This window comes from Furipterus horrens, unplaced genomic scaffold (genome assembly GCF_987537825.1).
Source record: "Furipterus horrens unplaced genomic scaffold, mFurHor1.1.pri manual_scaffold_10, whole genome shotgun sequence".
NCBI classification, from domain to species: domain Eukaryota; kingdom Metazoa; phylum Chordata; class Mammalia; order Chiroptera; family Furipteridae; genus Furipterus; species Furipterus horrens.
Window position 1 is genome coordinate 57,440,689 of NW_028327180.1, and position 70,919 is coordinate 57,511,607.

Below are 70,919 nucleotides of genomic sequence, written 5' to 3' on the forward strand. Positions count from 1 at the left end.
TTGCATGGGAAGGAACTCCAGGCGCAGCCTAGGATTGGGCTGGCCTGACAGAGGGTAGCAGGTTTATTCTTTGGGTGTTCTAGAGGGAACAGGCTCCGAGGCAGAAGTCTGCCATTCCTCCAAAATTGTGTAGCTTTTGTATCTTATGCTGTTTTAGTTTGTAAACTAACCCTATAGAAATAAGATAATTAAAACAAACAGGGAGAATCCTAGGAGAACTCAGTTGTTAATGAATTTAGCCTTAATTGATGGGCCTAAGCAACTCGTCGGCAGCCGTCCGTCTCGAGAGACGATGGTGTAGCTTCTTAAGAGTCTATCTGCACCGCCGAGAATGGCTGTGCAGTCCGACTCGGGAGTGACACGGTATCTGTCTCCTCCCGTGTTGAATCGACATCTTGCGATGACGCTGGAGTGTCCTCTCCAGTGAAGCTGAAGCTACAGAGCCTGGGCAGGGTGATATGGAGGGTCTGCTGTTGCCCATGCAGCAGACCCCCCCTCTCTTCGCAGCTGAAGGGTCCAAGGGAAAGACGGAGTCGATACAGCTTGGCTTCAGGTGCGCCGCAGGAGTTGCCGGTGTTGACTACAACGTCAAACCGCCTTAGGGACTCCGGCTCCGGATTTTCTGTCGGGGTTTACTCCCTTAGCCTTTCCCCTGAAGAGGTATGCCGCAAGGCAGCGGAGGTTTTTTGGAATCAGAGTTTTCCTAAGCAACTAATGCCTGTGGAAAGCTGTTAGTCCAAAACTGTGAAGCTTTTGAATAAAGACCCCATTCCTTTATCAACCTCTGCCTCTGAAATTTTGCCTAGAGGGTGGTGGCGGGCAGCAGGACCCCACTTGTTCAAGATGCCAGCCCACCCTGGAGACCCACAGTCAGGCACACAGCAGGGAAGGGGAGGGAAGCAGCTCCTGGGCCAGCAAGCAGCTGGCCCTCCCTCCGAAGTGTAGCCAGGCAGGTAGCCCCGGCAAGGGGGCATTTGAGATGGCCTTTATAGCGTAAATAGGAATATAGAAAATAAGAAGGGTGCTATGAGAAGCTGGGGGCTTAAAGGAGGCTGCTGCTTAGGGGCCAGGGTTCTGGGGCCTGTGCCTGAAGTTGGAAACTGAGAGAGATGTGTAGACAGGCTGAGGGTCAGATGGACAAAGGTAGCTCCTGACACTGGTTAGGACTGGATTCACACTTGAAGATTCAGGTAGGAACACTCCAAAGCCATGACCCTTGACCCACCCCTGCCACCCACTTGGGCCAGGTCTGTACATGACTTAGAGGGGACATAGCCTGTCCATTGGGGGCCCAGGTGGTCCCCTTAGGCCTTTGGGGCAGCCTCAGCAGCCCCAGATATTCACAGAGCCTCCACCACATTCGAGGGAGGGCCCCATCAGTGCAGGAGTCTTGGCCCTTTCCTCACAGTCCAAAGATAACTGGTGCCCACTGAGTCTCACATCTGTATCCCAGGCCAGTGAAGGCAGTGAGGACAAAGTCCAGGATGGGCCAGACAGCCTTCCTTCTTCTGTGAGAGTTCTCCCAGACAGATGTGCAGGGCTCCTCCCAACACCTGCCAATATCTCTCTGGCCATGGGGGCTCTACCTGGGGCCTCAAGGACTAAGGAAGGATGGATGGGGCAGTACTCCCTTCAGTGAGTCCCAGGGAAGAACAGGACCAGGACTCGGATCCAGTCCAGAAAAACATCCTTGAGAGGGTGATACCCAAGTGAAGGTGTGGAGTATGTGCTAAGGGGGGATTTTTTTTTTTAATGTGTTTTATTGATTATAATGTTACATTTGTCCTAATTTCCCTTCCCTCTGCTCCCCTCCACCCGGTGGCCCCCCTCCCTCCAGTTGTCCCCCCTTTTAGACCATGTCCATTAGTTGTGTATATAGTTCTTCTCAACCTCTCTCTGTCTATTCCATTCCCTCCTACCATGATCCCCAATTCCTATATCATCTCCCTCCCTCTCCCCGTTCCCCCTCCCTGTTGACCTCCCCCAATATGTTCCCCATACCTATAGTTCTTTTTCCACTCTTGTTGCCTGTTTAGTTTGCCTTTGTTTTGGTTCCCTAGCTTCTGCTGTTGTTTCTTGTGATGCATTTTTCATTTTAGATTTCATAGTTTTGATCCTCCTTTTTCTAAACCAGTCCCTTTAACATCTCATATAACAGTGGTTTGGATCTAATGAACTCTTTCAGTTTCGTTTTGTCCTGGAAACACTTTCTCTGTCCTTCTATTCTGAATGACAATTTCGCTGGATAGAGTATTCGTGGTTGTAGGTTTTGGATTTTCATTACTTTGAATATTTCTTGCCAGTCCCTTCTTGCCTGCAGGGTCTCCCTTGAGAAGTCAGCTGATAGTCTAATTGGGACCCCTTTGTACATAATTCTTTTCTTCTCTCTTGCTGCTTTTAAGATTCTCTCTTTATCTTTAACTTTTGACATTTTGATTATAATGTGTCTTGGTGTGGTTCTCCCTGGGTCCAGTTTTTTTGGAACTCTCTGTGCTTCCTGGACCTGTAAGTCTATTTCCTTTCCCAAGTTTGGGAAGTTCTGCTTTATTATATTTTCACTCAATTTTTCAATTTCTAGTTCATCCTCTTCGCCTTCTGGCAAACCAATGATTCTTATGTTGGGCCTTTTATAGCTGTCCCAGAGGTTTCTGATCCTCTCATCCTTGCTTCCCGTTTCCTCTCTCTGCACTGGTTGACTGTTTGTTCCTTCTCTATGTTCTAGTTTGTTGGTTTGAACTCTGGATTTTATTTCCTCACCATCTGTCTCGTATGTGGTTTTGTTCCTTTCATTATGAGTGTTTTTCAATTCTTTCTCATCTTTTTCCAGATCTTTTGTTAATTCTGTAAGCCACCTGATAACGATGGCCCTGAACTGAGCCTCTGACAGGTTTCTTATTTGTTCATCTATCAGATTCTTCATCTGTCGCCTGGTGAGCTACACCACCGGGATTTCTATAGTTGTCTGCCTCATTTTGACAGATGCGTTTTGTTTTCTTGGGCCGGCTATAGGGGGCGGTGCCTGTGTACTCGTCACAGCCCAGTGACCGGCGGTGGTCCAGCAACCTTTCTCGCCGTGCTGTGGTGCTTTGTCGTCACAACCCAGCGACCGGCGCCTATCCGCAACCTATTTCGCAGCCCTGTGGCACTTTCTGTGGGGGCGGGGGTCCAAGATGGATTTCTGCAGTTATTCCGCTAGGCGACCGGGATCCGTCCTCCCACCCTCTGGGCCTCACTGTTCGGGGTGATGTGGTGGCTGCTTTCCCCAGCGTTGGGGTTGCAAGCTGCCGGGGTTCGACTGCAGCCGGGATTGTTCTCCCTGCCGCTGGGATTTTTCTCCCTGCCGCTGGGATTGTTCTCCCTGCCGCTGTCCCTGGTGCGACCGCAAACAGCACCACCCACTTTCGCTCTTCCTACCTGCCCAAAGGGCGCCGCTGGTTTATAACTTCATACGTTGGGCTTCCGTGTAGTTTTATTTTCTGGAATTTCTAGTTATCTTTTGTTTTGAAGTAGTTGTATTCCTCTCTAGTTGTAGAGGGAGACCTAGCGCGTCCGTCTAAGCCTCCATCTTGGCCGGAAGTCCTAAGGGGGGATTTTACCGTGCTCTGTCCTAGAGGCCACAGACCTGGCAGGGGGAGCTGTGGGAAGGCATGGTACCCTGGATTTGGGTTGTCCAGGGACTTCATGAAGTGGCCAAGAGGGAAGGGGTGGGTAGGTGGGGACCACCTGAGCAAGAGTTTGGCAAAGCCACTCTACTCATTGGGCACCTGCAGCCATGGCAGATACCTCTAGTGGCGCCGTGTGCTTTATCCATCATGGCGCTGCACAGGAACCTGGCACACTGCAGGAGGCAGGGCTCTGCCCTGGCCCTGGGGCACCCGCTGAGGTTCTGAGTGGCTGAAGACAGAGCCTAGATGGAGCAAGGGCAGCAGGCCAGGGTCTGACCATGTAGGGCCCAGGCCCGAGGCCAGAACAGGTGAGCCACTGGGGAATCCCCTGGGGATGCCCCTGGGGTGCTCAGGGCACAGAGGGTCACAGTGCTGGACCCTGCTCTGAGCCAGACGTTGGGAGGAGGACCTGCTGACTGCTGACAAGTTCCAAACTGTCTGCCTTGCAGTGGGAAGTCCCTTACTGCCTGGGCTCAGGAATGAGGGGTTGAGAACAGGGAGGAAGAGGGAACCTTGGGTGGGGGTGCATGGTTGGATTGGAGCATGGAGTCCATGGAGGACTCTGAGTCCAGATGATCCTGCCTGAAGATTCCTGCAGTCTCCTGAGCCATGGGGAGCCACACTGGTTCTGGGGATCAGTCCTCCATGTCAGCTCTGCCAGGAACAGCGACCACCAGCTCCCCACATGGGGTGGATCTCAGGTGGAAACAGGGCGTGTTCTTCCTGTAGGCTGAGGCATCCCCGGCTTGGGACCCAGGCACTCAGAGCCAGCTTCATAGCAACCTAGATGATGAACGAATGACTGGATGGATGGATGGATGAATGAAGAAACGTGTGAATGAAGGAACAAGTAGATGAATAAATGAGCACATTTGGGTGGCCACATGTCCTTAGCTCCCCTCCCCATATGTCTAGTACACGAGGACCAGCCTTCTCTGATCTTGGCATTTTTCTCGAGTTATTATTTCTCCCTTTGCTGCTGAGTTCTCAGTCATTATCTCTCCTTCTAGAATGTTCTCGCCTGATGTTGGTTGGTACTGTGGCTGGGTCTGGCATGTGCATGGTTGTCCAGCCTCTTGTTCTCTCAGCTGCCCTTTGCTGATTACCAGGGCCGCTGGGAACAGAAGCATCTGACCTGAGAGGGTCCTCTGAGCAACTGGGCAACAGGGAACATGTGCATCACACTGTGGCTCTTTTCAGCCCCTCCCAGCGCCAGCACCCACACCCCTCACCAGCTCCCCCTCATCCCTGTGCAGCTATGAAACACCGACAAGGTGCAGGACCATGCCCCAGGCTCACAGTCCCCTGGAATAGGGCCAGATCACACAGGAACCTGGCTGGGTGTCAGCCACCCACCCAAATGAACAGCCCTCCCTCCTCTAGCCCTGGGAGAAGGGCTGGGGGCAGGGAGGAGCAGGCGCAGACGCCCCCTCCGAGTCCCTTCCCTAATGTGCCCACCAAGGTGGCTTCTGAGGGTTTTCTTCCCCCTGTTTTGCTGCTGATACTCCAGGTGCTGTAACACCTCCCTTGCTGGACCCCACTCTGGGTGGGCCTGGGCCTGTCCCAGCCCCTCCCCAACCCTCTGGGCAAGCTCTAGCATGCTCCCTCTGCTCCCTCCCTCCGTGAGAGAAGGATGACTTCACCCCACCAGAATCTGGCAGCACGCAGTATTTACATAAACACTTTGATCCCCCTCACACCCTCACTGGAACTGAAGTGCAGAAAAGTGGGTAAGCTGCTCAGCTCCCCACTCTCTGGGTCCAGGCAGCCGGCCCAGACCACTGTCCCTCTCTGGAGCTACTTCTCAGGCTACAAATAGGGCCAATCAGGCATCCCCTCCAGGTGGCAGAGTGCCAGGAGTCCCATACCCTGGCTCTCCAAAGCCAGACCACCCTGACCCCAGAAAGGCCCCATCTCCCTGAAAAGACCCACCCCACTGAGAATAAAAATGTTCTTACTTAGGGGTGCACCTAGGCCTGGAACAGGCAACCTGGGAAGGCTGCCCGCAAGAGGCAGCAGCATCCTTGAGTCTTGTGTAATGACATTTCATCAGGCAGATGAGAGGGTCAGGACCCAAGCAGACTTCAGAGGCCTTGAAAGGGTTCAGGCCCACAGGAAGGGAGGGGACACTGGACACTAGGACCAAAGTTCAAGGGCGGGCCTGAGGCCACCCAAAGGGCAAACAGCAGCCCTCAGCTTTCTGCATTCAGAGCCTTGGGGAGAAGACTGGGTGGGGAGAGACTGCAGGGAGCAGCCTAACAGAGGTGGATGCCCAAAGAGATGGTGGTACTGGGGAGGTGCCCAGGGCAGAAGCTTGACTGCAACTTCAATGAGGGTACCTGGCTACCACTGGGCCAAGCTGATGACTCCTCACCCCAGCATTCCCCTGCTCTATAGCAACTCCCCTCTGGCCCCTTCTGACCACCACCCAGACCAGGGTTCCTGAGGATTTCAGAGCAGCTTCCACCAGTTCCAGGCCTTTGCTTCCCAGTTGCCATGCCAGAGGGGGCAGCTCTGAGTGTTTCTTGCTGACACTCCTCATCTGGTGGGGCTGAGGGCCAATCTGGACTTAAACCAGACCCCTGGGCTCTTGAGCATCATCAGGGGGTAGGGGTTATGCTGGATCCAGCCCTCAGGCCTCAGTTTCCTCACTGGTGCATTGAAGAAGTTGAGAAGGACCCTCCTGCAGTCCAAGGCCAGGTAGGTGGATAGAGGGCTATATCCATCCTAGCACCCTCTGGGCTGCATGGAAACAGGGTTACAAAAGGGAGGCTGGCATCATAGCTCCTACCCCCCTTCACCCAAGGAGAAGAGGGTCCCCAGGGTCCATGAAGACCTGAGATAAAGTGAGAGCCAGTGCAGAGAGGAGCGAGGGGTGAGGGGGTCTTGGGCACTTGCTGCCATTCTGAGCCCAGGGGATAGAGGCTACAGGCAAGAAGGGCTGTCCTGGACCCCACCGAACCACTTCTGTGGGTACCTGGCCCAAGACAGGGATGTTGTCCCAGGTGTGGAAACCCAAAGGGCCCGGAAGCACAGGAGGGCTCTGCACACCCTACAGCTGCACAATGCTGAGGGGGGTGCCAGACACTAAAGCTATGTGGGGTAAAGGGAGGGCCGGCCGACTGTGCTCACCCTCCATCTCCCCAAGGCCTCTGGGTCTAAGACCCCACTCGAGAGAGATGCAAATTCAGGAACTTAGCCTCAGAAAATCTGAGGCTGTCCCTGAGACTTGGGGAACATAGCTCTGCTCTGGGGTCTCATCTGGGGAACATGGCCTTACTGGGTGAGTCAGATCTGGGGGACACAGATATGTCCTAGGGTCTGGTCTGGCTCTCCCAGCTGTAATCAGAAGAGCTGGCCAGTCTAGATACCCAGTCGAGCAAGGAGCTAAGCCACTTCTAGGCCATGACCTTGGTGTGGCTGCAGGGTGACTCCCACCCTGGGACATGAGGAAGGGCAGGGCTCAGCTAGCCACAGGGGACCCTGCATTCTCATCAGTCACTGGAGCATGTCCCTCCTTCAGGCCAAGCCTTATCTGTTCAAGAGCCTTATTCTGGCTGGGACTGGCCCTCCTGACATCCTGGATCAAAGGCCTGCATGGTGGGGCTCTCCCATGGCCTGCTGCTCTGGGGGTCTTGCCACCTGGACCCACAGCAGGAGGTGGGGACATGTGGGGCCAGTTGCTTCAAGCCCCACACAGACCCAGCCTAAGAGGCATATCACTGCCGACAGATGTGGTCGCAGGTTCCTGCGAAGTTGCGTATGCAGAGCAGGCTGGGCACCTCAAGGTCCCCTGGGTGCTGGCAGCTGCAATCAGCTCTCCTTCAGAACCACTGGGGGCCAGGGTGCTAGCACAGCTGTCCTCCGACATGAGGGTCCAGGGAGCTCCACCTCCAGAGGGCCGGCTTCCATGGGGCTGCCCATCTCCCCGGAGTCTGCTCCACACGTGAACACACACTGAGCACCACTGTGTGCCTGCACCCTCAGCCCCTCTCAGCTGGGTGGGGGAACGTAGGCGAGGCCCAGCCCCCTCCCAGCCTGGCTGGACAAGGGAATCCGGCCCAGCCAGGGCCACTGAGACATTCCCCAGGTTGACGAGTTACATACTTGGCAGAAATTGGACCCGGGCGGCGACCAAGAGGACCACTCAGCCCAGATGCCTGTAATGAAGCCGATATAGCCACTATCACCCTGGTTTTATGTGTTTGTCACATTCGGCCCTGCAGAACTGTCTGGCATAGAATTGCCCACTCCCCAGAGCAACGTAAATGTCACTGGCTGTGGACACCAACACCAATGGCGCGACCAGTGTCCCAGCCAGCGTCAGGCTTGTCCTTCTCACCACCTGCTGGGCAGCCTTTAGGAGCTCTCCCCTCTCTGAGCTCCCCGCCTGAAATAAACTTGGAGACATGCATGAGGCAGGGGCAGTGGGTATGGAGTGGCAAATGCCTCAGAGGGCAGGACTGTTGTTCCAATGCAGAGTCATGCCCACACAGAAATGGTCAGGACCACCACTCTTCCCCTGGGCAAGGAGCCTTTAGCCACCAAGCACTAGGCCTGGGCTGATGGGACTGGACCTCCAGTGCCCTTCCCACAGCGGTCCAGCCTCTAAGTAACCGTACAGGGAAGGTGGGTCCCCAGTTCACATTCTGGAAGCTTCCCAGCTCTGCTCCGGCTGCCCTGCCCTGGACAGACCCTAGGAAGCACTGGCTCCAAGCAGCCGGCCCAGAGCTGGAGTCCCTCCTAGCAATCTCAACTCACACTCACACAGTCACACAGACACACTCACACACTCACACACAACCACAGGCAGACATTCTCACATACACTCACACACACACACATACACCACAGCCAGACATTCTCACTCACACACACACACACACACACAACCACAGCCAGACATTCTCACACTCACACACTTACACAACACAACCACTGACATTCTCACATACACTCACTCACACATTCACACATAAAACCACATTCTCTCACACACACATAACCACAACCAGACATTCACACACAAACTCATACACTCAAACACATATACACTCACACATAACCACCATCATTTACATATACACTCACACACACAACCACAATCAGACATTTGTGTACACATACACACATTCATAAAGATATACACATTCACACATATGCACACTCAAATTCACACACTCACCACACATACATTTACACACTATCATTTGCACACTTGCTGACACACAGAGAGATTCACTCACACACATGCACATATGGATACTTACACACCACTCACACTGACACACACACTCACACACGAGCCCCCCATAGCTTCTCTGAGTCTGCCCAGCTGGCCCTTCTGCCAGCCTCCCCTCAGACAGCTCTGATCCTGTCTACTCTTGCATCAGCTCTTTCACTAGGCAGGCTCATCCCAGGTTCCCCAGTACCTGTTCCCCCCACCTGACTGATAGGAGCCCCAGCTCCCCTCATCCCTAACCTGGAGGTCTCGATGACCACCACCACCTTGCAGAGGGCAACATGTACAGGGTGTAGTCATGAGTCCCTCAGGTATAATATCCAGGGTCAGATGACACCTGCCTGGTCATCCAGGGGCAGTCCTGTGCAGAGCGACAGGGACACCGTGGGTTGTCTGCTCCAAGGAGTCACCCTTGGCCAGCCCACAGCCCCCACTGCCCAGGGTTATCCCCACAGCTTCAGTGTGGGGCCAGAGGCCATAGCTCAGAGCAGCTGTAGCACAGAGTGGGGGCCTGCTCACTGACTCTCACCCCAGCTTGGCTCTGCTCCAGATTTGGGTGCAAGGGATGCCTCTGAGGGTGGGCAGGAAAGAGGCTCCAGCTTTGGGGAAGAAGCCCCTCCCAAAAACCTATCCTCTGTCAGGGCACCTCACTGTCTCCCCTCCACTCTCACCTCCATCTAGTCCCTGAGGACGCTGCGCCCGCTGATGCCCTGGGCCCAGCCCCAGCAGCCCCCATTCTCTCTGCCCCCGTGCCTCCCATGTCCACCATTACAGTCGTCTCCCCATGGAGACCCTCAATGCCCTGCCTCCGCAATCCCCCCAGGGCCATACCTCACCTCATCTGTCTGCACCTGGACAGCTGAACATGGTGGACAGCTGACCATGATGGACAGCCACCATGGCCATCTTTGGGCCTGCAAGTCGGTGTCTCCGGCTCACTCTGGCTGCTGGCCTGGGTCTTTCCTGCAAGAGGAATGCCCTCTGTCCCTCACCATCGGCTGCTCCCTCTTGCTCTCTCATTTCCACCTACCCAGAACAGTGCGTAGGTGGTGGGCACTCTCATTTATGCTCCTGTCTTTAGGGTCTTCTGTTTTGAGACTGCCCCCATGATGGGTTGTCCTGTGCCCATCTATGTACTTTTAATTTACCTAAGTGGTGCTGAAGTTCGATCTAGTCTGCAGTGATATATTTGGCCAGGCCGTGCTTTTGGACCAGGCTTTGTTGCTATTGGGCTCTGTCCAGGCATGTCCATCATCCCTTCCAGCCTTCTGGGGATGGAGCAGGGCCCTGGGAGGACAAGATGCAGCAGCACTGGGCTCTCTGCCCCTATAATCCTGTGCTTGAGTTGTGGCCAGGACAAAGATGTGTATCCTGCCCTCCAGGACAGTGATGGGGACATGGTTCTATGGTGGCTCTGAGCACATCCACAGTCCAGTTCCTTTGGGGTGGCATGTGTCTCTGGGCCCTGGCAGAAGTGCTTCTGTGGGCAGACACTGGAGACACCCTTTCCCTTACTCCGCTGGTATTATCAACATCAGCTCTCTGATTTCTCCTTGTGCTCTTGTGGAGCGTTCACCAGCGTTTTCACAAATATATTTCCCTCCATTAAATTGATAGTTTTTTTAAGTGTATTTTATTGATTATTTTGTTACAGTAGTCCATATTTTTTACCCTTTGCTCCGTTCTGTGCAGTACCCTCCTTCCCCTAGCAATCCCACCCCCTCTTAGTTCATGCCCATGGGTTGTGCATATAAGTACTTTGGCTTCATGCTTACCTATATTATTCTTGACTTCTCCCTGTCTATTTTGCCCCAATCAATTATGCTTCTTAATCCCTGCATCATTTCCCTATTTCTTTCCCTTCCTCTTCCCCCTCCCAGCTGATAACCCTGCAAATGATACCCATACCTATGATTCTGTTCCTATTCGGGTTTGTTTAGTTGGATTTTATTTTTATTTTTTAGATACAGTTGTTGATAGTTGTGAGTTTTTTCTCATTTTAATGTTCATAATTTTGATTTTTTTCTTAAGTAAGTCTCTTTGACATTTCATATAATAATAGCTTGGTGATGATGAACTCCTTTAGCTTTACTTTGTCTGCCCTTCCATTCTAAATGATAGCTTTGCTGGATAGAGTCCTTGCTTTGTAAGTCCTTGCTTTTCCTCACTTTGAATACTTCTTGCCAGTCCCTTCTTGCTTGTAAAGTTTCTTTTGAGAAATCAGCTGATAGTCTTATAGGCACCCCTTTGTAGGTAAGTCTCTGCTTTTCTCTTGCTGCTTTTAAGATTCTCTCTTTATCTTTAAACTTTGGCATTTTAATGATGATGATGTGTCTTGGTGTGGTCCTCTTTGGGTCTAGCCTGTTTGGGACTCTTTGTGCTCCCTGGACTTGTATGTCTATTTCCTTCCTCAAATTTGGAGAGTTTTTCTACATTATTTTCTCACATACGTTTTCAATTTCTTGCTCTTCCTCTTCTCCTTCTGGCACCCCTATGATTCGGATGTTAGCGTGTTTAAAGTTGTCCCAGAGGTTCCTACACCTCTCCTCATTTTTTTCAATTCTTGTTTCCTCATTCTGTACTGGTTGACTGTTTTTTTCTTCCTTATATTACAAATCATTAATATGAACCCTGGTTTCAGTTCCTTCACCATTAGTTTTGTGTGAATTTTCCTTTGTTTCACTTAGCACAGCCTTCACTTCTTCCCTTATGCATCTGCCATACTTAAGCATATCTGTCAGGCCTGTGACCACCTTTATCACCAGTGTTTTGAACTCTGTGTCGGTTAGGTTGGGTATCTCCTTTTTTGTTAGGTTGGCTATCTCCTCGTGGCTTAGTTCTCCCACTGAAACCTTGGTCCATTCCCCCTTTGGAGCCATACTTCTCTGTCTCCTCATCTTGACAGGCTCCTGTGTTTGTTTGTCTCTGTGTCTTAGGTAGAGGTGTCACTCCTGTTATGCTGTAAGGGGCAGAAGCTTAGATATTCGTCAGTACAGGGTGACCCATTTCACCAAATTGTGGTGCTGATTGTGGGGGAGGGGTCCAAGAGGGAACAATGCTGCTTGCTCAGCACTCCTCCCTTTTCCAGGCACTTCTCCCACTTTGTATGGGACTGGTGCCTCTCTAGCTGCTGCTCTGGCTGTCGTTCCCAGAGTGGGTGGGTCTGTGGACATTCTAGGACCATCAGAGCCCTTTAAATAAGCAGATTCTGCTGAGAGACCAGCAGTTTCTGCCTCTGCCACAATCCTCACTGGTTTGCACAGTCAGAAGCAATGAGGTTTTATTTTCCCTGGTGCTGGGACCATGAGCTGCGCAGTCTGGTCTGGTGCTGGGAATGCTCCTTAGGTGTCCCTCTCCAGTTTTTAAAACACGTGACTGCGCTTTCTGCCAGCCTGCTGCTGCTGCTGCCACCACATTGTGTTCTCTCTTCCCTGGCTCTGCCCCTCCTTCCTGTCTGGATAAGTATTTTTTCTTTATATCTTTGTTTGTTGAACTTCCATGCAGCTCTATTTTCTGTACCTTCTGGTTGTCTCTAATTTTGAGGTAGTTGTATTCCTTCTTAGTTTTGGAGGGAGATGCAGCATGTCTGTCTAGGTCTCCATCTTGGCCAGAAGTTCAAGCTGATAGTTTTAATTTTTAAATCCTTAATTTCAGCATTTGATGTGTCAGGTATTCAACAGATATTGGAATGGGTGAATGAATGAAGAACGTTTTTAAAAAGGCCCTTGAACTGCACACCCTCTCCCCTTGCCCCCCAGGGGTCTGCACTTCCACTCCTACCTGACCTGTCCTTGGGGTCCCTGCCCCCGCCTAGCCATTGCCAGTTCCTCCCTACTCTCCAGGTGGAGCCTCATCCTCTGCACCACTTGAATTGCTCTATGCAGTGCTTTTTCAAGTAATTTACCGCATGTGCCATGTTCCACTGGATCATGGTGAAGTTCAGGAAAGGCACAAGTCCTAAGAGAGTGTCCTCTCTGCATATCCTAAATTCCAAGAGTCCAAATAGATTCTGGGTCTTCAAGGCAGACTCCTCGGTGGCTTCGGAGTCAGCTGGAAGAGGCATGATCAAAGCAGCAGCAGGCTTGCTTTCTTACTAGCCCAGGTCGCATGGCCAAATCCTGACTACAAATTGCATAGCTGCTTGCTGCTTCTCCCTTCTCATCATAGACCAACTTCACTGCAAGCTGCACAGATGCTACATCATGTCTCCCTCTTACACACTGGATGTTGTAGCCAACTCCCGTTGACACCATTTCAGACCATGTGGCTTCTCTTCATCCTTTCAAACTGCATTGCCCCCTTCCTCATGGCTCCCCAAATTTTAATGCTGACCCAATCGTTATGAAAAGTATCTTAAGCTCTTTCATCTGCCCTTTAACTCAGGTGGCAGCACTACTTCCCTACAGGAAAAGCCCAGCTATCTTCTTGTCACTGATAAGCAAAGTACCCTAAATTGTATCATCCACCCTTTTACCTGGGCCTGGGCCATAGCACAGCTATTATTTAGCTACAGCCTGCAATAGATATGCGAAGCACCTTAAAGGCTATGCTATCTCCTTTCCCAAAACCATGAGCTGTGGGGACTTTGGGGATCACCACCCCCTTCACCATTACAGGAACACATACACATGCACTCACCACAAACAGAAGAGGCAATGTGGAGTAGCTCTATGGAGTCACTAGAAAACTAAGCCTTTTCTATTTTTGCCTCTTCATCTGTTATGTGTGGCTTCCATGCTCATGATCCCAGGATGGCTGCTGCAGCTCCTCCATCATGGTCTGTATTCCAGGCTAGAAAATGGCAGAAGGGTAGAGGTAATGAGCAAAGAGAACTTCTCCCAGCAAGCGTTGCCTTAAGGGACCCACTTCACAGGAATTTATCCCCACATCTATTTGGCCAAAACTCTCAGATGATCTCTGTAGCCACAAGATAGCCAAGGAGAAGTCATTTATATTTTACTTGCTATACTTCTATTTCCAATACTTCTTTTTATTGGTAATTTTCCATTGATTCTATTCTTGGTCTGTGTAATTCCTTCACAAACCTTTCTAATACTACTAATGATTTTACTTAAAACTCTCTTCTGATGGGGACCTCCGGTCAAGACGAAGGCCTAGATAGACACACTGCAACTCACTCCACAACTAAGAAGGAATACAACTACCTCAAAACAAGAGACAACCAGAAGTTCCAGAAAACTGAGCTGCATGGAAGTCCAACAAGCAAAAATATAAAGAAGAAATACTCATCCAGACAGGTAAGAGGGGCAGACCCACGTGTGGTGGTGGCAGCAGGGTGGTAGCAGTGGCGGCAGCAGCAGGCCAGCAGAAAGCATGGTCAAACATTTTTAAAAGTAGGGAGGGACACCTGGGGAGTGCTCTCAGCATGAGACTAGACTGCACAGCTCACGGTTCCGGCACCTGGGACAATAAAGCCTCATTGCTTCTGACTGTACAAAGCTGTGGGGGTTGGGGTGGAGGAAGAAACTGCCAGTCTCTCAGCAGAGTCCACTTGTTTAAAGGGCCCCCACAGTCCTAGAACATCTGTAGGCTCACCCACTCTGGGAATGACAGTTAAGGCAACAGATAGAGAGGTGTCAGTCCCATACAGAAGTGGGAGAAGTGCCTGGATTGAGGGGGCCGGGGGGAAGGGGACGAGTGCTGAGTAAGTGGCATTGTTCCCTCTCAGACCCCTCCCCCACACACAGTGCCACAACGTGGTGAAACAGGTTGCCCTGTACTGATGAATACCTAAGCCTCCGGCCCTTACAGCATAACAGGAGTGACACCTTTACCTAAGACACGGAGGCAAACAAACACAGGAGCCTGTCAAGATGAGGAGACAGAGAAGTATGGCCCCAAAGGGGGAACGGACCAAGGTTTCAGTGGGAGAACTAAGTGATGAGGAGATAGCCAACCTAACAAACAAGGAGGTAGACAACCTAACAGATGCAGAGTTCAAAATGCTGGTGATAAAAATGCTCACAGACTTGACAGATATGCTTAAGTATGGCAGATGCATAAGGGAAGAAGTGAAGACTGTGCTAAGTGAAACAAAGGAAAATCCACACAAAACCAATGGTGAAGAGAAGAAAACCGGGGTTCAAATCAATGATTTGTAATATAAGGAAGAAAAAAACAGTCAACCAGTACAGAATGAGGAAACAAGAATTAAAAATAAAATGAAGGGAGGCTTAGTAAACTCTGGGACAACTTTAAACATGCCAACATCTGAATCATAGGGGTTCCAGAAGGAGAAGAGGAAGAGCAAGAAATTGAAAGCGCATGTGAAACAATAATAAAGGAAAACTCTCCAAATTTGAGGAAGGAAATAGACATACAAGTCCAGGAAGCACGGAGAGTCCCAAACAGGCTAGACCCAAAGAGGACCACACCAAGACACATCATCATTAAAATGCCAAAGGTTAAAGATAAAGAGAGACTCTTAAAAGCAGCATGAGAAAAGCAGAAACTTACCTACAAAGGGGTGCCTATAAGACTATCAGCTGATTTCTCAAAGGAAACTTTACAAGCAAGAAGGGACTGGCAAGAAGTATTCAAAGGGATGAAAAGCAAGGACTTACAACCAAGATTACTCTATCCAGCAAAGCTATTATTTAGAATGGAAGGGCAGATAAAGTGCTTCCCAGAGAAGGTAAAGCTAAAGGAGTTCGTCATTATTATATGAAATGTTAAATGGACTTATTTAAGAAAAAGAAGATCAAAACTATGAACACTGAAGTGATGACCAACTCACTACTATAACAACTGAATCTAAAAAATAAAACAAACTAAGCAAACAACCAGAACAGGAACAGAATCATAGGTGTGGGGATCATTTGCAGGTTTATCAGCTGGGAGGGGGAATGGGGAGAGAAATGGAGAAATAGTGCAGGGACTAAGAAGCATAATTGGTTGGTACAAAATAGATAGGGAAAAGTTAAGAATAATATAAGAAAGGGTGAAGCCAAAGAACTTATATGCACAACCCATGGACATGAACTAAGGGGTGTGGGATTGCTGGAGGGAAAGGGAGTACTGAGAAGAGGGGAGCAAAGGGAAAAGAAATTGGGACTACTGTAACAACATAATCAATAAAATATAGTTAAAAACAAAAAACAAAAAGAAAACCCTCCCTTCTTTGTCCTGAATTATCTCTATTTCTTCCAGTGTCATCTTTTTTTGTATATATCCCAGGAGAAGGCAAAGTGATTCTGTGACCATGTTTTTACTCCCATCTGAGACCCCAGAAAGGCAGGATGTCTTAACAGATTGAGAGAAGGATGGAGGAGCCACTTGGAGGGGCCTCCCAGCTGTATTTGGAAAAACATCAGCCCTCAGACTTAACAAGAGCATTGCAGTATACAGCAAAAAAAGTTGATGGAAGGAAGTTTCCTAAAGGAACCACATGTAGTAACTACAGCTGGAATGACAGAATTAGGATGTTTCCCATGGCAGAGCAGAGGAGGGCAGTCACTGCTCTGCCCAGGATCCACCTCGGCAGCCCTGAAGGGCAGACAGCCTATACTCTGTGGGCCCGAATAAGGAAATACAAACACAATGAGGTTTTCCCACTGTGTTCAATTGTTGGGAGTCATGTAAGTGAGTGCCCATGCTATGGGAAGATGCACTGATAGTGGCAGGGGACATTTGTTTCTAGAGTTCAAAGCTAAGAATTGGTGAATTGGGTACAGGGTCTAGGCTTGCAGGAGGCAGACACACAGGTGCCTCCTGCTCCCTGGCGATGGGAGTACTCGCTATAGGTCACTAGAAATTCTCCTTCACAGTTGGGGACAGAATCACAGGAAGACTGAACCCAGGCTGTCCCAAGCCTCTCCCACTCCAGCTCCTGCCCTCCAGGTCCCCACATTCCAGTCCTGCCCCTGTAGGCCCTGCAGCCTGTCCACCTGCCTGGTGTTTAGGCCCTTCTCATCCCCACAGCCATGCAGACAGAGGTCTCCCCAAGTCTGCTCCAGTGTCTTGTCGTCAGACTGAAGCAGCACTCTGCCCTCCTCCCTGCTCCTCTCCCCTCCCTCCTCTGGCCTCCCCTCCCTCTTATTGCCCTGCCCTCTCCTCCTACCTCCTCTTCCTCTCCCTTCTTCCTCCTTGTCTCTCCTCTCCCCCTTCTCCCTTGCTCTGGAAGGGCCTCTGGCTACCCAGCTAATAACCACAGCAGGAGCCTCTGGACTCCTGCTCCAGCCGTTTCCATGGATGAGGGCCCAACACAAACATGGATGCTGCAGCTCCCCTGCCAGCCCAGGACCCCCCACAGCACAGAGTTGGTGGGCAGATGAGGTCATTGCCACAGGAGTGGCAGGGGGAGGGGTGTGAATATTTGTTTGGTCTTGTTACTGTGGAAACCTGCTAGACCCCTCCTCCCCTCCACTCACAGTTTGCTAGTTCAGGGGACTAAGCTGCCCTAGGCCCCTAGCTCCACCTCCCACTATGGCCTGGCTTCACCCAGAATCCAGGGCCATTAGGGAGCAGTCAGAAAGGTCCAAAGAGTGGGGTGAGGCCCAGGAACCAGGCAGACCAGAACACTTGTCTCCAGACTAAGTCTTCCTCCACCTGGGGGCTCAGGTGGGCAGGGCAGCCCTAAGCCTGCAGCCCCATCCCCCAGAGCTGGGATCCAGACTGTGCCCCACAGCCAACTGGTGCATTGGAGGAGGATGCACCCAGGAGAGGAGCTCCCAGGCAGTGAACAGGGAGGGGCTCAGAGGAGCACAGTGGGCACTGTAGGCAGCCCAGTTGTGGAGGGAGAAGGCAGCTGGCTGGAGTGGAGCTGAGCAGTTGGGTGAGGCAGGGCCGCCTCCCTGGGAATGGACCTCCAGGGCACTTCCTGTGTGCTGTCACCGCAGTCCCATGTGTGTAGCTTTCATAGCAGCTGAGAGAGCCCAGGAGGAGTGGGACCCACTCAGACCATGGAACCTCAGAGCAAGGCAGTGTGCCCACCAGGGTGGGGACATGGTTACCCTCATCTACCCACAGCTTCCCAGCTTTCAGCCCCTCAGGGCAGCCTCCTTCTCCCATGATTCAGGGGATTCTCCCTGAGCACCTGCTGTGTCACATGGCCAGGTCCCAGGTGGCAGCAAGCACCCCCTTTTCAGGGTTCCAATGGTCCCAGTTTCCCCAGAGTCTCATAGTGAGGAGATGCAGCCCTCGCCATTGCCTGGCCCATTGCTGGCCTCACTTTTTCCACCCTCTCTTCTCCCCCTCCTCGCCCTCCTCCTCCTTCCCCATTTGTCTCTCCACCTCACCCTCCATCTCTGAAGTCAGCCTGGAAAGGCAGGCAGGATCCAACTGAATACCTTCCTGTCTGAGACATTACCTAACGGTGCCTCTTCCCTAGTCCCAGGCCATCTCCCACCTCCCCTGCTGCTCGGCTGGGCTCTAGCCAGGTTTGCCTCTGGCCACCTGTTGGTGCATCCTGGTCTGCCTCTGCACCTGAGAATGGTAGCCAAGGCCAATCACCTGAAATGGCTCTGAGCAGCCTTCCAACCTGAGCCCTGAGCCCTGCAGGCTCCTCTCCTTTTTCTCTTCACCCCATGGGGCCTTGCCAGGAAGCTGGAGGGAAGCCCTGTGCTCTGGAACTTCTTGAGGCCTGTTGCCTGCTCCTCTGCAGACAGGAAGCATCTTGCAGTCTCTGAGGTGTCTGTGTCCACATGGTAGTTGTAGTTGGACAAGGCAGGTCTTCCCCTGCTTCTGGTGCTGGGCTAGACCAGCGGGACCTTTTCAGCTAGAAGGGACCTGAGATGGGCAGGACACCGTGGTCACAGGGCAAGGTGAGTAGCAAGAAAGGAGAGCAACAGCGCAGCACTTGGTCCTCACAGTACACATACACATATGACATGGCAGGCACAAACATATATGCAGACACAAATACACACGCACAGAGACAGACAGGTGCAGAACCATGCACATGTGCACACATGTATAGACAGATGCACAAACCCAACCCCCTGACATGCTCACACACATGCACATGTAGACACAAGACCAGCCAGATGCACAGGGCAGAGCCACCCCACTCAGGACTCCAGAATTCAGGGAAGGCCCACGTGTCTGGAGAGGGCTCCTTGCAGGGGGCCATGTGCCTGGACAGGAGAGGGTCGGCCCTGGTGGAGGCTCTGTACCAGCCTGTCCTGCTCAATGGCCCCTGTCTTCTCACACTGGGTTGGTTTCAGCTACAGTTTCAGTCATCATTGCCTATAAAGAATGGCCCTATACAAGCTGCCTGTTCCCAGTTTCCCCCAGCAGCTCTCAGCTCCCTCCCCTGAGGGAGAGAGGCCTGAGACCCCCACCCACCCCTCAGTAGCAGTGCCCAAGAGGCCTCAGTACAACAACGAGGAGGAGCTGGCCCCTGCAGATCCCCCAAGTGGTGGGATGCCCCACAGCCCCTGTCCCTCACCCACAGAGCCCAATGCCCGGCTGAGGGACCTCACAGGGTTGTCAGTGGCCTTTAGCCTGGCACAGGGTCTGGTGGCAGGATGTGTCCCTCAGCTTCTTCATAACAGTGTCCATGGGCCAAAGAAGGGGTGCTGCCACCCCTGCCTGGGCGCAGAGATTAGGTGGGTAAACCCACATTTCTCTCTTGGGTACTTAGGGACCTTGCATGGGACTAGAGGTGGCAGAGAGGCAACCTCCCAGGAGATGGCCTGCAACAGAGGGTCCAGAAGGGCACATCACAGCTCTGCGGGGGAACACACAGGTAGTTCAAGTGAAGACAGAAACCAGCAGGGAGTGGAGAGGCCTAGGGACTAAGGATCAAAGGGGACTGTGTTGTGCTGGGGCACCCCAGACTCAGAGCAGGTGGACGGATGGACCAACAGGCCCTGTTGGGGACCCAGTTCTCTGAGCAGATGTGAAGAACCTGCTTCTGGAAGAGGCTGCAGGCTCAGAGCAGGAAGGAGAGCGGGCCCCAGTGGGCATCCTGAGAGTAGGCCGAAGGACCCCCCAACATTCCTGGGGAAAGGAGAGGGAGGCAGACACAGGGGCTGATGTGCTGGGAGGTGGGCACCCCTCGGCATTCCAGAGGCCTCTAGCCACTGACCGGTGAAGGACATGTGCAGGGAAGGATTGCCCAAGAACCTGAGGCATGGTTTCCCAAGGATTGGGAGAAGGAGGGGTGCATTCTAACCAGCCCACCCACCCAGTAGCAGACAATCCTCCAGGCTCGGGCCCGCCCCTCACCCATGTCTCCATGACTGCCATGGGTAGAGCTGTGTCCCACCAAATTCAAGTCCACTGGACTCTCAGGGTGGGACTTCAGTTGGAAATGAGGTTTCTGCAGATGTACCTAGTTAATGATCTCAAGATGAGAGCATCCCAGATTGTTGGTGGGTTCTGCTTTCCAGGAGAGCTGTCCAGATATGAACACAGTGGAGAAGATCGTGGAGAGGGAGAAGACCCATGGCAAGGTAGGCAGAAACCAGGAGGCCAGGAGCAACAGCGGGGGCAGAGGTAGGAAGGACCCTCCCCTGGAGCCTGCAGAGGGAGTGCAGCCCTCAGACACCTTCATCTCAGATGATTTAGCCCAGGTCTGGAGGGACAGGGGAGTCCAGACTCATTACCCACCCCCTCCTCAGTTTGAGGCTCTGATGGGATGGAGGCCAAGCTGAATGGTGCTGGGCAACCAGGGCCAGTCACAGCACCATGAAAGAGGTCATGCAGACATTCAATGACCAGGGATTTCAGGTATAGCCCCACTACATGAGCTGTGTCCTCTCCATGTATGACCAGGGATCCATTGCCCATCCAAATCAGGGTCCAGCTGTGCTGTGCTTGAGCTGCAAAAGACAGAGCTCCCTAAACACTCTCACAGCATCAGGGTCCCCACCAGGTCACCATGCCCACCATCCTGCCTCAACTCTCTTCTCTGGGTCTTCCTGCCCCAGCATTATCACTAGATACCTCCTCCCTTATCTCTCATGTCCTCTTCCCTCAGGTTCTCCTCCCTCAAGTCCTCTTCCTTCATGTCCTCCTCCTTTATCCCTATGTCCTCCAGCCTCATTTCCTCTTCCCTCATTTTTGCCCCCCTCATGTCCTCCTCCCTCAGGTCCTCCTCCCTCAGGTCCTCCTCCCTCAGGTCCTCCTCTCTCAAGTCTTCCTCCTTCATGTCCTCCTCCATTAACCCTCATGTCCTCTTCCCTCAGGTTCTCCGCCCTCAGGCACTCCTGTCTGAGGCCCTCCACTTACAAGTTCACCATAACTACTCTAAAGTCATTGGAACGAGTCGGGTTATAATTTAAAATACGTTTATTTAGTGTTTCCATTTATTTCTGGTTGTGTTACACAAAGCTGTTAAATAAATACATTCTCCAAGTCACTCGAGTACACACCTATTCACTATACAGATGAGGTAGAGAAGTGGGCAGGCCAGCAGAAGAGGCTCAACACCGAGAAAAGTTGTTGCGTGTGATGCCCCTCACCGCCGGACCTCCAGACCTGGCCAAACCAAGCCTGGAGCCCACATCTGAGTGGCTGGTGGGGAGCACATGGCCGGGACCCGCCTGGCCCTCAGCATGGTTGCGCGCCCCTGCGGCCCCTGGAAAGGCTGAACCTGGGGCTCTGGCGCCACTATTGACATGTTTCTTCAGAGATCCTCTGCCACATGAAAGAGAAGCACATTAAGGAGAGGCTCCATCAGTGGGAGTTGTTTCTTTGCTTAGCAAGACATTCTGATATATATTTATATATAAACAAAACAGCCAGCAAACATTTTCAGTCTGCCTTGTTTAAAAAAATACTTTTCTTAATATTTATGACATATAGCTAATGTGGTATTTAATTTTTAAAAATCCTTCCTCTCACTTGCCACCTTTCCAGACCCAGTAGTGACTGGCTAGTCTTATCATGCGAGCATGATGCTCCACCTGCTCTGGGCCCCAGCAGGCGAGGATGTGTGGGGACACCGGGGATGCACCCTAGCTCACCATCCCCTGGCCCTGTCCAGCCAGGCCTGCAGGGACCAAAGGGCAGGCCCACATCTCCTGCTACCGCAGAGTCTACCTGGCTCCTTCCAGGATGGGCCTCTCTAGCACAGTTATTCATGGGGTGTTCTCAGAACCACAGGAGAATAAACTTTACTATTTACACTATAAAACAGGGACAAAGAGACCCACATCAACATAAATAGGTTTTCTTTTAAAAACACAGTTCCCCGGGGTTTCTTGGAGCCCTGTGGGACTCCGAGGAACGCCCTAGCTCAGTAGTTCCTGCTTCCACACTGCTTGCACCCCTGGAGCACAGCCACCCAGCCGAGCAGGACAGGACCAGGGAAGGGGCTCCGGAGCCAAGGTTGCCCAGTTCACGTCAATGTGGGAAGGAGAGGCCCATGCTAAGGAAGGGCATAGGGTGGAAGCCACATTCCAGTCACAGACCACACCAACACACACACAGACACATGCTTACACACATCACCTGTGCTCCCACACATATGCACACATAACACATGCACACATGTACTCAGATGCAGGCATCCGCCTACACACATGCACGCCCACGAACACATGCACATGTTCACTCATGCACACACAGATGTGATATGTGCAGTGCTCACACAAACATGCATGCGCATTCGTGCACGCATACACAACACATGCTCACACGTGCAACTCATGTGTGCATGCACTGCACATTCATGTACATACGCCACACACTAAAACCAAACCAGGTCAGTGTAGGCCATCCTTTTCCCCTTCCCACAAAGACAACAGGATGGCCAAAGAACATAGCCTTCCATTTGCCAAGTCCTAACCCTACACACACTCCATCACATCTATCCCCATCCTGCATCTCCCACAGTGACACAGAGCAAGCTGTGCCTTCTTTGGGAAACGAATGCTCCACGGAGCTGGCTCTGCCCCTCAGCCCATGCATACCCCTTAGGGAGGGTAGGCCAGCCTCTGCCACTCCCAGCCCCAGAATCTGCATTTGGGAGCTGGAGTGCAGGGCTATGTGCCCATAGGCACCCTTCCCAGGACGGCCTCCCTGGGGGCAGCAGCCTGGACCTGACTTTCGGAAGCCCTGAGGGAGGCCAGACACAGCTCACTTTAATTTAGAACAACGACAGCAACATCTCTCTTGACTTAGTGGTTTCAAACACAAAGCAGATCAGGCAAAGAAGTCTGGGAATGGGGGTTGAGAGAAGGGGCCCCTCCAGACTGGAAAAGCACAGCCTGGGACATAGTGGGGACAGAGAAAATAATTATTATATATTAGTTAAATAAAAATAACTTAAAAGTCACTGTTATCACTCCAAAGAGAAGTACTTGATTTGGGGGGGGGGGGCAACAGTGCCCCCACACACCCGGGTGGCTGGCTGTTCCTCTCCTAGTGGTTTGACTCTAGCCAGAGCTGGTGGAGGACAGCCCACAGGCTGCTGCAGAGGCCCTGTGTGGTCATAAAGGTGCACTGTGCTCCTCAGAGGGAACCCAAGTGTTGAGGGGCACTGGGACATAGGAACTGGAGTCTCAGGGACGGACACAGCCTGGAAAGCATCAGTGCAATGCTGTCGGGTCCCTGGGAGGGACAAGCAGAGGGTACGTGGAGGTCAGACCAGGCCTTCGAGGGGTGACAGAGAGGCAGAGATGGCTAGCCAGCCTGCCCTGGGTTCCTGCCCCGCCTCATGCCCAAATGTGCTGGGGGCACCCAGCCTGGGGCTCAGTCTGCGAGTGTAGATGTCTCTGCTGCACACGCGCCTGCATCCCTGGGACAGCCTGCTGACTGGCACTAGCCCTTGCAGGTGTAGACCTCCTCCCGCTGAGTACACTGCCTGCACTCCACGTAGCAGCACCAGCGCACCTGACACTGGCAGGGCCGTGTCACCACCCGGCTCTGTGTGTTATGGCCACGCCCACAGCAGATGCTCTCACAATTCTTCTCGCGGTGGCACCTGCGGCCAGCAGTGCCTGGGGAGAAGCGGCCAGCCAGGCAGAAACTGGGTGAGTCGTCCAAGTGCACTAGCTCTGGTGTGCGAGGCAGCGGGTCACCACCTGAGCCCAAGGCCCGGCCCCTTGGCGGAGAGATGGCACCCGCCTCACCAGCAGCCTCGTTGGTGGTGCTGCCCACCTTGAGCGCTGTCTCGTACTTGTACTTCAGGCGCTTGCCCACCTCATGGAAGGGTGCCAGCTGTCGCCAGCACGTCCGCACAGTACAGGAGCCTGACACACCGTGGCACTTGCACGTGGTCTCCACCCCAGCTTTGATAACCTGGAGGGAAGGAGGGAAGGAGGGAAGGAGGGAGATGAGCATGGGGCCATGCCTGGCAGAACAGAGACCAGACTCCATGGATGACCCCAAAGGGGCTGAAAACCAGCACCCACCTCAGGACCAAACCCCACAGCCCCCAGACCCAGGCACAGCCCAGAGGGCCACCACCACCCATCACTCAGGCTCCCTGGCTTACACGCCCATCCCTCCACCTTCAAATCCCAGGCCACCTAGGACAGAGCCCTACAGCCATTAGCGTGGTCTCCAGAGTGGCCACCACAGCACCTGTGGCACTGTGGAGATGTTCTCTTTCTGCCCAGATGTTCCTCCCTGTGTCTGGGGTTGCTCCTGCAAGGGCGGGACAGGCCACCCTCCAGCCCTGCCATCAGCACCCCATCAGCCAGGACCTAGCAGTCTGCTCTCTGGAGAGCTGCACGCCCAATGAGCAGGAGTGGTCACTGGGGCCTACAACTGAGCTGACCACGTCCCTGCCTGAGCACTGGGACCTGGTTCACTGCCTGGATGGGTGCCACCTGATCAACCCAGAGGTGTGAGGCAGCTGTCCGGGGCAGGAGCAGATGTGGCCCAGCACCAAGCCCTGCTCAGGCTCTGGGAAGCTGCCGGAGACCCAGATAGGACCCTTTTCCTTCCAGAACTTGGGTGTCAACTGCAAAGCCAGGCAGTCAGGCCAGGTGCCCTACTGATCCTCCTGCCAGACTGCCCACACAGGGTCCTGGAGGGATGTGGGGAGGAAGGGCAGGGAAGCCAAGTCTGAGCTTCCTAGAGGGCCACATAAGGGGATTAAGAAACATAGCTGCTCCATGGCCATGGAATAGAAGAGTCACGTTTAATGATATTTTACTGAGAAACATGACAAATTTAATTAAAAACTGCTTGTCCAGGCCTGGAACTAATGGAGCACTTTTCATATTCTGACTATTCATTTCTAGCTTACAAAAGGCAAGGACAAAGGAGAAGAAAGGGCCTCGCCTGGGGGATTTAATCTCCCCACACCTCTCCCCAAAGGGCAGAAAGGCGGGAAGGAGCTCTGATCCAAGACTCAGAACTGCAGCTAGTCAATAAAAAGGCTCCGAGCAGGCTGGCTCTTATTCCATCCCCCAGGCTAGGGCTCCAGCTCCTGGCCTCCTGTGCAGGTCCTAGGCAACAGCTGAGCCTGGGGGGCTTTTGGTGGCCCAAGTGGCTGGGGTACTAAGGACTTGGTGTCCCGTGCAACGGTAAGGACTACAGGTCTAGGCCTGACACCTTCTTCCCTGTTGTGGGCTTGGGAGCCGAGGGCCTGCAGGGAGGGTGAAGGGTGGCAGGAGCCAGGTCCCCTAGGCCTGGTCATGCTTGCTGCCAGCAATCCCCAGAAGGGCCCCAGCCCCAAATGCCAAGACATCCCTTTTCCTGAGTCTTCTGAGCTGGGTTCCCCAGCAGAGATCCCTGAGGCAGGAACACACACACACACGCACACTTGGACCAGCATCGCCCCAGCCATTTCTGAACACTCCCCAGACTGCCTCCACCTAGGTCCCTGGTAACAGGACTGCTAACCCCTCTGCCCTGGCAGGCACGGCTCTCAGTCTGCCATCCTCCTGGATAGATGGCCCCCATCACAGAGACCTTCCTGGTGGTCTTGACCACCAAGGGCCAGATGTAGATGAGCCCAGACCCACTGGCTCCACTTCAGCAGCAGAAAGTAGGCCTTCCAGTTCCACCTCTCCATGGGAGAGCAGAGGACACTCTCCATGGGCGGCCACAGTCACCCTCTGTGACAACTAGTACCTCCATCTATTTGGCAGGTAATAAGCCTTCTATAATCAGGAAGACTGGAGGAGCCTGGTTGGTACCATGTGGCTAGAACTACAGCACAGAGGCAGCAGACCCATCCACTCCCACCCCCCAGCGCTCTCTGAGCCTGCCTGCACCCTTTACCACCACCACCACCCAAGCAGCCCTCCCCCACCCCGTGCCCCGCCCCTTCCCCGCTTGCCTTCACACCCACGAGGTTGTTGTGGAAGTCCACACGGGCCCGCAAGTCCTTGCTCGACCGCCGGCCCAGGAACTCTTTGACGAACTTGCTGCTGTACTTGAGGTTGTCCCCGCAGCCACCCCACTGCCAGGCCTCGCGGTTCTCCAGGTCCGGCGCCTCATCACAGGTGCAGCGCTCCATGCGGCCTGCACTGCAGGCCTTGGCCAGCGCATGCGTGAGACCGGCTGAGGAGATGGCATAGAGGAAGGCTGTCTCCTTGAAGCCTGGGGAGGTGGCAGAGCTGGTCAGGACTGGCATGGGCGGCAGCCCCCTGTTGCTTTTTGCAGCTGAACCCCAGTGTTCCAGATGAAGCCCTGAACCCCTGACTGCTGGCAGTGATCAGCTTGGGGTGCAGCGAGGGGATAAAACTGCCTGGGCTGGCTGTGTGCCCAGGGGGAAGGGGCTCTCCTTTGTGCATGGGTAAGGTGGGCCGTGGAGAACGGGGCCTTGCTTCTGCCTGGCTATCAGAGTTCCCGTTCACCAGGGTCTCCCACCCAGCAGAATGGCCCAGGGCCCTAGAGAAGCCCTGCCTGGGCCTCAGGTGCCCAGTTTTTAAAGAAGGACATTGAGACACTCTGATGAGAGTCCCCAACAGCTCCCACATGTGGAGAGAGACACGAGAAATGAAACTCTGTGCTGGGGGCACCAGCTGGACCCCTTGCCAGCACTGGGCCTTAGCCACAGGCATATGGCAAAAGCTATCAGAGCGGCCTGGGCCCCTGTCAAAGCTGTCAGCAACAGTTGAGGCCTGTGTGGGGACAAGGCAGGAGGGAGGGGTGGGGGCAGGAGCGCGGGGACAGGGCAGTTGGGAGGGACAGTGGCCAGAGGGTAGGGGTGATGCAGTTGGGAAGGGCAGGGCAGGGCAGGAGCTAGCTACAGTCTTCTAAGCCCCAGCTCCCCTCCCTTGACCTAGGACCCCTCCCAAGGTTGGTGCACTTGGGCCCTGCCACCCACTGCCCGCGTCCAGTGCAGCGCACCTCGCTTAAGCAGGCTGGCCCGGTAGCGGCCTTCCAGGGTGCAGTTCCAGCGCTCAAAGCGGAACTGGTACTGACACTCCAGGGCGCTCATGCTAACTGCCTCCACCAGTGTCTCAGCCACGCCCGGGTCCCGGCGGCACATGCGCCTCTGCTTCCGCTCCAGCTTCAGCCGATCGCAGGCCTTGTAGTGTGCCTGCGCAGCTGCCTCAGGCTCCAGGGTCAGCGGAAGGATGGTCAGGGGCTCGCTGCCAGTCAGCCTGCACACAGAGTCAAGGGTGAGCGCCGCCCTAGAGGAAGAGCCTTTGCACACACACGCCCTGGCCTTGAGAGCTCAGGAGGCACACGTTCCACACCCAGCCTGCTTACCCAGCTGGAGGAGCCCTGCTCCGGGATCCCCACCTCTGTCGTCCCCAGCTGGGGGCGGGCCCTTGGGAGGGTCCTAGTACACTCCTTGCCCTCCAGCAGCCTGTACACCTGGCCTCCAGGTCCCACAGATCTCCCAAAATGCCCACACCAGAGCACACCTCCCAGCCCAGGATGCAGGTGCCACTGGGAACGCAGCCCCTTTCTCCTGCAGCTCCACCCAAGGCCCTGGCCCACAGGGTCTGTAGTCTGCCCTCTGGCCTGGCGCACTGCACCCCCCAACCTGCTCCAGCCAGGACCTGACAGACCTGGCCTCTGTCTGCGATGGTGTCAGTGTCCCCAGATAAAATGCTCATCTGGGCCCCAGTCATGTCCATGAGTAGCCACACCGAGACCATCAGCCCTCAGGAGGGAGAGATGCCCACCTGGACAGGGGCAAGGCTCAGAGCCCCCATTTGAGCAACTTGGAAACAAGCCTCCCACGCCAGCCTACCCATGGGAACCATGGTCTCTCACCATGCCCCATCCTCCCTCCTGCTGCCTCTGGAAAGGCCATTGAGGGGCACAGTGGCCACAAGGCTGACTCCCAGAGCCACAGCATTCTGTAGGAAAAGGGATGTGGTGGGCCCTCCTAGAACCCCACCCTATAGTAGACCACTAGTAGTGATGCTCCTCTGGGAACAACCTGGGTACTGGCTTTCAAAGCTCCCCTGCCCCTGCTCTCTTTCAGGGCCACCCCAGACATACTTCAGCATGGCCTCTCCCAGACCTTGCCTGAGGTGGGGGCATCTACCTTGCTGAGGGCCCAGCTGGGCTCCCAGGCCCTGAAGGGGCAGGACCTGCCTCATTCATTCCGATCAGTTCTCCAAGGGCAGGAGGCCCAGCAGCAAGCCAGGTGACACTGAGGGACACCAGGGAAGAAGGCCCCAGGGTGCAGAGGGGAGTGGCAGGCAGACAGGATTGAGGTATCCCTAGAGGGGGAGGCCACAGAGGCAGTCCCCAGATGAAGGATGTGCCCCACACCCCATCCCTTGCACACCCTGGCTTGATGAGAAGACCCACCCCAGGCCTGGGCCGCGCTCCCCACATGCTCAGAGCCAGCATGGCTCCAGAGCAGAGCCCTGGCCATGGCACCAGCTCCCAGGCCAGCTCTCCTCTGAGTGATGCTCTGAGCCAGGGGCCACCCTTGGCCCCCACCCCATGCACAGTGGGAAGCCAGCACGGGCGCAGGCTAGGGGAGAACCCCAAAGCTCCCTGAAGCACAGGATGGGTCTGGAGTGGGTGGCCCAGTGGTACATATAGAGGCATTGAGGTCTCCAAGGAGAAGGTGCCTGTGAGCTCCAAGCTCGGATGCTGCGTAAGAGAAAAAGTGGGTGAGGCAGGAGGCAAGCAAGCCTGCCAGTGACCTGCACCCCTGATGCCACCGCAGGGTTTAGGGCTTCATGCCTAAGGGCTCAGGGACACAGCAGAGACTGCCATGGGCAGCTTCATGGGCTTCCAGGCCTCCTGCCCAGAGACAGCTGCTGAGGCAGACAGGGAGCAGGCAGGGGCCCAAAGACCCTACACTCAAGGCTAGAGAAGCTGTGCTCTCCACACAAAGGCAGCTCACACAGTGGAGACTTGTCCCCAGACAGGAATGTCAACAGCTGTGCCCAGAACGAGTGCCAGGCAGCAGAAACCCTGTAGCCTCCAACTTGCACGAGATTAACCAAGCTCCAGGCAGTGCCAAAACATTCCAGCATCCAAGAGGACCCCCTAAGGTGGGGCCAACGTGGGGGAACCTGGGGCCAGACTAGGAAGGGCAGCTGTGAGAAGGAAAAAGGAGAGAGGAAGGAGGGTGGACCACGGTGCCTCCCATCCACAATGCACATGGGAGAGGAGAGCAGGAGTCCCCCACACTGTACATGGGGGCTGGGGCAGTTGTCCCCACACCTAGGGCCATGCTGCCTCGCAGTCCACAGTGCACATGGGGACTAAGGGCAGGAACCCCCCATACCTGGGGCCACACTGCCTCCCAGTCCAGGGAGGCTGAGGACAGGGTTCCCCCCATGCTCAGGGGTCCCTCATCCACACTGCATATGTGGCCAAGAACAGGGATCTCCTGACACCCAGGGCTGCCTGAGTCCACACTACACATTCAGGCTGAGAGCAGGTAGCATGAGGCTGGAACCCCAATGCAGCTACACTGTTCTGCTCCCATGGTGGCCCTTCCCCAACTCTCCAACACCAGCACCCAGACGGCCCCTGCCCCAGACCTCTAAACTGCCAGGGAGTGTTCAGTGTGTGGCCTGCCTTAGGTCTCATGGCCTAAGGTGCAGAAGACAGATCCTTAAGGAGGTGTCAGGTAACAAGAGAAGTGGGCAGATGATGGATGTCTGGGGTGCAGGGAGCAGGGCTGGCCTGGGCTCAGTGGAAGAGGCCCCAGTGATAGGAGCCAGGGATCCAGGACAGAAACCCAAACACAGAGAGTAACCACAGCAGTGCTGCAGGAAAGATGAGAGGTTTATAAAACACAGTTAGAATCAGGAAGGTTTGTTTCAGAGTGACTCAGAATCCAGAAGACCTTAAAAAACTAACTAATTTGACTTTAAAAATACAAGAATCTCTGCACAGTGAAAAAGTAGCATAGAGTTTTAAAAAAGAGACAAGAGTCAGGGGAAATGTTGCAACTTGGATCCCAGACACCCAGGGCCAACTTCCTTTGCTTGTGTGCTGTGCACTGTACATGCATGTGCACATGCATGTACATTTTTCCTTAATATCAGTAACAAATGGGGGCAGCTGCAGAGGACACAAGTATGAACTTACAGTTCAAAGGAAGGAAATATGGCTGCTGTTAAAACTTATAAGAGGTTACACCCCAATCAAAGAAACACAAAATAAAAATATATTGATATGTTATTTTTCATTCATCCAATGAACACAAATCAGTGTCTGATAATATTATTGTCAAGGACAAGGAGAGAGAGATGTCCCTCTGTGGCCGGAATTCTGGACTGATGTATCTTTAAAAATTCGCCCACCAATTCTCTTTCTAGAAATACAGGCTAAAGATATGTTATCTTAAAACATACACACATATGTCACTCACATGTTATACAACTCAATGCTGTCACTGGAACATGCTGGAAGTACTGCTTGTTATACAGTCGTCCCCCTTAACTGCAGGAATATGTTCCAAGACACTCAGTGGGTGCCTAAACCTGTGTATCACACCAAACCCTCTACATACTGTGATTTTTCCTATACATACACACCTATGATGAAGTTTAGTTCATAAATTAGGCACAGTAAGAGATTAACAATGAATAATGAAGTAGAACAATTATAACAATATACTGTAATACATGTTATGTGAATATGGTCTCTCACTGATAACCAAGCTGATCACTAGGACAGGTACTCAGTGACTAATAGGCAAGGAGCATCTACAACATGGAAACACTGGACAAAGGAACAAGTTACATCCCACATGGAATGGAGCAGACAGTGTGAGATTTCATCATACTACTCAGAACATCACACAATTTAAAACTCATTGTTTTTTTTTCTGGAATTTCCTACTTAATATTTCTGATCACAGGTAACTGGAACTACATAAAGCAAAACTGACTGCGAATCAGGGGGCTACTGTACCAAAGACTGGAGATGGACTGAACACCTGGATGCATCCCTTCGTGGCATACTTGGCCTGCCTGCCTCAATGTTGCACGTTGTGTCTGCAGGAGCAGGGGAAACCCAGGACACAGGTGGCCTGGTGCACAGGAAACACTCCTCTCTCTCCCTGTGGTCTCAGAGCTTCTCACACATGGTCCTGTGCACGTGTGACCTGCCCAAAACAACATTCAGCATACAGCAGGTGGCACAGGCGAGCCCCTCACCCCACCCAGTGCAGACTATCAGCCCTGCATGCTAACCTGGGCCAGGAACCTCTGCTCACTCTACCTGCCTCGGGGGCTGTGCCTTCTAGCTCCAAACATGGCCAGGCTACCTGGCACAGCCCAAGCCCCAGATCAGCCTGCCCAGCTGCTCAACACAGCTGCTGCCCCTCACCCCTACTCCAAGCAGAAGTCTGGCCTGGGACAGACAAGCCCACAAGCCTGCACAGGCAGCCTGTGGAGGCAGTGAGCTTGGGCAAGCTGCTCACAGGCAGCAGTCCCTTGACAGGTGGCAGAACCACTCCAACCCCTGCTTCAGCTGGTTGGCTGCCTCTCCCCATGCTGAGCCCACTTCCCAGGAAGAAACAACAATAAGATCTAAATATACTCTACTACATCCAAGTACTTCCCTTTAATCTTTAATGTTCTCATTAGATACAGTATGTCCAGGGGAAGTGTGGAAGCAGCTGTCACTCAAGAAACAAACATTTAAAGGAAAATTAATATGTATCCTTCTTAAAGTATTTTTAAAAAATTGAAGAGGGAGGAAATGCTTCCAAACTCATTTTATGAAGCCAGTATTATCCTGATACCAAAACCAGATAAACATACTACCAAAAAGAAAGAAAGAGAATGAGAATTACAGACCAATATCCTTGATGAACACAGATGAAAACATTCTCAACAAAATATTAGCAAACTGGATTCAACAGCACATTAAAAGGATTATACATCATGACTAAGTGGGATTCATACCAGTGATGCACAGGTGTTCCAACATCCATAAATTAATTCATACAATACATCACATTAACAAAATTAAAGATAAAACCATCATCTCAATAGATACAAAGCACTGACAAAATTCAACATCTATATGATCAAAACTCTCAATAAAGTGGGCATAAAAGGAACATACGTCATAATAAAGGCCATATATGACAAACCCACAGCTAACATCATACTCAACAGTGAAGAACTAAAAGCATTTTCCTTAAGGTTAGGAACAAGACAGGGATAACCACTTTCACCACTTTTATTCAGCATAATACTGGAAGCCCTAGCCACAGCAATAAGATGAGAAAAAGAAATAAAAGATATCCAAATAAGAAAGGAAGAAGATACTTGCAAATGATACATCCGTTAAAGGGTTAATATCCAAAACGTATAAAGAACTCATACAACTCAACACATATGCACATATATATATACACAAAATCAATCTGATTTAAAAAGTGAGCAGAAGACCTGAATGGACATTTCTCCAAAGAGAACATACAGATGGCCGACAGACATGAAGAGATGTTCAACATCACTAATCATCAGGGAAATGCAAATTGAAACCACAGTGAAATATCACCTCACACCTGTCAGAATGGTGACCATCAGTAAATCAACAAACACGTACCAGCAAGACTGTGGAGAAAGGGAAACCTTTTTGCACTGTTGGTATGATTGTAAATTGGTGTGGCCACTGTGAAAAGCAGTACAGAGTTACCTCAAAAATTAAAAATGGAACTGCCTTATGATCCAGTGATTTCACTTCTGGATATTAATCCAAAGAAACCAAAAAACACTAATTTGAAAAGGTATATGCACCCCTATTTCACTGCAGCACTACTAGTAATAGTCAAGATTTAAAAGCAACTTAGGTGTCCATCAACAGATAAATGGATGAAGAAGATGTGGTGCATGTATGCAATGGAATGTTATTCAGCAATAAAAAAGAATGAAATCTTGCCATTTGCAACAACATAGATAGACTTAGAGGGCATTATACTAAGTGAAATAAGTCAAACAAAGAAAGACAAATACTATATGACTTCTCTTACATGTGGAATCTAAAAAACGAAACAAATGAATAAACAAAAGAAGCTGATGGCTGCCAAAAGGAAGGCAGTTGGGGGGGGTGGGGGTGGAAAAAATAAAATAGCCAACTTAAAAAAAAAAAAGAACAACAAAGTTGGAGGGCTAACACTACCTGACTTCAAGATTTATTACAAAGCTCAGTAACTGAGTAAGTACGCTGTTTTGTCAAACAGACAAAGAAATCAAAGGAACAAAACACAAAGGCCCAGAAATAGGCCCCCACATATATGGGAAACAGATTTTGCTAATAAAGGTGCAAAGGCAATTTGATACAGAAAGAATAATCTTTTCAACAAATTGTAATGGAGCAATTCAATAGCTATATGCAAATAAATAAATAACTTTGACCCATACTTTCTACTGTATACAAATATTAATGTACTGGTTCAATATGGATCACAGAACTAAATGTAAAGCCTAAAACTTTAATGCTTCCTAAAAAGAAAGAAAGACACAGCCTTGAGCTCAGGAGTTCCTGAGTCCCTCCCTGCAGAGGTCAGAGGGAACCACTGTCCACCCTCCACAGCACCCACACCAGGTGCAAATGTCCCCGTTCCTATGTGATGGCTACCTTTCCATTCTCTTCATGATGACTTTCCATAAACAAAGGTTCTTAACTTTATTGCACCTCAATTTTTAGTTGTCTCCTGTCTGCATTATTTCTGTCTCATTTTAGAAACCCACTCCTATTCTAATATCATGAATATAGTCCCCTAAATATCTTCCAAAAGCTCCCCATCTTGCTGTGCACCAACACTAGGAAGTGGGGACCCTGTGCCTTGTCATGTCCTGGGAGACAAGGACTCTCTGAAGGCTGGCAGAGTGCTACAAGGCCAAGACTGGACCAATGTGCTCACAGAGCCAGAACACACTCCCTGTGTAAGAGAAAGACTCCCACCTTGTTTGAGGGGCTGTTAAGACAGCTGGCCTCAGCCCCATTCAGACAGGGTGGCAGCAGGCGTCCCTGTCTACTGGTCTTAAAGAGAAGCTTTTGCCACTTCACTGTGAAGTATGGAGTTTGTGGAGTGCCTCCCCTGTATCAAGCTAAAAAAGTTCCCTCTGCTTTTAGTTTGTTAAGAGCCTTTTAAAAATCATACATGGATGCTGAACTTCATCCAGTGTCATCCCTGTACCTTTTGATATGTGACTTTTCAAGGTCCATATGTGGTCGGCTACAGTGGGCATTGCCACACTGGACACCAGTGATCCCAGTAGGATGCCTCTCAGCAATGCTTTGTCGGGGCCTTGCACATCTCCGTCTGTTGTTTTCTTCTCTGTGCTCCTCCTGCTGATGCAGGTGCCTTAGTGAGTGTTCTTTTTCAAATGCCCTGAAAGCTCTGTCATATTAGAACCATATCTCCTTAACTATTTGGTAAAACCCACCATGAAGCCACGCAGGCTGACCTTTTCCTGGTGGGAAGATTTCCTTTCTGGTCCAATTTCTCTCTTCTCTTCTGTTTTTTTTTTTTTTTTTAAACAACTTTATTGATATATAATTCACATGCCATAGAATTGAATGTGCATATTTCAGCGTTTTGTAGGATGTTTACACATATGGGCAAACAAGTCAATATTAGGATATTTTCATTGCCTCAAAAAGAAACTCCATACCCATTAGTGATCGACCCTTCCCGCCCCAGCTCTCCCTGCCTGGCAACCTCTAACCCACTTCCTGTCTCTGTGGATCTGCCTGTCCTGCCTCCATATAATGAAATCACACACCATGTGTCTGTCATTGAGCACAATGTAGTCAAGATTCATCTATGTTATAGCGAGTGTCAGTGTTTCACCCCTTTTTATTTTCAAATAATGTCCCACTGTAGGATGGAGCCCGTCCTGCTTCCTCCACAGCTTGCAGACCCCTGAGGAGGGCTCAGCTTCAAGCTCTGGTGGACAGCGTCACCATGGCCACTCAAGTATGTGTCTACTGGTGCTTGGACAGATGTCTTCATTCTCGCCAGCACGTCCCCAGTGGAGCTGCTGGGTCACAGGAGAAATCCGTGAATTGTAGAACTGCCAGATAGTTTCCATAGTAGCCTCACCATTTACATTCCAGTGACCCAATGTCTTTACTTATTATGGTACTAGTTGACATTTCTCTATCTTGAGTTTGTTTCTGTTAGTTTTCTGGTTTTCTCTATTTCCTCTGAATTTTCAGATTTACTGGCATGAAATCCTTCATGACATGCCCTTGCTTTATTCTGTAGAATCTGTGAGATGTCCCCATAGTAGGACACAAGTCCTGAGCCTCCTCCTCAGTCAGTCTCCTCAGACATTCCTGAGACCTTCACAGATGCAGACCTAGTTCTTTCCTTCTGTTCACTTCTCACTACCGCATTCCCTCCACATTCTTTGGATTTAATTAACTGTTCTTCTCCCACTTCTATGACAGATGAATTCTGAGGACTTTCGAGCTTCTCTCCACTTCCAAAATATGTGTTTAAGTTGCCACAGCCACCTCCTCGGTAACTCCAAAACTGCAGCCTCAGGTCACTGTGCAGAACCTGGATCACAGCTCAGGTCACTGTGCAGAGCCTGGGTCACAGCTCAGGTCACTGTGCAGAGCCCGTGATACAGCCAGTCACTGTGCAGAGCCCAAGTGACAGGACAAGTCACTGTACTGAGCCCGGGTCACAGCTCAGGTCATTGTGCAGAGCCTGGGTCACAGCTCAGGTCACTGTGCAGAGCCTGGGCCACTGCCGATCACTGTGCAGAGCCCAAGTGACAGGACAAGTCACTGTACTGAGCCCGGGTCACAGCTCAGGTCACTGTGCAGAGCCCGGGTCACAGCTCAGGTCACTGTGCAGAGCCCAGGTCACAGCTCAGGTCACTGTGCAGAGCCTGGGTCACAGCTCAGGTCACTATGCAGAGCCCAGGGCACAGCCGGTCACTGTGCAGAGCCCAAGTGACAGGACAAGTCACTGTACTGAGCCTGGGTCACAGCTCAGGTCACTGTACTGAGCCTGGGTCACAGCTCAGGTCACTGTGCAGAGCCCGGGTCACAGCTCAGGTCACTGTGCAGAGCCCGGGTCACAGCTCAGGTCACTGTGCAGAGCCCAGGTCACAGCTCAGAGCCCAAGTGACAGGACAAGTCACTGTACTGAGCCTGGGTCACAGCTCAGGTCACTGTACTGAGCCTGGGTCACAGCTCAGGTCACTGTACTGAGCTTGGGTCACAGCTCAGGTCACTGTGCAGAGCCCGGGTCACAGCTCAGGTCACTGTGCAGAGCCCAGGTCACAGCTCAGGTCACTGTGCAGAGCCCGGGTCACAGCTCAGGTCACTATGCAGAGCCCGGGGCACAGCCGGTCACTGTGCAGAGCCTGGGTCACAGCTCAGGTCACTGTGCAGAGCCCAGGTCACAGCTCAGGTCACTGTGCAGAGCCCAGGTCACAGCTCAAGGCACTGTGCAGAGCCTTGGTCACAGCTGGTCACTGTGCAGAGCCCGGATCACAACTTAGGTTACTGTGCAGAGCCCAGGCCACACTGCATCTTTCAATCTCTTCCCTTGTCTCCCTCTGTCTTACAGCCTTTGTCTTGAGTCGCTGTGTCATCTCCTATGTCCTCTCCGCATCTTCCACATGTAGCCTAGTTAGCTAGGACCTGACCACAACCCTGTCGCCCCAGTCTGGCACTGGGGCTTTAGTCCATCCCTTCTACTGGCCATGCCTGTTTTCCCTTTTGCTCTTCCTTGCCACCTTTTGGGTTATTTTGACTATTCCATTTTCCCTTTATAATCTGAAGTTTTACATTTCCATTTTCATGAATACCCTCAAAATTACAAGAGTCTGTAACTTACCCATGTCCAACATGGTCAACACTGTCCCCTCTGTGCACCAGGCAGCTGAATCACAGCCGCCAATGCCGGGCCATATGCTGCAGTGTATTTAGTTCCGCTTTTAGGACCCAACAAGTGGGTGCTCAGTGCTCCCTGTCCCTTCACGTGACTATCCCCTCGCTTCACTCCTTCCCCTGCCCAAGCGCAGGCCTGAGCTGTGTGACCCCATCTCCTTCAGAGCGCCTTGGAAATGTCCTTATCTCAACTTGCTCTCACAGTTACTTTCTTTCACATGCTGCATCTCCGGGGAGCTGTCAGCTCGGGACCCTCAGAAGGGCAACTTGCATTCTGCTTTCTCAGACTGCTTTACAATTCTGTGTTCAGCATCTTGCTCTTCCAAGTCATTATATTCCAGCCCGAATTTTTACATTTCTGCCTGGAAAGACACTGGGCCTCTTGAGTCCCCTTGACTGTTCCCAGCAGTTGCAGGAAATCCTTGGGCATTCCCTCCAGACACCACCCTGTCCCCAGCCGTGTCTGCCATGGGTCTCCTGCCCAGGCGACGCCACAGGATTACCTCCTCGCCAATCTTCCAGTTTGCTAATTCTCTTCAGCAGTTTCTAATCTGCTTTTCAATCAGTCCATTACCCAAACTCTTTTTCCCAGTTCTACTTAGGGTTTCCAGACTTGCTGGGTCAATCTGTGCACCTCATTCCTTGCAGACAGGGAGGCTGGCTTTGTGCCGCACACTGACTCTCCTGCTGCCGCAGCTTTGGCATGGCTTCGGCTGCACTTCCCACAGCCTGGGGGTCCCTGCTGCTGCTGCTGCTACTTCTGGTCACGGTACTGGACAATCTGTTTGCAAGGGTAATCTGAAGCAAAGGATAAAGGGACCCACACTCAAACCCATGCAGAATCTCAGAATGTTACCTTCTTTGGAATAAGAGTGTTTGCAGATGTGATCAAGGTAAGGATCTTGAGACAAGACTGTCCTGCATTAGGTCCCATGCTATTGAGAGCCTTACCCTGCCACCTGCAGCTGCTCTACAGAGACTCCACCTCAGCCACAGAGTGAGGAAGAACCTAGAATAGACATAGCCAAGTCTGGGGACACCCGCCCTCCCTGAGGGCCAGGCCTGAGGCGGTCGTGTCCACATGCCTGGGGACAGAAGCCACCCCTCTCAGCACTTAGCTAGTTGCACACCACTGTCACACCTGCCCCCAAGGGCGGTCAGGTGGCAGATAGACACTGCTAGATGAGTGTTGGAGGATGTAGGTGTGGCCCAGGCTGGGGCCACAGATGTCATTGCCCTCAGAGTCCCACCCCAGAACAGCCCAGCCAGGCTCAGCCCACCCTGTCCAGCAGCCCCCCTCCAAGTGTCTCACTACTTCCTGCTAGGAGGGGTGGTGGTGACAGATTCAGGCCCTTCCTCCTGCCAACAGGCCTGGCCACCCCAAGGGCCACCCTGCCCGCAAACTCGGCTCCCCGGGCGTGGGGGAAACCGAGACCCTGAGCTGGGTGGAGGGGCAGAGGCTGGAGTTCCAGAAGCCGCAGCGCCCTGCCAAGGAAACCTCAGCCCCACCAGACGGCATTTAATTTCTGTGTGAATCAAATTCAAAACAAATTCCAGCACTGAGACACTGGTTCTGAGGTTAACCCTCCATTCTCCTGCAGCTGCAGCCTCCTGCCCAGCACACAGAGGCAGAGACAAGGATGGGTGGGCAGAGACAAGGGAGGGGTAGGCACAGACACTGATAGGGTCTCGGGGCTTCTGAGGGCTCCACCATCACCCAGTACCAAACATGCTAAAGAGGCCAGGACAGGAAGCTGTGAACAGGAGGACAGTCCCACATGGACAGGCTGTTCACACTGGGACAGGGACCTCATATCCATACTGGCTGTCACCTCTATAGGCTGAGAGAGCCACAGAACCCCTGTTTCCCTACTTCATGGGCCCCAATACTCCAGCACACAAAGAGGTCTCTGTCAGCCCCCAGTTCTATCAGTGACCAGAGAGCGGCCACCCAAGGGAAGCTTCTCACCCAGGTCTGGCCACCCTGGGGGTCAGCTGGCAGATATATGACTCAGCAAACCCCAGGACACCAGTACCCATGGCACTGCCTGAGAGAAATGGTGGCCCCCAGAAAGAACAGAACCTACAGGACCTGCAGACCCTGAGGGCCGCAGGTGACTGGCCCCTTCCAGGAGCAGCATGCTGGAGCCCAGAGTGGAAGAGGGGCCTGTGGGACCCTTGCTTCACTGAGGGCCGAGAGGAGAAGACAGGCTGCAGTGGCCTCATGGAGGGACCAGAACAGCTAGGCCGCCTCTGTCCCAGTCACTGCGCCCCAGGCCTCACAGATGGCCGCAGACCCACAGGGATGTCACATCGAGGGCCAGGCAAGAGGCCAGACAGGTGCTCGGAGGGACTCAGGGTGACCCCATCTCGGCCACCCCCAGAGTCACCCCATGACTCGCCTCCTTGCTGGAGTCGGCCTACTAGGTGCAGGGCAGACAGGGTGGCCGAGCAGGAGGGAGCAGCCCTGACATGCGCGGGTCTGGGAGCCCCTGGCAGCCTTGCTGCAGGGCCAGACCACTTCCCTGGCCACATCTACCTCAGGTATCGCTAAGAAAAACAAGCACCGCTTGAGGCTTGCCTTTTTCCACTCCCTCGTCCGGCTGCCGGTCTCGGGGTACAGGGTCTGCCAGCTGGGCAGCCAGGCTTCATCCTGTGGCCAGAGGCACCAGGCCAGCAGAGAACCACTGGGTGGGGTAGTGGAGGATGCAGGCCGGTCCTCGGGTCACAGAGCCTGGCTGCCTCTTGCCACCCAGGTCGGGGGCTGCCCTCCTGTGGTGGCCCCGGCACAGCCACCTGCCAACCAGACCAGCCCAGCCAACAAATGTCCCTCGATGGTGAGTCCTCTTGGGAAAGTCATTGCCCAGCCCAGGTCACCAGCCTGCAGTGCAACCAGCCACCCTGCCCCACCCTCGTCTGGCAGGGCCCTGAGCCCTCACCTCCACCTTCGCCCTGGGGACTCCAGGGTGCCCTCCGCCCCTCAGCACAGCACCCATGCCACCTACAAAGCCGACGATATCCAGATATCCAGGCCGATGGCCTGTTGTGCCTGACCCACCATCCAGACACCTGAGGCCAGCAGCTGTGGGGGTAGGGGGCAGAGGTCAGAGCCCACCCAGTGAATGCCTTGGACCCCACACTGGGCTCCTGGGCCCAGAGCCGGAGGGAAGGCCTCTGGTCCAGCACAGTTTGGAGGAGACCCCATGGCCTCCTCAGAGGGGAGCTAAGGCTACACCAAAGAACCATGCTACTGGGCTGTCCTCTGGCTTCCTAGAAGAGTTTAAGGCTGAGGCTGACCTGGAGCATGATGGCTCTACCACCACCTGCCAGAGGCTCACCTCCAAGTGGGGCCTGGCCTTGCCCATTTTCCAGACAACTGCACCTCCTCCTCACCTCCACAGCCCCGAGAGCAGGGTGGCTGCCACGGGCACTCACCACCTGTGGCGACAATACACAAAGAAAGCTGGTGCCCCCAGGTCAGGATTACAGGGGCTGAGCGCTGGCCCCTTCTGAGTGTCATTTTCCTTTGGCCAGGAGAGCAGAGCCAGGCTGATATCAGCTCATCGCTCCTCCCGAGTCCAGGGCCCACAGCCCACGGGGAGGAATCGTGTGTGCAGATTCTTTCCCATGAGAAATGCTACCCACACACTTCTCCTATTGTCCTCAAGGTGAAGAGGCCGCTGAGCTGGGGTGCCCTTGGCGGGGGCCACCCGAGCCAGGGCAGGATCCTGTCAATGCCCAAGGCACTGGAGTCAGGTCCAGGGCCACAGTGGCAAGGCCAGGAGCAAGATTAGACCAGCTGTACAACCCCTCACCCAGGCCAGACGGCTGCCGGCTGTGGTAGGACATCTGCGCACACAGCTGAGGGGCCAGGTGGCTATGGCTTCCTCCTCACCTCAGGCCCCAGAGCAAGGCTTGCACAAAACACTTCCCGTCACGAGACCCCAGCCCAGAGCCCCATCCTGGCCCCACGCTCCCACCTGCCTCTTTCTGGTCTCTGTATTGGGGGGCCAGAGCCCCCCTACAGTGCAGGTTAGGGTCAGCAGCGTGAGGGGGTTTGTGGTCCCCCAGAGCAGGCTGGCTGGGAGAGGGGAGGAGGAGGGACAGACACTGGAGACCAGAGATGTAGGAAGTGGCCAGTAACCCCAACCTCGGTCCATCTGCCTGTTCCTTCCACCTACCTCCCCACTCTTGCCCCAAAGCCACCTGGGAGACTGGGACACCTCAGTCCTTCTCATGGCTTCAGGGGCCCCGGGCTATGAGCACTGGCAGAGCCTCCTACTTGGAAGGCTGGAGGCCCAGCCTCTCCACACACCACCCTCCACCCTCCACCCCGACCTAAGTGTCCCTTGGCTGGATTCTGTAGGCCTCCCCAGCAGGGCACAGGGCCACACCCAAGGGCCTTGACATTCTCCCTGTGGCCCCTCAGCTGCCCTAGATGTGGTAGTAAGGTCCTTCACCTGGGTCACCCTCCCCCTCAGCTCCTGGGAAAAGCCACCCCCTCCTGACACCCTCCCCCAGAGTGCTCTGCTCTCCATGGCCTGTCCCCCAAATTCTGGGTCCAGGCATAGCTGTCCTGAGGTAGGTCTCCATAGACAGTAGCCTCCTGACTATCATCCAAACTCCTGCCTGCTCCCCTCTGGGCACCACCACCCATGGCCACCAGCCAGGGCTCGCTGGGGCCTCTCCCTTACCTGCAGTCCCTCTCTGGTCACCCAACCCCACATACAGCCATTCCACTCTCTTGGCAGCACCCTCTCTTACTCCTTGCCCCTCATCATTCCACAGAGAGGCTGCTCCAATAGCCCCATGAAGCTGCCCTCCCTCCTCCCTCCAGTGTTCAGTTGGGGCCCCTTCACTGAGCAGCCAGCAGGCACATGGCCACACGGGCCCCCAGCCGGGCCCCAAGCTGGGTGCACAGAGAAACAGAGAGAACTGTCACCTCCCTGACCCTGCATACACAGCCAGCCACCTCAGGGCAGAGCTGGGGCAGCCTCCTCAGCCAGGCCCCACCAGGCCCCCATCAGACACTAGCAGACCGACAAGCAGCTGCACCCTGGCTCCTCACCCAGGCAAGCTGTGGGCCAAGCTATGAAGGCCAGTGGGGGCAGCCTCCATGTGCAGGGGCCAGACAGTGAGACAGCAGGCTGTCACAGGTCAAGAAACCAGGTTCTCCTTGGTCCAAGAAAGACCTAGAATATATAAAAAACTCTTACAACTCAACAACAAAAAGAGAAACTCAACTAAAAATTGGGCAAAGGAATGGAAAGATATTTCTCCAAAGAAGATACACAGATGTCCAACAAGAGATGTGCACTCACACCTACCAGGAAGGCTAGGATCAGAATAACTAAAAACTACAAAACCAGAGAATAACAATCATTGGCGAGGACGTGGGAGACCTAAGAGTTTTTGGGCACTGCACGTTGGAATGTGAAATGGTGCCCCCACTGTAGAAAACATTTTGGTGGTTCCTCCAAATATTAAACATAGAATTATCATGTGACTCAGCAATTCCACTTTAGTGTATATGCAAAAGAATTAAAAACATACGCCCACAAAAAAACCTGTACACCAATGTTTGCAGCAGCATTACCCATAATAGCCAAAAGGTGGGAACAACCCCAATATCAACTGAACAGATGAGAAAAATTGCATGTGTCCATGCAAAGAAATATTTTCAGTCACAAAAAAGAACAAAGACTGACACGCGCTATAACGTGGATGAATATTGAAAATGATATGCTCAGTGAAATAAGCCAGACACAAAAGGCCACATATCATATGATTCCATTTCTATGAAATATCCAGAACAGGCAAATCCAGAGAGAGAAAGTGGATTAGTGGTTGCCAGGGATTGGGGGTGGGGCAGTGAGATAGTGGTTGCCAGGGGCTGGGGGTGGTGCAGTGGGATATGATGTTTCTGGGATGATGAAAATGTTCTGGAATTAGATAAGAGTGCTGGCTGCACAGTCTTGTGAATGAACTAAAAATCACTGAACTGTCTACTATAACAAGGTGAATTTACAGGATGTGACTTACATTTCAATAAAAAGAGCCTCACACCCACTCCCCCACCAACCCCCAGCCTGTTCACAGTGATCTGGGGTGCCTCAGCAGCCTTTCAGACCTGCTCCAAGGGCCCCTCCTGGGCCAATGACAATATCTGGCCAGGCTGGGAGAGCCCTCAGTGCCATGCCTGGTGCTGCCTCTTCCATTCAGGCCTCCAGCCAGCCTGGACCAAAGAGGTAGGAGCAGGCTGCAGACCTCACAGCAGGGCCCACGATCCCAGGTCAGCCTGTAAATGCTTCCTGCAGATTGTGAGGTGCAGGGCCAACACTGATATAGCAGGACTCATGACACCCCTTCCTACTTCTTTTACAGAATAACCAGGCTGGATGCCACAGGACTCAGTTCACCTGGGGCAGCCCCATGATGGGGACCTCTCTGGGGCCTCTGCTAGGGCTGCCTAAGCAAGCACCTGGATCTCTAAGCAAATGGCAGTGAGGTGCACCAGAGCCAGGAACAGTTCCCAACAAGCCCCAGACCTGGCCCTGCTTAGGAAGTAGCAAGGCCCTTGCCCTGGAGTCTGAGGAGTCCCTTTGTGACCAACCAAGACTGGAGGATACGGCCAGGAGAGGGGCTAGGCACTGGTGAGTGCCACTCCGCCAACACCCAAGGCAGGCGAAAGCTTTCAGCCCACCCAGGTCCATGAGACTCTATTCCAAACTCGCCAAGAAACCTAGGGAACCCCTCCTTCTAGGAGCCAGGCTCCCCACTCCTTTTGAGGGGTTTAGGCCCCCCAGCACAGGCATCTCCAAAGCCCGAGGAGAACCAGATGGAAATGCCACCTGCTAATCATGCCAGAGAAGGGCCAGGCCAGAGGGAAGAGAGGAGAGCCAGTGGGCAGCCTGGAGGGTCCAGCCCAGTGGCCAGAGGCCAGAGGAGGGCAGCAGGAGCAGGGTTGGGTTGCAGCTTCAGGGAGGGGGCAGGGAGGACTCCCGCTGCCCACGTGACCCTCCCCCAGGCCAGCCTCTCCGGGTTTCTGGGCTGTAACTGGAGCTGCCCTGCCTGCGAGCTTGGAGCCTCAGTGCCAGGCAGAGATTTCAGAGAGGGGGAAGGGATAATAGGGCCTGGATCAGGTCCTTCCTCCTGCTCCCTCTGCCCTGTCACTGCATGCAGAGGCCCCCTGGGTCCAGCGATAACCTGACTCCCTTGAGCCACCTCTTCCTCCCTCTCCCTCTCGCTTCTGCCCCTTTGCTGGACCAGGAGAAAGGACCCTAGACTTTGGCCCAGCAGGTCCCTGTGAGCCAGAGGCAGGGCCTCCAAACACAGTCGCACAGAGCACATGGTGTGTTGTCCCCCACTCCTCCCAGGCCTGGCCTCACCTGGGACTCGACTCTACCCTGACACTGTCCTGAGATGCCTGCTGCATGTGGCCCCTCCAGCACCTGGTCCCTTTCCTCTTCTGCCTATCCAGCTGGTGCTGGGCCTGCTGCCCTCATCCTCCAGGCCCACCAAGCAGAGTACAGACTCTCTTGCCTGGTGCCAGGGGTGGCAGTGTCTCCAGTAGAGTCAGCTGGTCACTAGGGCAGTGCATCTGCCCCCATGCTCCCCAGGAGCCTCACTTGACGGGGCCTTGGGGCCAAAAAGAAGAACCAAGTGGGCTGGCTGGAGGAGTCATAGTTCACCAAGCTTGGCCCACATGCCGCATGCCCACCAGGACTTTTCTCTGAGAGGAAGCCAAAATGCACCAACTAACAGCTCAAAGACTTCCCCAGAGGCACACAGTGCAGGGAAAGTGGGGAAAGAGAGATGCTATAGGGGTGCATGGGGAGGACTGGGAGCCAAGACCTCAGTCTCCCCCTGAACTGATGTTCCCTAGCAGGAGTGGGGCAGCAGCAGACCGCAGGCAGAGTGCTGCTGAAGCAGACGAGCCCGGGTGTGTCTGGAGCCTGGGGAACAGACCTGTGGCTGGGCCAGGACAGCAAGAAGGCACAGCTGGCTGACAGGACAGTGTGACTCACCCATGGACGGCCGTCCTCTGACCCTCCCTCTGCCCATGAGGGCGAGGTGAAGGCTGCACAGATGGTGTGCAGGGGCGCGCCAGCCTCCAAAGAGCCTGGGCCCCAGTCAGGGCCAGGCCCACAGGCAGCCAGGAGAGGGCCTTGGGGTGGGGGCTCCAGGTAAGGAGACACAGAGCTGACCCCAGAAGACAACCCAGGAGAAAGGGACAGAAGGAGAAGGGAGGGGTGGATAAACACAAAGGAAAAACTTTCCCATGAAAATATTTTATTTTCTTTGAGAACAGGATACACCTGCAGGGCTCCTCGCCCAGTTGGCCTCTCCCCGCCCTGGCGGTGCCACATTTCTGGACCTACAGGGCCCTCTGCCGGCCAGCCTGCTGCCCGCCGGTGCGGGGGCCTGGGGCTAGGGAACAGGTGAAGGGCGGAGGGTGCAGGGCAGCAGCCCAGCGGGGCCGAACGGCGACTCGTACAGGAGTCAGGGGGAGAGAGTGGGCACGGCTTCAGGGTCGGGGTGGGGCGGGAACCGGGGAGGCTGAGGAGAGCCGGGAGGCTGCCAGAATGGTGCCACCCCAAACTTAAATGTGCCCATATGCGTAGCGCATCGAGGTCTCCAAAGGTCGCTGGGTTGGATATCCCAGACTTGGGAGTGAGGGGCGAGGAAGGAGAGGAAGGAACGGCAGAGACGGACACGCCAAAACCACGCACACCACTACTGCTGCGGAGAAGCGCACTGGGCAGCGACCCCCGAGACGGCGGGCGGCGGCGTTCGCGGCCCCGCGGGGCCCTGCGCTCCAGCCGAGTCCCAGACGCGCTCCCGAGAGTCGGGGCCCGAGTGAGCGTCAGAAGCAAAGCGCCAGAAAAATAAATTCCTCCGGCTTCGAGTTTTTTTTTTTTTTTTTTCCTTTGGGGCTCAGTGCAAGGAACATCTGGATTTTGTACGTATTTTTTTGTTGTTGTTAAATTAACTTCTCGAGGAGAGAAAGGAGGGGAAAGCTGAAAGGGGGGTGGGTGGGCGGGCAGGGGCTGGGAAGCTCCAGCCGTTTGGCAAGAACTCGGCGGCCTAAGGGAGCAGGGACCACACCTTGGTCCCCGAGCTCCAAGGAGCCCACCGCTCGGCTGCCGCTGAGGCTGCGGCAACTACGACTCCAGAGTCACAGAGGACAGCGGCCCCACGCCAGCCCGTCGGGTACGCGGGCCCCTCTCCCCGCAACCCGCAGCGGGACACGGACTCGCGGACTCGGCGACGCGCACGCCGCAAACAAACAGCTCCAAGCAACCCAATGGTCCCCGTCAATCCGGCCCCGCGTACCTGATGGCCCCCGGCCCCCGCGCCGTCCCCGCCCTGGGCCTGCCTGTCCGTCCCTCTACCCGCCGGGCCGCCAGGCACCTACCCGAAGTAGGCGGCCGAGGGGCGCAGCGCAGCAAGTAGCAGCGTCAGCGCGAAGGCCAAGGCCAGCCAGCGCGCCAGCAGGGGCCCATCCAGCATCTTGCCGCGCCTCGGCGGCTGACCATCGCGCTCCTGGCCCCGCGCAGGGCGCCCCGCGGCCGCCGCCCTCTTATAGCGCCCGGAGCGCCAGGCTGGGGGCGGGGCCGCCAGCTGGGCCCGGCCCGCCCCGCCCGGGGAGGGGTCACGCCGGCGCCGGGGGCGGGCCGAAACCCGAGCCAGCCACCCCTCCGCGCTGCCTCCCTGACCCGCGAGCCTCGGGGCGCGTCCCGCGCTTGGGGAGTGGAGGCGGGCGAGGGCGGTGGAACCTCGGAGACCGGCGGGAGGGGCGAGAGCGCGCCGCGGGTCGAGGAAGAGAACGCGCTCCCGGTCGGCCGTGGAGGCGGAGCTTGGGAGGAGCGTGGACGGCTCCGGGACTAGACAGAGGTGGGGGGCGGGGCGGGCAGTGGGTGGAAGCCAGGCTGTGGGCGGGGTAGGAGCAGGGTGTGGGAGCTTCGGGGGGAGAGCGGAGAGAACTAGGGGCAGCGACGGTGACACCGTGGGCCGGAGCGGGCCCGGGGTGGAATTCAAGGCCGGGACACCAGTGACTGGTACTGCTGGGGACCCAGTGTCTGCCCGAGCTGAATTACGCCGGTCCGCTCCCTGGGGACTTTGGAGGAAAGAGAGCCGGGACAGCAGGTGATGTCCGCGCCCTTGGCGAAACCTGACGGCTCAGGAAGGGAAGGGCGGAGTCTCGGGGCGCTTCTCTCTGGTCTCTTGGCCTGGGAATGAGGCGACCTGGCTGGCTCAGGGCCGGTCCGAGGAGCTCAAGCCTTTGGGACCTCTGTCTCCCCATCTTTATAGTAGAAGATGAAGTAGAGGCTAAGGTCACAACCACTGCTGATCTTTTGGCGACCCCCTTCTCAGAGCCTGTATAGAGGATACCGGAGAAAGGGAGCTCCATAGGGGACAGGGAGGCTCGGAGTGAATAGAGGCAGAAAGGAGAGGAAGCGGAGCCACTTCTGAAGCAAATCGCGTGAGAGACCCCCAAACCTAAATTAAAACAGTTACAATTGAGCAGACACAGGAGGGGGGTGTGGCCTCAAAGAAAACCTTGACAAGCCCCTAGGCCAGGGCTTCTGTCCGCAGCCACGGGAGGGAGGTGGGGCCTGGGGGGCGTGGCTGAGTCCCGCTGGGCTACGCTGAGCGCCCATGCAATGTTGGCTGCCTTCAGATGACACTGAGGGCCCCGTGGGCTGACCGGGCTGCCTGGGAGGACCTGCCTTCTCGTCCATGCCCTGGTCCTGGGTCCTGAGAACCTTCCCGTGGTGACCTCTCTGGACAGTGCTGAGAGGCACGGCAAGGGGTGGAAAATGTCCTCCCACGGCGCCCGGAGCAGGGCACCATTGGGCTCCTGCCTCTGGGAAGGCCACCGGCTGAGCATGCCTTGTCCTCCTGTGGAGCTCCTGGTGCGCAGCAGGGTGAGGGGTTCGCAGGGAGGAGATGGCCTGGGCAGATCACTTCCTCTCTGGGCCTCTCGCCGTCGGAGACCCAGCAACCTCCAGGAGCTGTGACTCTTCCTAAGTTGCGATGTCACTTTGTGGAAGCCCTACCATGGCTCTGCCTCTTCGTGGATGTGACAGCCTCATGTCATTCCCCACACCAGGGACCCTTGCCCACTTGGTCACCTCGCCAGCAAGTAGGCTAGCACAGCAGAGAGCTCCAGCCCACCCAGGCTGCAGGACTGGGGGCACCCTACCCTCCCTGGCACCTGCATCTATCTGAAGGCTTGGCCCCCACACCCGGGAAATGTGAGGTGTGGCGGGGGGGGGGGGCACAGAGTGATGACATGTTAAAAGGCATTCTAATTTCACCCAAGAAAAATGAAGTGTGAGATTGTAAATTTGTGTCTGGAAGACACCGCCAGTATTAGAGTTCCCTTCCTCGGGAGTGCAGGGCTCTTGTTAGCCACCCAGCGCAGGTGAGGAAGGAGGCAACCGCCTGAGGCCCAGTCTGGGACCCATGGGTGGCAGCTGGCACAAGGGGGCTGGAAAGACGAGCACCTCCTATGGACTCTGGAAGGGGAAGGCCACCATGGTCCTGTCAGCCCAGCCAGCCTGAGCAGTCCCACCATACTCCGTTTGAAACCCCAGGTATCAGCAGGGGAGAGGTTCCAAGAGACCCCTTCAGGGTGAGGTGGGGGGAGGGGACAAGGCCTACAGAAGAGCCAGTCTTTACCAGGCTACATGCTGAGGGTCAGTGCCCAGTGCAGGTGATGCTGGTATGTTGGGGATACACCTGAGTTCTGGGAGGGGCCATCCCTGCCCCCTGTGCCTGGGGAGATGGCAACAAATGGAGGTGGTACCACCGGCTACCCTCACCCCAGCTGGACTTTGGACACAGGCTACCCCATCCCAGGCAGGGTGGAGGCATCCAGGTCTTGAAACACACACCACCACCACCACCACCACCATCCCCATTAGAGCCTGGCTGCCTTGCCCTGCCCCTGCCTGCATTTCCACCTCCCCCACAATCACTGGGGGCCTTCCTAAATTGCAGGAGGAGCCAAGATGGCCTTTAAGGCACCTGTGGAGCCCTGCCCTCTCCAGAGAGGACCTAGGTGCTTCTGCCTCTGTGCCTGCAGCTCCTTCCTCCCCTGCACTCGGCCCAGTCCATCTGTGCTAACTGGGCACTGGTTATACCTCCCCTGGCAACTCCACTTCTGAAGGTGAATTCACAGGGGACAGCTGTTGACAGATCAGCACCTGCTCAGTTGACCCTGGATAGTAAACTGAGGCCCAGAGAACTCCTGCTGAAGAGCACAGGGCAAGCTAGGGAGCAAACATGAGCCCACCCTCCTGCCTTCCCAGCTTAGTCACCTGGCAGATAATCTCACTGGCCTCGGGCACAGTGTGAGGAGCAGTGTTTTCCCAGAGGGCAAACCCAGCGTAGTGTGCTTTGGTCAATGACAAAGCGGCCCTGTGTTAGAGAAGCCAGGCTTTGGGCTTCCTTCATCCCCAAGGCCCCCAGACCTGCGTGGCACAGACTAGCTGGCCAGGAGAGGACATCCAGAGTTGTGGGCAGGACAAGCTGTCACTGGTCCAGGGACTGCAGCTTTCCTGTGCAGAACAAGGCAGACCAAGAGTGGTCCCGGCTGGGCTGGGTCTGTCTCTGCCCCGCACACTTTCCTAACGAGGGTTAGGATATGCACAGCCCTGAGAGGGATGCATGGACACCAGGGAGGGGTGCGTGCTCTGAAGCAAGGAGGGAAAGCATCAAGGCAGCAGGGCAGGGAATGCTCACCGGACCGAGTGCTTTTGCAGATGTCCAGCTTTATGAGACTTCGGCCCTGTGAGCTGCTGGGGTCAGCACAGCAAGAGGTCCTGAGTGTGCCGACAAAGGGAAGGGGCCCAGCCATGCAGATGGCCACCAAGGCCTCACCGAACAGCAAACTCTTGCAAAGTCAGGGGTGACCACCATGACATCAGACTAGGTAAGGGCAGCCACCCAATATATTCAAGTCCCCCTCTGGTGCAGTGGTGAGGCCTCAGCTACCCATTCAGAGACATCCTCAGTCCCTTTTTCCCTGGGCCAGAGAGAGAGACAGAGGGAGAGAGGAGGAGACAGGACAGGAGGCCTGCCTTCACAGTTGGCTGAGGAGGCACTGCTGCCAGGCTGCTGCCTGGGAGAGGGAGCAGTTCTCTTGGGTGGTCTGGGAGAGTGGGCGAACAGGCGCTTATCAGGAAGCATTGCCTAATTGGGAAGGTTTATGGGGCCAGGCAGGGGGTCTCCCTGGGGGAGACAGCAAAAGCCACTCATGAGTCATTTGAAACTGAGCAGGACAAAGAGCTCAAGGAGAAATGATCCCACCCAGCCTGCCAGTCGTGGGCAGAATGAGCTCATGGGCTGTGGAGCATGCATGCATGTGTGCATGTGTGTGTGGTGTGTGTCAGGGCAGGGTTAGCACTGTGCTAACACAGCTGGGATTGGGAAGCAGCGCCCAGCAGCGCATTCACCATAGCCTTCTCCCTACATGGCCAGGCTGCCCCCTGCAGGTTGGCAAAGGAAGGGCTCAGCATCAAGTCTAGCATCCTGGTCCAGCACCCAGTCCAGCATCGTCAGCCAGCACCCGGTCCAGCATCCCCATCCAGCACCCAGTCCAGCATCCTGGTCCAGCATCCCCACCCAACACCCAGTCGAGCATCCTGGTCCAGCACCCAGTCCAGCACCCAGTCCAGCGTCCCCATCCACCACCCAGTCCAGCATTCTCATCCAACACCCAGTCCAGCATCCCCATCTGTGGGCAACCACTCCTCGTGGTTTAGGGAATTGTAGACCTGGCCTGAGCATGACGAGCCGCCAGCGTCCTGGCCGCGCTTGTCTCTAAGTCTCAACATAAGGCTGTGTGCGGAACATAACTGTCAACCACTCAGAGGGTTGCCATGGGAATTAAATCACAGAGTGCTTGTTAAGCTCATTGTGCCTTAGAACTTGCTCTGCTTTCCTTATCAGCAATGTAGTGTAAGCTATCTTTAGCAGGGGGTATATGAAACCCTGCACCTGGTCCAAATGTTTTATAGACCTTGACTCTAATCAGTCAGTGTGACTCCCGAATTAGTGTATGTTATCTGTTACTGTCAAACGCCTGAATACAACAGACAATTTATGAATTTTAACCTTGTATCTCTCATATGTATCCTCCTCAATAAAAGACATGAGGGATGAAGGTTTGGCTGCTGGTCTCCACTAGAGAGGCAGTCACCTTCCTTCCCCCAGACAACAAAGTGTCCTGGGTAAAAGTTTGTTCCGCCGTGGTCACGAAGCCTCTGCTGGACAGAGCAACTTCCAACCCAGCCTAGGGTGTGTGTGGCACCTCTGCCATACCGAACACCCAATCCAGTGCATCCCCATCCAGCACCCAGTCCAGCATTCTTATCCAACACCCAGTTCAGCATCCTCATCCAACACCCAGTCCAGCATCCCCATCCAGCATTCATTCAAGCATCCAGATCATCATCCTGGTCCAGCATGCTCATACCCTCTAGGCAGCACCCAACACGGGACCTTTCTTGGGACAATTGCCAAATAGATGTGGGGCTTATTCTTCATGGTGGGACACCATCTATTCATACCACCTTGTCCTCTGTGAGATATATATTGGAGACCTGACGTATAATATGCATTTTTAATGGCTTCAAAAAACTTAAAACATTGTTTTGATTGAACTGTAGATTGACATGCAGTTGTATAAAGTAACAGAGAGCCCTTGTACCCTTTATTCACTTCCTCCAATTTCACAAAACCATAGGACAATATGCTAGGAAACTGACATTGTCATAGTCCATTGGCCTCACTGCATACACTCACCTGTGTGCACATGTGTTTAGCTCTGTGCACTCTCATCACACGTGGAGGTTCATGTGTCTACCACTACAGTCACACTGACCATCACCATTAGCAGGGGATCCCTCGAACTGCTCTCCTTACCTCCTGGCACACTCTAATCTGCTCTCTAACACTTATGTGTTCAAAAGTGCTATATACGTGGAATTATACAGCATTAACATTTTGGGATTGACTTCTGCACTGAGCATAGTGCCCTGGAGAGTCATCCAGATTGTCCAGCATAGCCACGGTTCCTGTTCATTGCCACATAGGAATTACTGCATGGGCCCCCCAGTCTGATTAACCAGTTGCCCACTGAAAAAGATCTGGGCTGTGTCCAGCTTTTGGTTGCTACAAACAAAACTATATGTACAGGATTTGTGTGAATGTAGGTTTTGTTTCTCTGTGATTGATGCCCAGGAGGGCAACAGCTGGGTAATGAGGTGTTTGCATATTTAATTTTATAAGAAACTGCTAAACTGCTTCCTGAGGGGTTGACTATTTATTTCCATCAGCAGTGTGTCAGTGGTCCAGCTTCTCATATCCTCGTTGGCACTTGGGGTTGTCTCGTGTTAATTTTAGCCATTCTGATAGGGTGCAGTGGTATCTCATGTGGTTTTCATTTTCATTTATCTAAAGGCTAATGATGTTGGATATTAATAATTTTTATTTGCTACCTGTGTCTCCTCTGGTGAAATGTCTGTTCATCTTTTGCCCATTTTCTATTTTATATATTGAGGGTATGATTCTTTTTTTCAGATGCCTGGTTTGCAAACATTTTCTCCTGGTCTGTAGTTTGCCTTCTAATCCCTTTCATATGGACTTTTAACAGAACAAAACTTTTTAATATTGATGAGGTTTATCAATATTTCCTTTTATAGTCATGCTTTTGGTATTGTCTAAACTCTGTGCATAGCCTACGATTCTGAAGATTTCTCCTTGTTTAAATGGAAGTTTAATAGTTCTACAGTTTACATGATCCATTTTGAGGAAATTTTTGTATAAGGTGTGAAGTTTAGGTTGAGGTTCATTTTCCCCTGTGGATGTCCAGTTGCCCCAGCACCATTTGTTGAAAAGGCTCTTTCTTCTACTGAGTGCTTTTGCACGTCTGTCAAAGATCAGGTGAGCATGTCTGTGTGGGCCTTTGTGTGGCTTCTGTCACCTTCTGTTTATCTGTGTGTCCCTCTGCAATGCCACTCTGTCTTGATTTCTGTAGGTGTAGAGCAGCCTTAACATCAGGTAGGGTGATATTTCCACTTTCTTCTTTTTCAAGACTGTCTAGCTGCTCCAGAGCCCTCACATTGCCATGTAAATTTTAGAATAAGCTTGTCTGTGCCCACAAGAAGCTGTGCTGGGATTGTGAGAGGAACTGTGCGAGACCTGGAGGCCAATGTGGGAGGACGGGGTCCTCCAGTTCTCAGACACATCATGTTTCTCTTTATTTCAACCACCTTTGACTTCTTCTGTCAGCACTTGGTAACCTCAGCATGAAGATTTTATACACATCATGTTCTGTTTGTAACTGTTTTATTTTCTTTGGAGTGCTCTGTGTTGCATCCCAGTCCCCACGTGCTCACTGTGAGTGTGTAGAAATGTGGTTGAGTTATAGAAGGTTTGGGGGGGGGGGTTCTTAAGATTCACTGGGATTTCCTATATAGATAATCATGCCACCTGTCAACAAGAACAGTTTATTTCTTCCTGTCCTATGTGTATACCTTTTATTCTTTTTTCTCTCTTACTCCACTGACTAGAACGTGCAGCACAGTGTGGAACAGGAGTGGTGAAAGCAGACATCACTCCTTGCTCTCACTCCAAGGGTGAAGCACTCATCTTTCTCACCATGTATGAGACGAACTGTTGGTCAGTAGAGATGTTTTCCCTCTATTCTTATTTGCTGAACGTTTTGTCATGAATGGGTATTGGCTTTTTTCCAAATGCTTTTTCTGCATCCATACAATCATACAGTTTTTTTTCCCTTTAACTATTAATATGATGAATTAAATTGATTGACTTAAAATGTTGAGTCAGATTTGCATAACTGGAATAAATCCCACTTGGTCATGGTGTGTAGTTCTTTTAAGACATTGCTTAGATACAATTTGCTAATATTTTGTTGCAGATTTTTACTTCTATATTCATAAGGGACATTAGTCTGTAGATTTCTCTCTTTTGTACTGTCTGCCTGGTTTGGGGGTCAGGCAGGGCAATACTAGCTTTCTAAAATGTGCTGTGGTCTATTCTCATCTCCTCTATTTCCTTGAAGGAATTGTATAAAATCAGTGTTATTTCTTCTTTAAATGTCTAAACATATTGATATTTTTTTAAAGAGCCACCTTTTTGTTTCACTGATTTCTCTATTGTTTTCCTGTTTACTCCCTTCCTTCTTGCTTTGCTTTTATTTTGCTCCTTTTTTTCTAGTTTCTTGAGACAGGAACTTAGAATATTGACTTGAGAACTGTCCTCTTGATTCATGTAAGTATTCAGGGCTATAAACTTCCCTCTCGGCACTGCTTTAGCTACATCCCCCATATTTGATATGTTGTATTTTCATTGTAATTTCCAAATGTGTGCAAATGAAACAAAGCCTCAACATCATGAAGTGAAAACTGATAGAGCTGATATAGACAAATCCAAAACTGTTGGTGACATTGATGCCCCTCAGTTGGCATTGGGCAAAATTACTAGACAGAAAATCAGCCAGGACATCAAGGAATTCAACAGCCCAAGAGGTCTGACTGACACCACCTAGCCAACAGCAGCAGAACATGCCTTCTTTTCAAATGGCTGTGGAACATAGACCAAATCCCAGGGCATGAGATAAACCTAAGAAAATGTACAAGGACTGAAGCCACTGGGATGTTTTCTCTGATCACAGTGAAATCAAACTAGAACTCCTGGATGTTTTCTGCACACTTGGAAACTAAGCAACACATTTCTAATAACCCATGGGTCAAAGACTCTCAAAGGAAATTTAAAAATACATTTTCCAAATTTGTATTTTTTAATTAAAGCAGAAATAGTCCTTCTCCTAATTGGACATTGACAACTGGTTTGGGAAAGGATTTCATATGAATAATCTACTCGAAACTGGATTTCTGAATAACCTTTCTTCCTTGGTTTATCCACCACTGGTAGGGACAGTGTCCCCGGGACATGATTCCAGTCAGTGGCACTGATCCATGCTCACACAGGGCCAGCAGAGAAAATGGGCAGGTGCTCAGACTGAGGGACCATGCCCACCTGGAGCACAAGTGGAAGCGCACTATTCCCACTTAGAGACTGGGCTTCTGCCCCTAAAGGCCCCTCCCCGTGGCTGGAGTCTGATGGCTACAGACTCCCTGGTGGGCCTAAGGGCATATATCCTGCATTCAGGATCCTCATTCTCCATTCCAGCCTCTGTGGCTCTGACCCCAAGACCCCTGTGTTCAGTCCAATGCCCCTGTTCCAGGGGTCTGGCAGGCTCACAAGAGGGGATGTGGATGCACAGCCATGCTGGGCCTCCCAGGTGGTTAGCATGTTCCCTGGGATTGGCCCTGACCCAGGAGCAGCCCCAATATTAGCAGGCTCCTCTGAGGGAGGGGTTTGTTGGCTCAGTAAGTTTTCAGATGACAGCAGTCAAGGGACAGGGACAGGGATGCAGAGCAGCCTTCACCTGTGGGAACCCAAACATGAATCACCACCCACCAGGTTGGACCTGCCTTTCCCATGGCTTCATCTTACAGACTCAGCGGCCTGGATACCTGAGGAGTGGGTGCCAGGCCATGTGGTCCCCAACGCCTTCTGGGCCCTCCAGCCAGCTAGGGTGTGCCGACTGCAGGGCAGAGAGCAGCAACACCCCTTCAAAGACACCTCATTCACCCCCAGTCCCTCCTACCTGTGTGGACTTCCAAATGAGCAGTGTCAGGGAGGCTGTGGAGCAGCCTCCAGAACTCCTGCGGTCAGGCTTGCAACACACATGCGTGCACCCAGCCTGACCCATGGTGGGAGGAGCTTCCTGAGATGAGTTAGCTGGGCAACAGGTCTTGTGACACAGCAGGACCGGCAGAACCCACAGTCATCCTCCTGAGCCAGGCCACACACTGGCCCTGCGTCCCTTCCCAGTGCCAGTCCCACCCTGGAGCCACTGGGGGCTTAAATGTGCAGCAGGGATATGCTGACTAAAAACAGATTTAAAGAGAACAGGTGAATTATTTGAAAAAAAAAAAGTCACACACCCCTGGCTTTGCCATAAACAATTTTCAGAGGGATTAAAGGGACATTAAAATAATGAAAATGAAGTACAGAACTTTGTGTAGCTTTCAGGGCAAGAAAGCCCTTCAGCAGCATAGGAAGAAAAGGCTGGTAGGGGCAGGGTAAAATGCACATTTTTTGTAGGCCATCTGACAATAGAGCTCACTAACCTTGTCAAAATGTTGAGTCAGTCTCTGGGCATTTATGCTAGAAAAGTTATAGAGAGGCACAAACATTGTACGCAGGGATAGTGATCAAAGCATTATTTGAAATAGTACAAAATTACAAGCATTATAAATGTCCCCAGAGGAGATCTATTTTCAAATAATGTTTCCAGGAAAAGTTAACTGTCTAAAGACATGAGAAAATTCCTAGTTAAAGATGACTGCTGGGCTCACATATCAATTTCTTCTTCCCAAGACCTCGCCAAAATGATAATCAATGAATAAAAAGATATAAGGCTCATGGGGCAAAATGACCTGGAGAAGATGGCGAGAGGTTACAATAACTTTTTGAAAGAAGGAAAACAGATGGGCAGGAGGTCACTGATTTGGCCAGGAGGAGAACTGCAGCAAAAGGAGAGTGGCTTCTCTGGGCACAGCATGGGGAGAGGCACAGCTGGCCAGCGGACAAGGTGGAAAAGCGGGCACCGGGCAACCTAGCTGTCTGCACAGGGAGACACCTGCTCCAGTCATGATTAAGTGACAGGGACCAGACTTACCCTGCCTCCCACAGCTGCTGAGAAACGAGACAAAGTTTATGGAAAGGTGTTTGGACGTTGGGCAGGGGGCAGCACAGGGCAGGCACCCCAGATGGTGAAGAGCACAGTGAACCTGGGCCCACAGAGAGTGTAGCACAGACAGGGGGTTCAGGTGGAGGCCCAGAATGAGCAGACAGCCAGGGTCAGAGAGATGTGGGCTACATTGTGCCCCCTCTGAATCACATGTTGGAGCCCAGCCACCAGGACCTCAGAGTGTGGCTGTATTTGGAGATGGGCCTTTACAGAGGTGATAAAGGTGACAGGAGGCCATCAGTTTGCCCCTAGCCCAGGGAGAAAGAGTGGAGACAAAGTTGGGGCTCACGTAGGATGAGGGTGGGACAGAAGGTTCGGTCCAGGCCTGCCAACCTGCTGTGCCTCAGTTTGCCATGTGGTGCAAGTCTGAGGGTTGAGCTGACATTCTGTAACTCTCTGTAAGCCATTGCCTTGAGGGGCAAGACCTGAAGCAGGACGTGTATAACCAACAACTATTTTCCCAATGTTAGTTTTTCCCCGGGATCGGGGATGGGTAGAGATGGCTGCTTCCTGAGTCAATCCTGGCAGAACCCAGCTAACTGCTCCACTGTGGAGGAGGACTCTGCAGTTAGCAGAACACACTTCTGAGGCTTGCCATGGAGAAGTAGGCTCCCCACTGTGGTTTCCTGGCTGAGCAAAGCAGGCTGAGTGCATGTGCCCAGTCCTCAATGCCTCTAGGTCACTGGAGAGGCAACAGCACACTAGGGCCAGCAGAGAGGGTGGATCAGGTGGTCACCAGGGGAGCACATCCCACAGGTCCTTGCGCTGAGCAAGCAAGCATGCAGGTCTGCAGGTCTGCGGGCCAGGGCATGGTCTCTTGGGCTTCTGGGCAAGGATAGGAGCAGGAGTTGGTGACACTAGCTTGTGCTTGGACCAGAGAGCTGAGGGGTGGGGGTGGGGGGCGGCAGGCTCTGGCCATCTCTGTAGGGAGAGTTCACAGGCCTCCCAACAGTTGAGAAGGCTGGGACCTTGGCCCTGAAACCACAAGCACCAGGGTTCTGAAAGCAACCCAAGGTGGCTTGGGCTGCATTGTCCCCAATTCAACTTCCTGATGAAGATGCAGCTACCCACCCTTGGTTTCAGCCCAGTGAGCCCTGAGTGGAGGGCCCAGCCACACTGCACCAGCTTTGTCTACTGACAACATGTTACATTGGTTTTGTTCAGCTCTGGCCTTTTGCTGATCTGTTTCACAGCAACCAACAACTAATACTCCTAGTGCTGAGCTTCAAGGGGTCTCTTCAGACAAGAATTTCCACATCGACCTTCATGTACAGTTTCCAGCAAATGACGGTCACGGAAGCCGCACTTCTCCCCAGGCTCTCCCCTGCACACCAGTCTTCTCTCCATCCTTCCACTCCCATCTTGCCCCACCCCCAAGAAAGAAATGTTGGGAGCCCTGATTGCTGACAGCTTGCGGTCCAGAGCTGACCCTGTCTCCCAGACCCTCTCAGAATCACTCATCACAAGCCCAGACCATTTCAAAAGCCTCCTCTCTCGGGGGCTCTCCACAGCTCCCCCTGGCAGGAGGCCGCCGGGCAGCAGGCAGCATATGTCAGAGCACTTACTGAGATCTCATTATGAAGGGACCCCTGGGGGTCTTTCTCTGACAGGACTCCACAGCAGAGAGCTTTGAGTATCTCAGTCTTGCCTTCTCCCATTGTCTAAGTTTGTCACTTGGGCACAGAACTCAGTTATAGACCCTTACCCCTGGTTCTCATGTCCACAGATGGTCTAGTCTCGGGGATGGACAAAGGCCCCGGAATGAGGGGTAAACTCAATTATACCCTTAGGCAGGTGGAGGTGGCTTCTGGGGTCCTGCACTTATTTGGGTGTCAGGTGCCTGCCACATCACTGGGGCGCAGAGTGACAGCCATCACCAGTGGCTCCCGGCAGCTCTGAGCAGTCTGAGCCCTTTGCTCAGGCTTAGGCTACACTCTCTGTACTCATGGGTTGACCCAGACCAGGGCTGCCTCTGGCCCTTCCTAACTCACTCTGCTCAGCAGAGCTGGGAGCCCCAGAGGACAAAGAGCAGGAAGTGCCACCATCTCAGAATAAAGGACACTCAGTGGACACCAGCCACCATCTGGAGAAGCAGCACGTTAGCATGAAACATGAACAGGAAATTGGTTCCAAGAGGATCAAGTGAAACAGACATGCGAAGTGGAGAAAAGACAGGCTGCCAGGGCCTTGGGAGCCGAGGGAAGATACAACAGTGAACCCTGGGCACCTCTGGCCATAGATCCTAACCTGAGGGCTGGAGAAGCCCAGAGATGACAGGATGCGGACCAAGGAAGCCCAGAGAGATTCTGCCTCAGGAAAGCCTCACCTGCATGGCAGAGACAGACACCTACACTAAGAACAATACTGATGTGGAACTTATCTGACAAGAATTTGAAGAAACCATCATTAAATGTTTCAACAAGAAGTTACAAATGCACTTGAAATAAAAAAGAAATAAATTCTCAGCCAAAAGAAAAAAAAAGGAAATATAGAAAAGAACCAAACAAAAACTTCAGAACTAAAAAATATAACTAAAACATTAATGGCGAGGTCCTGACCAGTGTGGCTCAGTTGGTTGGAGCGTCATCCCACAAAGTGAAAGTTCGCATATTTGATTCCTGGTCAGGGCACATGCCTGAGGTGCAGGTTTGATCCCAGTCAGAGCATGTACAAGAGGCAACCGATCGATATTTCCTTCCCTCTTCTTCTCCCTCCCTTCCCCTCTCTCTAAAATCAATAAACATGTCCTTGGATGAGGATTAAAAACAACAACACATTAATACACCAAAATAAAATTCTAAAAAAATGTTTGGGTAATTCACAGGAATATATGAAAAAGAAAACAAACAGAGGGAACGGAAGACAGAAAATAAAATGGCAGACATAAGCCATAACATATCAATTGTTACATTTAATGTAAACGGCCTATCTTACTTGTCATAGCCAAAAACTGTAAACCACCAAAATAACCCTCAGCAGGTAAATGCTCAGACAAAATTTAGTACACCCGTTCAATGTAATACTTACCAATAAAAATAACTGATATGCACAGCAAACTAAATGGACCTCAAGGGCATTAAGGTGAGTGAAAAAGCCAGTCTCAACAGGTCCATGTGCATGATTTCATGTGTAAAACCTTCCTGAAATGACAAAATTAAAGAGAGAGAGACAGGGGTTTGGGACTATGAATAGGTGCACGAGGAGAGCTGTGTGTCTCAATTGTGCTGGTGGTTCCAAGAGTCCGAACATGATGAGGCACAGGTGAAACAAAGAACACCACACACATACACACTGTACCAATGCTGACTCCCTACACAATTTTCTTTGTGGATCCATGGTTATTACTAAATAAAAAGTTTTTTTAATGGGTAAGAGAGCTGAGCAGACATATCACCAAAGAGCACACATGGATGACAAATTGGTCCATGAAAAGGTGCTCACCGGCATGAACCACTGAAAGACCTGAACTTCCAGCCAAGACGGAGGTCTAGACTGACACGCTCTGTCTCCTTCCACAACTAAGAAGGAATACAACTACCGCAAAACCAGAAATAACCAGAAGTTCCAGAAAATAAAGCTGCATGGAAGTCCAACATATAAAGTTATAAAGAAGTGGTGCTCGTCCAGACAGGGAGGAGGGGCAAAGGCGGGGTGAAGAGGTCAAGCTGTGCTGGCGGTGGCAGCTGCAGCTACAGTGATGGGACAGCGGTAAGCACAGGCATCTGTATTTAAGGGGAGGCGAGAAGCACCTGGGGAGCACCCCTGGCTGCAGACCAGACCCGTCAGCTCGCAATTCCAACGCCAGGGAAGGCAGACCCCCATTGCCTTGGACCGTGAGGGCCAGAGGGCGTGGGGACGGAGGAGGAGGCTCCCAGTCTCTCAGCAGAGTGTGAACGACAGGAATCCATCTTGGACCCCCACCCCCACACAAAGCGCCACAGTGTGGTGAGAAGGGTTGCCCAGTAGTGACGAGTGCACGGGGCTCCGCCCCCTATAACGTAGGAGGTGTGACAGCCCCGCCCAGGAAGCAAAGGTAAACACAAAACTGCCAGGATGGCACAGATCATGATAGAGATCCCGGTGATGCAGCTGACCAGACAGTAAATATCTGATCTAATAGCTCAGCAGATAGGAAATCTTTCTGAGGCACAGTTCAGAGTTTTGGTTATACAAATGCTTACAGACCTGACAGCAGATCTTAAACAACATGAGGAAGGACTAAAGGCTAGTCCTGCTGAAATGAATGAAAACACATACAAAACTAGTGGTGAGGGAAAGAAAACCAGGGATCAAATCAATAAATTGGAACACAGGGAAGGAACAAACAGTCAACCAGTGCAGAAAGAGGAAACAAAAAGTGAAGAAAATGAGGAGAGGCTCAGAAACCTATGGGACAGCTATAACGGGGCCAACAGCTGAATCATAGGGTTGCCAAAAGGTGAAGAAGAACAACTAGAAATTGAAAATTTATGTGAAAAAATAATGAAGCAGAACTTCCCTAAGTTGAGGAAGGAAATAGACTTACAGGTCCAGGAAGCACAGAGTCACAGAAAAACTGGACCCAGGGAGAACCACACCAAGACACATTATAATCAAAATGTCAAAAATTAAGGATAAAGAGAGAATCTTAAAAGCAGTAAGAGAGAAGAAGAGAATTATGTACAAAGGGGTCCCAATAAGACCATCAGCTTATTTCTCAAAAGAAACCCTGCAGGCAAGAAGAAACTGGCAAGAAATATTCAAAGTAATGAAAAGCAAAAACCTACAACCACGATTACTCTATCCAGTGAAGCTGCCATTCAGAATAGAAGGGCAGAGAAAGTGCTTCCAGGACAAAGTAAAACTGAAGGAGTTCATCAGATCCAAACCACTGTTATATGAAATGTTAAAGGGACTCGTTTAGGAGAAAGAGGATCAAAACTATGAACATTAAAATGAAAACAGTATCACAACAACCAACAACAAAAGCTAGGGAATCAAAACAAAGGCAAACTAGGTAGGCAACAAGAGTAGGAAAAGAATTATAGGTGTGGGGAACATATTGGGGGAAGGTCAGCTGGGAGGGGGAAAGGGGGAAAGGGAGGAAGATTGTGCAGAAATTAAGAAGCATAGTAGGAGGGAGTAGAGTAGATAGGAAGATGTTGAGAAGAACTATATGCACAACCAATGGGCATGGACTAAGGGGGGGGACAACTGGAGGGAGGGGGGGTCAGTGGGTGGAGGGGAACAAAGGAAAAAGAAATTGGGACAACTGTAACAGCATAATCAATAAATCATATTTTTAAAATAAATAAATAAATATAAAAAATAAAAAGACAAAGAATTAAAAAAAAAAGGAAAAGGAAGATGTACCTGAACACTGCAGGGAGCTATCAGTACACCTGCTAAAACAGCTAACACAAAAACTCTGAAAATGTAATTCAAAGCACTAACAAAAATGTAGAGCAACTGGAACTTCTACATTGCTGGTGGGGGTAGAGACTAGTGCGGCCACTCTGAAAACAGTTTGGTAATTCCTTATAAAGTCAAATATCCACCTACATGTGACTCAGTAATCCCACTCCCAGGAGAAAGGAGACTTTTGTTTACACAAAAACATGCACTTTCATGTTTACAGCAGCTCTATCCATGATCACCAAACACTGGGAGAACCCAAGAGTCCTTCAACAACGGAATGGGCAGACCAACTATGGTGTCCCCATCTGGGGGAACACTCTTCAGTGAAAAAAAAAGGTTGAATGATTGATAAATTTTGCAACATGGATAAAATGGGAAGACACTGCGTTGATGAAAGAATCCACTCTTGTGTCCATTCATATGACATTCTTTGAATGACAACATTATAGAGATGGAGAACAAAGCAATGGCAGCCAGGGGACAGGGAGGGGAATGTGATCACAAGGCACAGCAGGAAAGAGTGTTTGGGTTGGTAAAGCTACTATGGATCCCGACCGTGGGAGTGATTTCACCCTGTGTTAAACCCATGAGCTAAAATTCATGAAACCGCACATTTCAAAACTTAGTTTTACTTTATTTTAATTAAAATTTGAACTCACAAATAAATTTTCAATAGGCTTTTTATGGAAAGATGGACAACTTGATGCTAAAATTTACATGAAACAGCCCTACATAGCCCAAAGAGTGTGAGAAAGACAAAGTTGGCAGACTTATTATATATAGGCTGCACAAACAGGGAATAAGCATAGAGATGTGGATCAACATGTACATAATAATAGATTGTACATGTACATAATAGTCTGGAAATGGGTTCTGTTATGTGCAACCCAGACATCAAGGCAAAGCAACCAGGAAGTAAAGGTCTTTCAACAAGTGGTGCTAGAACAACTGAACAGATGGAAAGTGAGCTTACCTCAACCTCAAAGCACACAAATCAATTCAAGATGGACCACAGACATAAACATGAAGGCTAAAACAGGAAATTCTTGCAGAAGGAGTATCTTCTAGAATTCTCCTAAAAATATCTCCTTGGAGATATTGGAGAAGGCAATAGTTTCCCAGAGAGGACACAAAAGCTCTAAACATAATCACACACATACACACACACTTCATCAGAATTCAAAATTTTTGTTTAACAAAAGACATATTTGAAAGGAAAAAATGCAAGGCATCAGACTGAGAAAAAAATGTTCACTGTATACATATCTGACATAGGACTTGCACCCAGGATGTATAAAGAACTCCTACAAGTAAAAAATAAAAAGTAAAGCATTTCAATAAAACAATGCATAAACACTCAAACCCAAATATACTACAAAGTAATAAGATATACAAATGTCATCACGAAAAATGCAAATGAAACCCACAGTGAGCTGCCACTTCATACCTGCTAGTGGAACCAAAAATCAAATGACTGATATCAGGACTTCGGCTTCCATTTAAGCTGAAGTAATAGAGAATGAATTTACCTTCCTATTTAAAAGAAGAATAAATAATAGAAAAATGGGCAAAATATATGAAACAACATATAGTGAGCATCACACAGTGTAGGACAGGTGATCCCTGAAAGAGGGGATGTAAAGAAGAATTGCCCACTGACTGACTGGGAGAGTCCACATTGAAGCAGGAGGAGGACCCAGGGGGAGCTCGGGTCTTCCCAAGCTAAGAAGACAGTCAGGAATCTGAGGAGTCCAGACTGGCTGGCGTTCATAAGACAGAGCGCCGGAGAGGAGAGAACTGCGTGGAGAGAGCTCCCGATGTCACCTGTGAGTGCTGATCAGCATGTGCATGTGAGAAAACTACTCACAGCCAGGGAAAGAACTACTCAAAAAGAATTAGAGAAATAATCCGCAGAGTTCACACAGGTTGGCAACAGTTTCGGTTCCCAACAGCCAGAGTGGAAAAGCCTCATATTCAGAGGAGTCAGAAGTGCCTTGCCTCAGGACTGAGAGAAAATTAGCCCTAGACTAAATGCTGCTTAGGTCCTGCCAAGGGAAACTTAAAAGAAAGCCTCAGAAGAACCAATCTGTTTTGAAGGAACTTAACTGTATTCTAAAATAAAGCTGAAGAATGTTTATAAGAATACAAATGTATCCAGGCAAATAAGGAAAAATTATGCCTGGCATTCAGTTGAAAATTACCAGCCATGGAAGTAGGCAGACAAATAAAATCCATAATGAGGAGGAAAATCAATCAAGCAATAGAAATAGACACAGACAGCACAACGAGAAAATTAGTAGGTAAGAGCATCAACACAATGATTGTAGGGATTCCACACATTCAAGGAGGCAGAGGAAAGACTGAGCAGATGTGTAAAAACAAGGACTATATTAAGGTAAGCATGCTTCTAAACATGAAGGCTACAATATTTGAGATGACACACATTGGATGGGATCAATTGCAATTAGACATGGCAGAAGAAAGGATTAGTGAACTTAAAGACACAGCATAGAAGAAAAGACTGAAAATATAAACAGAAAATCAGTGAACTAAAGGCAAACTTCAAGCAGCACAATACACTTGTAATCAGAGTCCCTGAAGAAAGGACATACATTTATTACAAGGAGTTGTTTTATGGGTTTATGGATACTTAAGTGAGTCCAAAATCCACAAGAATTCAGGAAGAGATCATGAGCAGACTCAAACCATGGACTCTTTGTAAAAATCACTCTAGCCAGACTAATCAAAAAAGAAAGAATAAATTAATAATATCAATAATTAGAAAGATTGTGTCTCCAAATATTCTTCAGACATCAAAAATAAAAGGAATTAATTATTATATATATGCCAATAAATTAAACACCTTCTACAAAATGAACAAATTCCGTGAAAGACAAAAATACCAAATCTCAATCAATAAGAAATAAATGGCCAAAATAGGTCTACATCTATTAAACAAATCGATTGTGTAGTTATAAACCTTCCTTTAGAAACTTTTATTCCTGAGAAAACTTCAGGCTCAGGTGGTTAAATTGGTGAATTATCCCAAACATTCAGGAAAGAAATAACAATTCTTTACAAACTCTCCTAAAAAATTAAAGAGTTGGAAACACACGAGTAGTCCATGAGGTCAGAATTACCCTGATGCTAAAACCAGACAAAGATATAAGAAAAGAAAATACCAGACCAATATTCCTCATGAACATGGATACAAATAGTCTTAACTGAGTTTTGTCATATCCAATTCAACAATGTATAAAGAGGAGAATACATTATAACCAAGTGAATTTATCCTAGAATGCATGGTTGATTTGCTATTTGATCATCAATTAATATAATTCAATATATTAACTGACTAAAATAATTTTTTAAAATAATAACCTCAACAGATGCAGAAAAATCTCTTGACAAATTCCAACATTTGGATAAAAACTGTCAGCAAATGAGAAATACAGGGGAATTTCCTCAACCTGATAAAAGGCATCTATGGAAAACCTACCAATGACATCATGCTTAAGTGGAACACTGCATGCCTGTCCCCCAATATCAAGGACAAAGCAAAGGTATCCACTCTCACCACTTTCATTCAACATTGTCCTGGAGTTTCTAGCCAATGCATAAAGCAAGAAAAAGAAATGAAAGGTATCTAGAATTGAAAGGAAGATCTAAAACTGTCACAATGGCCTATATAGTAAATCCTACATAATCTATGACGGAAAAAAAAAACCCTGCTAAAACTAACAAATGAGTTTGGGAAGGTGATAAGGTCAATTACTAAAATTGATGGTATTTTTATGTTCTAGCAGCAAATAATGGAAATGGAAATTGAAAGAAAATATCATTTGAAATAACCTCTAGCTCCCAGACTAAGAGGAAGCAGCTGGTGTAGGGGCAGATGGAAAATTTAAGAGAGGGAAGGATGGTCACTGAGCCTGGAGAAAATGAAAGCAAATGCTTTGCTAAACTCTCTGAACCAGCTGGGCTGGTGGAATTCTCATCCTCTGTGGCAGGAGAAGGAGGCCCCACTGCAGGTTGTCATACAAATGCAGATGGTCTTGATTTCCCTCAATGTCATGAGCGAGGACAAGGGAGGAGATGCACTGTAATCACAGAAGGAAGTGAAAGAAGTTACTGGCAGGGCACCAGGCTGGGCTTTGGGGGTGTGGGGAGATGAAGATGCTGGGTAGGGAGGCCCTGCAAGCAGGTAGGAAAATGATGTGGCCTACCAAGGGGTTGGTGGCCTCAGAGGAAACACATTGTCAAATGTCATTGGAGCCAGAGAGCAGCAAAAGAGGAAGGGAGTGGCCAGTGGAGACTTGAACAGCCTCGAGCTTTTGCCCCACTCTGCTCACACCTTCCCAGGATCAAGCTCCACCCATCTTGGCCCACAGAAGCCAAAGTAGAGATGTGGAGGGGCAACACCCCAGCCTCCCTCAACCTCGGGAGATGGAAACTGACAGACACATGTGTCCCCCATCAATCACTGAGGGAGGCTCCAGAGGTGACCCCGGGAGTGTGGTGCACCAAAGGAGAGAGGGGTCAGACTGGGAACCTGGGTGACAAGCAGAGAGGATACTGCCAGGAAGCCACCTAGACTCCAACCCCTAACCTGTGTGAATCTCAGCCTCAACCCCTCTGAGCCTCAGCTCCGATTCATGCCCTGAGAATGGTAACAGTGTGTCTCAAGTGTTCTCAGGATAAAGTGGATTGCCCATTGCCAGTTAAGTAGACCCTTCAGGACTGTGGTCCTCCTGTTGCCAGGAGGCTGGGCCACAGGAAGGCAACGAGTTTAGGAGGGGCTGAGGCTCGCTCCACCCACAGCGGAGCTCAGATGGACACTGCCTTCAGGTGAGGGGACCTCAATGTGGCCTCTGGTGTCCTGTCCACTCTGCTGCCTCACTCCACATGGTGGCGGTGTAGGCCCACGTGTCTACTCAAACACTAATGGCCCCATCTGGCCATCACAACAAAACAGCACATTAGACAGAAATTCGGCTAATATCTTCACTTTATAAGTGAGCAAGTCCACAGAGCCAAGATTCCACGCCCTCAGGAAGCCGAGACTCCAGAAAACTAATCTACAGTCCTAATCACTGTGATGAGAGTCTTGGATTCCAGAACTCCATGATGCCGACTTTTATCCCCAAATTCTGTTTTCTTATGTTTCCAATATGCACTCACTGAGCTGAGACTCCGGGAGGCGGAGGCCCGATGTTGGCACTTCCTGTAGTGGGGGATGGGAGGTCATGCCAACAGAAAGCTGCTTGAGCCAGGGCTGTGCACCTAGGATGCGCACAGAAGTCTTGTTCTGGGCGTGTTTGTTTCACTAGCCATAGATGACAGCCTCCCACGTGACATCCAGAGGCACAGGCTAGGTGTGTGGTGACTCTTAGTGGATGCTCTGAAAGACCTGGAGGGTCCCTGGGGGGTGGGATCCAGACACAGTGGCCTCACCCATTCACTCCTTCCTCTCTGCCACTCGCTCTGAGCCTGCTTTCTCATACAAGGAGGGGCTGACCTAAGGGTCCAGCTTCCATGGGGTCTGGTCAGAGCTTCCTATCAAAGTGAAAATGGAGCTCTCAGGGACAGTTAGAAGTAGCAACTGCGAAAGGGGCATCTGCTGTGGGATATCTTGAGACAGATGGACTGGCTCTCAGCAATGAAGGGGACTTCTCTCTCCATCCATTGGGGCAGCTCAGAAAGATGAGTGCACAAGCCCGCACCCCAGCCCTGCACCCTGGCCCTGGCTTTTCTCCAGGAACAGTGTCTTCCACCACATGGCCCAGAATCTCAAGTTCCACCTCCAGTATTCATATCTTGAAGGGACTGACTCTTGTGGGAAACATAATCCCCTTTAGGGACGTGGGGAACCTCTCCCCACCTGAACATTGAAATAGGTGTTTCCGGGGCTCTGAGTGAGATCAGGGACCACAGCACCAGGCAAAGCCTGGAACCTAGAGCATGTGTTTTTGGAGAAGTCATCTGATCTGACAGCTTGACTTTGCAAGGAACACCTGGAGAGCCAAAAATTTGGTCAGGACTCTGGGCCAGGGAGGAAAGGCTCTTAAAACACAATATATCCACAAACTAAGGAAAAAGGATATGAGCCAACAGGAAGATCCAGGAAAATACAACCAGGTTAGATGTGCAGCAGGGCACACCAAGAGGTGCGTCTGAGGTCAGGGGAGGCAGAGAAGCTGAGATGGACCATGCATCTTGGGGCCACATTACAACCATGGTTTTCAAACTGGGTGCCAAGGCACCCTGGGGCACTGCAGCAAATTCCCAGGGAACTGCACATTCAAGGGAGAGACAGCAATAGCGTCATCTGCCAGGAAGATGCCTGTGGGCTCCAGGTAGCTGCATTTCAGCTGGGATGGGCCACATTCCTTTGGAAGTTATTGTATCTCTGTGAGGCTGGCTTTCTGGCTGATGCTGTGATAAAAAGCAAGCACCAGTTAAAATCCATGAGGAGCAGAAAGTGAGGTGTCTGCTGACTGCAAGCACAGCTTCCCATTGGCAAGGAACTGCAGTTGTGTGAGAATGAAAGAAAAATAGTAATTTTTTCTTTTCACTTATGTGATTTTTTTTTGGAAGAACTACTAATTATTATGTTTTGAGACTTAATTACTTGCTAAACAATACCATCAGGTATGTCTTTTGGCCCAGGGTGCTCTGAAAAGATGGCTGAACATGGACAGAAAGTCTGGGCCCTCTGCCTATGAGTGCAAGAGCCCACCCCTGAGGCACAGGTGCCTCAGAGTGAGACGCATGCGCACACACACATACAGCAGGTGAGGGAAGCTTCCAGAGGGGGAAGAAGAACACCCCCACTTCTGACCTGAGACTTCATCCTGTCTGTACTTCATCCCTCTGAGGGCATAGCCATGGACTCCCCACCTCCAGTCCCTGGTTGCCTGTATCCTTTCCTGCCTCCCCAACTTCTTTTTGCAAAAGAAGATTAATTATTAGGCAGTTGGTGTCTGAAAGCCTGACTCCCCCTCCCCAGTACAGGAAGTACCACTACAAAATTCCTCCTTGGACCTCTCATGAAGGATTTAAATGCCACTGAAGACAAGGAGCTCACCACCTCAGCATGCAAACTGCATTCCTATCTGGACTTGTCCCCACACCAGGTGCTTGCCTCCCCTCCTGGCCCCAGCAGGGGCCTCTCAGAGCCCCTGGGACAAAATCCTTTCCCCTCAGGACCTTTTCTGGAAGGAAAGCAGTCCCCAGGGGCCTCTGCCTGTCTGCAGTGGGGCAAAAACAAGATCTTTCCTCAGGAGCCATCCACGGAGGGGGAATGCTGTGGCATCAGACTTGTCGCCCTGTTAGGTCAGGGAAATTCCCTCTGGGGGACAGCAGAGGGCGCTGCCAGGAAGGACTCACCTTCAACAGCTTGGTCCTGGAGCGAGGGAGCCACACCGCAGTGCCCAGGGCCAGGCAAACAGGGGCACAAGCAGACGTGTGTTGCGCGCGGGGGGTGGGGGTTCGCTCAATTTCTCTCTCTCTCTCTGCCAGTTACGGTGCAGAAACTCCAGCTGAAAGAAAGGGAGCAGGAAAGACCCTCTACCACACAGCTGCTGTGGAAACCTTCCTTTCTCCACACCAATCCGAGGAGGGCCTCATCCCATGCTCCTGAACAAAGGCTTCGATGGCTCACAGAAAATGGGGTGGGGGGCGCAAAGGAAGAGCTTCTCTTGGCTGCAGCTCTCTGGAAGGCACGCCGCTGTGTCTCCCAGTGGTGGGGCTCACCTTTCACCCTCTCTTCCCTCCCACCACCTAGCCCAGCAGAGGACAAGGACCAGGCAGGGGAAGATGAGCAGTAGAGGGGAAGTCGAGAGGGGCCTGGCAGGTGAGGGGCTGGAGGAGGGCTGAAGAGACAAGACCCACCTGCTCCCATCCCAGAAGGATGGTCACCCCTGTGTGTGTGGATCCAGCAGCCTCTGGGGACTCCCCACCACAGCTCTATCCCAAGCAGGCCAAGAAGCTGGGGAGGCAGGGGTGGGAGCTGCAGCATAGCCTCCACCCCACTCCCAGAGCCCAGATACCCAGTAATTCCATAATTGGGTAGAGTTTTCTCTGAGAGAGAGGAAAATCCAGAGGAGGACTCACTCCTGCCTACCCATCTCATCTCAGAATCCGTCTCTCCTTTCCGCTGAGGGTGGGGGTGTGCAGTGACTCAGAGGAGGGGTGGAGGGCTGGGCATGCGTAGACAGAACTGGATCCCAAGGCCGGTGACTGGAAGAGAGCTCTCCTTGAAACACAATGGCTCTGCTCCACATGAGAAAGGGCTCCCAATGCAAGTCATCAGGTGACCCTGGGGCCAGCATCCATAGGCCCCCAGGGCTCCCTTTGCAGAGATCAATTAGGCAGCATGCTGCCTCTGGGTCTCCAGCCAATGCTAAATCTGGAGGGACACCAAGTCATCCCTGCACTGGGGCCTCCCTGGTGGCCTCCACACTCTGCAGACAACATTGTGCAGTGCCACACAGCTCAAAGAATGTGGGGGCCAGTGGTCACACAAAAAGAGACATCATGAGAGATCCTGGACTTAGGATTTCTACCTGCAGTTTTG

The 70,919-nt window shown here is 51.9% G+C and overlaps 1 protein-coding gene across 2 annotated transcripts; it reads right to left on the reverse strand.

Annotated features, from left to right (window-relative positions):
* Positions 1–21,144: 21,144 nt before the first annotated feature.
* Positions 21,145–46,678, reverse strand: WNT9A (Wnt family member 9A). 2 transcript variants are annotated; one of them, XM_090290366.1, is made up of 5 exons: positions 46,505–46,563; positions 37,034–37,884; positions 27,127–27,383; positions 26,111–26,373; positions 21,145–24,117 (listed from the first exon to the last, which is right to left on the reverse strand). In XM_090290366.1, the coding sequence occupies exons 3-5, from the start codon at positions 27,266–27,268 to the stop codon at positions 23,638–23,640; spliced, it is 885 nt and encodes a 294-aa protein (XP_090146492.1). In that variant the 5' UTR covers positions 27,269–27,383; positions 37,034–37,884; positions 46,505–46,563; the 3' UTR covers positions 21,145–23,637. The 2 variants fall into 2 exon arrangements, with proteins under 2 accessions (XP_090146492.1, XP_090146493.1); XM_090290367.1 differs by lacking the exon at positions 37,034–37,884 and having other exon boundaries at positions 46,505–46,678.
* Positions 46,679–70,919: the final 24,241 nt, after the last annotated feature.

Excerpts from the sequence above, each read along its gene's own strand:
- WNT9A (XM_090290367.1), bottom strand. The coding sequence starts at position 46,599 with ATGCTGGATGGGCCCCTGCTGGCGCGCTGGCTGGCCTTGGCCTTCGCG. Across the intron at positions 27,384-46,504 it reads CCCTCGGCCGCCTACTTCGG|GCTGACTGGCAGCGAGCCCC; the intron begins GTAGGTGCCTGG and ends CTCTGTGTGCAG. Across the intron at positions 26,374-27,126 it reads GGCCAGCCTGCTTAAGCGAG|GCTTCAAGGAGACAGCCTTC; the intron begins GTGCGCTGCACT and ends CCACCTCCCCAG.